Source organism: Schistocerca piceifrons, chromosome 7 (genome assembly GCF_021461385.2).
Source record: "Schistocerca piceifrons isolate TAMUIC-IGC-003096 chromosome 7, iqSchPice1.1, whole genome shotgun sequence".
Taxonomy (NCBI): Eukaryota; Metazoa; Arthropoda; class Insecta; order Orthoptera; family Acrididae; genus Schistocerca; species Schistocerca piceifrons.
This window is the reverse complement of record NC_060144.1, coordinates 95,234,862-95,306,950: the sequence shown is the minus strand read 5'-3', so window position 1 is coordinate 95,306,950 and position 72,089 is coordinate 95,234,862. Positions and strand designations below refer to the sequence as shown.

Genomic DNA, 72,089 nt, shown 5'->3' with positions numbered 1-72,089 from the left:
CTAACTCATTCAATTAACTGAATACATCGAAAAATTGGTTCTTTTTAACAGTTTCTTCTACTGCAAGAGTTAGGCCAAATTATTTGTTTAAATCATGAAATTAACAAATATAGTTATGCAAACAATACTTTTGACAAAACTCTTAATTATTTTGGAATTAATTAAGTGCTGGCTTTGCTAACATGTTTTCAAATAGAGCCAAATAAATACTTTAAGATTACTAGTATTTTGTCTTTCAAATGTTTATAATTAGTACAGAATTTATATTTGTTTATAAGTCAACAATAGAATTTAAGTTACGAAACAGTTACTGATATCACCCTATAACAAAAGATACTAACTAGCAATAGTCAAATTAATTAGAAAATCAATTACATACATCAAACTAAGCACAAAATTAGATCTGGTGTTAAATTCTTTCAAACTGAGGGCCAACCTTTCTCTATCATGAAAATGCAGATTATACTCACATATGTTAATGGTAATTAGTTAAAAAATGAAAAAAAAAAAAAAAACGAATTTAAGTAGGCAGATGGCAAAACAAGAGGGGAAGTAAAATTATCCCAGGTTGCTTCATCACAAGCTGTGGCTGTGCATGGTGGGGCCTGTTCCAGAGGGCCGACTGCCTCCCCCACCCCCGCTGCTGCCAATACCTGTTCCTGTGTAACAGATGGTCTGTTTCACACCGCAGTGGGGATAGCTGCCTGGAAGATTGCTATCTGAGATCCCTGTCTCCACCCCCACCACCAAACTGCCATCACCAATGCAGCTCCCACTGTACCTGCGGCCGCAGCTGTCGCTGTGTCCGTTGCTGGGTTCTGTGTGTTCCTTGTCTCCAACGTCCCAGCTTATGCCACCAGTGCCAACAGCTGATCTCGATGAGGAAGTCACTGTGGAGAATCTGTCCTCCCCTAAGCCTTCTCAGAAGATCAAGGACACTGTTTTAAAAACATAATTCTGTGTCTGTGTTAAATATTTGTTCACCACACTTGAACTTTTGTGAGTAGACTGTTAGGTAAGAGCACTCAAATAATATTACAGGTCATCAACAGAGTGTAATATGTGGCTATACACTTATCTGTGGATAATTTAAGTCAATGAGACTCGAACTGGCCATAAGCAGCAGTTTATTCAACATCATGATGCAATTAAAGTGTTTGAACTGTAATCCTGCTGTAGATTAAATCATTGACAATAGCCTACTTTTAACAACCACTGTTCAGCCAGATTTGATGAAGGAATGTCTACCAAAGGTATATGTGTGCAGGTAACAGCTAGGCTACAGTGTGTTATGATACACCATTGGCACTAATGGTAGATGCCAGCCAGAACACCAGAGGAACAGGAATTATCATCTGGAAATATCAGGAAATCATTTGGAAACATCACAGTTCACAGCCTGACCCTATTGTCACAGTTTTGCACTAATTATTATTGGAAGATTAACATTAATTATACAAACATTGTCCAATTACTTATTTAAAACAGTCACTGGATTATTGTGTAAACTCCTAGACATGAAATTTAGTTAAATTCTGGTACACTTTCTGATATAATTTATACTACATCATCTGGGGCACATTTCCCCATATCAGTGGACAGGGGTCTTACTTCTTTCAAATTCACCACAGATTGATCTAAAATTGCTTCCAACTTGCCTCTTTTATAAGTTCACAATAACTAAAACTGAATTTACATATTGTTGTTTGCTGGATTTTCATAAAAAATGAAGTGAGTGTACGGCATTGTTGGCTGGGTGGCCCCTATCCAGGGAAGTTCGGCCGCCAAGTGCAAGTCTTATTTCAGTCAATGCCACATTGTGTGACTTGTGCATCAGTGATGAGGATGAAATGATAATGAGGAAAAAACAGCACCCAGTCCCCGAGCGGAGAAAATCTCCTACCTGGCCGGGAATTGAACCCGGGCCTGCTTGCATGGGAGGCTAGCATGTTACCACATAGCTAAGTGAGTGGACAGGATTTTCATAAATTACAACTAAAGATTTACATTCCTGAGTAACTGAATAGTGGGGGATATTCATTTTAACAAGAACTTTTAGATACAACAAAAACTTCTATTGAATTATGCTGGTTAGTTTGCCTAAATAAGGTATTCTATTCCAATAATGATATTTTAACTAAGGAGCTCAATTACTCAAACTAAATGGGTGCAGTTGTTGCTAACATATTTTTGTCTCTGATTGTATGAATGCTTTATGACTGTGCTGTACTGTTTTATTTGCTGGAAAAACTGTCTGAGTTGCTTTGCGTGCTGTTCTGTTGAGACAGAATACCAAGATGTCATCCATACAACAGAATACAAAGTCCAAACCTCTTAGAACATGATGGATGAACTGTTTGCACGTTTTTGACGCATTCTTAATTCTGTACAATGTGAATTTGTACTTGAATAAGCCAGACAGTATTATAATGGCTGTTTTCTTAACATCTGGTATTTTTGAGTAAGCTTTCTCATAGTCAATGAAGCTAAATATCTGGGAATTTTCAGTTATATTGTTTAAGTCAAACATATGCAGAATCAGATATCTGTCTGGCACAGTCCCTGTATTCAATGCCCTGTAGTTACCGCACAAGTGCCACGTGTTGTTTTCTTTAAGACCCTATGGAGCAGCAATGTCCACTGACTGTCAAAAGGTACCATTATACCAGCCTGTATCTGATAGTTTAGGTCATTTTAAGCTGCCAAAAATTTTTATGGGTGTGAGTTAGTGACACTTTGCTGCCACTGGTGATCCAGACAACGTCCTAATATAAGGCATGGTGCTGTGTCTGTACATCCTCATTACCATTGATGATGGTGTTGTTAGTTCCAGGAAGTCTTGTAAAATGCTGTGAAAAGATAGGCTTCCATGCAGTAGGAACTGCCTGCTGTTGACATCAGCTGAGAGGCATAACATGTGGATGAAGTTGGTACCTAGAATTAGGTCCATGATGTCAGCTACAATGAAGCACTAATGAAATATCTTGTGGATGCTGAGATCCAGTTCCATGTACCTCCTTCCACACAAGTAGATAGATGAGTTGTTAGCTGCTGTCAGTATCTGTGCTGTTATTGTATTCTCCACCTTAAAATAGTGTAGAAGAAATACACTGAGATCTGATGCTGTGCCCACCAGGAATGTGGTTCCTGATATGTCTATCACAAAAAGTCAGTGTGAGCCACCCTCTGCTACTTGCATGAAACTGGCTTGCTTTGACGTGTTGCTGTCTGCAGTTTTGTGGCTGATGTAGTAGCCGTAACTCCAATGTGATAACTTGAGCATAGGTAGGCGGCTGTTGCAACAAATTTTTTGTGAACATTTTCACACATGGTGCAACTGGTTGCACTCTGTGGGTGTTTACATGAATGAATGTTTCCTTTGAAATTGGCATGGTAGTCCCAAGGGGTGTCAGGGGTCAGAAATGGGGAGCGATGCCTACTTTTGTGTTTTTGATTTGATTTTTTAACAGGGAAGCTAAAACAGCTTAAGTCTAACCCGCCAATACCCACAATGAAACTAAGTTTATTGTGTGGTATCACTCCCTGTATATCTAGTAAAGCCAACTAATGCCCTTAAATAGTGCGAGGAGTCTCTCTACCAGTTTTTTGTTAGACACAATTTCTTCAGATTCTGATGTCCCAAAGATTCTGTGTCTTTTACTCTCCAATGCCATGAATTCGAAGATTATGTGTGATGCAGTTTCTTCACCCTCTTCACAGATCCTACTTTTGGAGTCCTCTTCCATTATACCCATTGTGCATAGGTGTTTTTTGAAATTCCCATTGCCGACCATCAGTCCAGTCATGAGTTTGATCTCTTTCCTGTTCAATCCCAGGATTACAGAGCTTACCATGTTTTTGTTTATGGACCCTGGTCCAATATCCTACGTGCTATTTCCTAAGCCAGTTCCGTAGTTCTAATTTGATCATAGCCTTGGTGATTGTCAGGACAGATTCTGGTCCAGTAAATGGAGTTGTTGCCACCATCCTAGCCAATCTGTCAGCTTGTTCATTACCACAGATCCCTGAGTGGCCAGGGACCCACACTAGGTTTACCCTATTGCTTCCCTCTAGCTCCATCAGAGTCCTGTGGCATTTTGCAGCGATCTTAGATCTTGTTGCAGGAGCTACGGTCTTTGTAGCACCTTCACATATTCTCCTCCACACATGTCCTGACTGCAGTAATTTCAGCTTGGAATACCGAGGCCAGTTTTCCTAGAGAGATGATGCCCTTCAGTCTTGGCTGAAGCCCGTACACCCCTGCCCCAATGCCTTGGTCTATTTTCAACCCATCGGTGAACCAAACTATATCCCCCATATTGTGTCGAGCTGTTTTTTCCCACTGCTCCCTGCTTCCAGTTATTATATTGTAAGGCTTGTCGAAGCAGTTGCGAGTTATTATACAGTCGGCAGGCATTTCCCCAGCCATTCCTATATTTACCTCAATCACTATGTTAGTGTGTGATTCTGGATATCTGAATGAGACCCAGCTTTTGCCAGTTTAAGTCTGTGTGCACCAGCTGCTGCCTCCATCTTGACCCACAGGTGTAGTGGAGGCATGTCCAAAATGGCTTCCATTCCAGCAGTTGGTGTGCTGTTAATTCCACCTGTTATGGCTATGCAGGCCAATCTCTGCACCTTAGCAAGCTCCTTAGCTGCAACCCACTATTCCACCATCTTCCACCACACTACAGCCCCATAGGAATTCCTAGGTCTAACCACTGTGGTGTATATCCAACGCATATCCCTGGGGCTTAGACCCCTTACCATGGAATCAAAGGTTGTGTTACTGAAGGCCCCCTTGATATCCAAGAAGATGCAGAGAGCTATTTCTTGGAAGTGAAGTGATTTCTCCACCTCGCCAACGAGTTGGTGGAGAGCTGTCTCACATGATTTACTTGGTTGATATGCATGTTGGTTTGAATGCAGAGGGACCCTACTTAGCTGCCTCTCCCCAACATATACATTAACCAGTTTTTCAAATGTTTTGAGATTGAAGGAGGACATACTGATTGGTCTCATTTCCTTGGCCTTGGTATGATCAATTCTCCCTGGCTTTGGAATGAAGACGACCTTCATTGCCCTCCAAGCATTGGGAATGCTTCCTATTGCTAGGCTAACCCTGAATAGCTTGCATAGGACTCTTATGAGCTTCTCTCCTGCCTGTTGCAGAAGAGCTGGAAAAAATCCATCTGGGTCACGTGACTTGAATGGTTGGAAGTTCCCACTACCCATTGGATTTTATTAAAGTTCACACACTCCTTGGGCGATTCCCAGTCCTCTCTTTGAGTGCTTGAGAACTAGTGTCTCTCTGGGATCACATTCTGGTCTGTGTTGTCCGGCAGAGCATATTCAGGAAAGTGAGTTCTGAGGAGCAGTTCCAGCGTCTCATGTGCTGTCTGTGTATATTTCCCATCCTCCTTCCTCAACGTACCTCCTGGATTGGTTGGTGCTCTACTGAGAATCTTGTGAAGTCTGGCTTGTGCAGCCGTGCTCTCCACTTCCTCACAGAATGCCTTCCAGGATGCATTCTTTGCTTGTCTGATTGCAAGGTTGTAATTGACAAGAGCCTCACGATATTTAGCCCATTGTCCTTTACATCTCACAATATTAAACAGTCTCTGTACCTGTTTTCTTTGCATTACCAAATTGTTATTCCACCAAGGCACACTCCTATTTGTGCACTTCTTGGTGATTGTGCAATTGTCCTGATATGAGTCACTATGGCAGAGGTAACAGCCTCTCTACTTCCTCAAATTCTACTGGATTCCTTATCAAGGTTTTAATTTTCGATAAGCCTAAATCAAGGTCCCTCATATATGTCTCCCAGTCTGTTTTCCTGGGATTCCTATAGGTCATGGTCCATCTGATTTCCATTTCAACCTTGAATTTAATGTACATGTGGTCCAATGAGGTTGGCTCCATCACCACATGCCATTGTTTGACATAGCTGCCCATCATCGTGGAACCAAAGGTTGTGTCAAGTACTTCTCCCCTTCGGCTATTCCTGAACGTAGGTTCATTGCCCCTATTTAGGACCTCTAAGTTGTTAGCTAAAAGAAATTCAAGAAGGTACTCACCTCTGTTATTGGTGTCTTTGCTGCCCCACACTAGGTTGTGAGCGTTGGTGTCACATCCTACCAGCAGTTGTTCACCTTGCCGAACACAAGTCTCTACCAGTCTCCTCACCTCCAAGGGAGGAGGAGAGCTGTCTTCGTAAGGAAGGTATGCTGAGGCCAAAACAGTTCCCTCGTGATACCATCCTCACATTGCTGCATTTTAATGGTCACTATGTCCTTGGAGCAGGAATCCATCATTGGCATGAAAGAAATTCCATTTCTTACATAGATGCATGTTCTGGAGTTTCTTAGATTTCTAGCATACATCAGCTTGCCTCCAGTGCCACCAAGGCCCGATACACTACCTTTATGTAAATAGGGTTCTTGTATCAGGGCCACATATTCCCAGGCAGCGACTCAGGGCAGCAGAGGCCCCTTTACTGTGCTGCAGATTAACCTGAAGCACCTCCAGTCTCCATCTTGAAGAACCCTGCCAGTGACCTGCGAGACCCCTAAAAACAATTTCAGGTCCTGCTACCATATCACCTTCGGGGACTTCTCTCTGACCTCCACCATCAGGGTTCATACTTCCAGTGCAACCTTCTCGTTGATCACTCTCCAGTCTTCTGTCTGTAGAGACTTTTGGGTTCTGGGCCCCTATTTTCCCAAACAGAATCTTAGGAGAGACTTCCTTAAGGATCTTTGGTACCCATATTGATATCTTTGCGGTCTTAAGAAGCTCCGCTACCATCTTAACCAGCAGCTTCGCATCTTCCCATGGGGTATCATGGGCACCTTGTCCTTGAGGCATTCCACTGTGTGCACCCCCTCACAGACAGAAATGAGGGCACCACGATCTAGATAGACCCTCCTGAAGCTGGGTCCTGGGCCAGCACCTCCCCCCCCCCCCCCCCCCCAATCTTTTCAAAGAGGGCCATCTGTACCAATTCCTCCTGCTGCCAGGTGATGGCCACCAGTGGATAGCCTTCCTGGATAACTGTCATCCTAAAAGCTGAGACTACAGTATTATAGGTCTGTTTCCCTACTTCTTGCCTCAGTTTTTTCTGGACTTATCCAGGAAGGGGGGAGTCTTTGATTCCTCCATTATCCGCTTGCTACCTGTCTTTGATGTTGTGGGGGTCTGCGTATCCCCTCCAACCCTAGACAGTTTCTTCCTGGGGGTCTTAGGTTCAAGTCCCTTTAATTCTCTCCACTTGTCTTTAGAAAGTCATTCTTTCCCTTCCTTTTACCTCTGTTCCCTGAGTTGTTTCCTCCTCTGGGCCCCAGAAAAGCCTTTGATCTTAATCTGGTCTAGCTCCTTGGTTACAGTTTCCACTTCTGACTCAGGTCTAGACCCTGATTCAGTAGTGGGAATGCCTTCCATCAGTTCTGACCCCAATGTTTGGGTATCTGAGGTCTCAATTTGCCCATCAGTTTGTTTTCTTTAGTCTTGTCCATATTGGTACCACGAGGTTTGGGGATCTGTGGTCCACACCACGAATACCCTGTGCGGTGTAAGGCTACTTACTCAGGGAGGTCACCCGGTATCCCTGAGGCTCAATTTGACACACATCTTCCCATGTGCCACACACTCCTCAGCACAGATTGCATCAAACCTTGAGTTGTGCACGATGGTAAGGCAACCACTCATGATAAGTGGTAAATCTGGGTTTGAGTCATAGTCTGGCACAAATTTTCATTGTTGTCATTCCATTCTACAGCTGATAGTAGTCCTTATTCACAATTGTGAATTAATTTAATGTATTTCATAACTGCTGCTATTGTCACAGTGCCTGTTCCTTTGGACATGCATGCATGTCCAAAGGAACTTTGCATCATAATCAGTATAACACAGGAACTGCAATATCGTATATATTCTATGTTGGGTGGGCAAAATGTTGGACAGAATGAACCTCTTTTTAGGGCATGATTAAAAAAAATCATTCAGTCTCAGCATTTCTTCTCAGTAACTATTCCTTTCTACACTCCCTTTTACTTTTCTACAGGGCGGTTCTTTCCTTCATGTACAAACTAAGAGTGACTGATGAGAGGATATGGAACAAAAACAATCTAATGAACTTATATCTGGAAATGCAGGGTTTCTTTGCTACAGATCACTTATTCAGTCATACGTTGTTACAGGGACTGCAGTCTAATACTTGCTGCATCATGCAGCCAGAGTTAAGAGTATGTGTTGAAAATGGTTTCCATGTCCCTCAACATATGCATGTACTTGCTGTAGCGTGTTCTGTCTCATATGTTCACATCAGCCAGGCTGCATCCGAACAGTGTCAAAGGCGGCATGAATATGCTGCTCTAATGTCTCCGCATCTGGAATGGGCCCAGCATACATGATACTTTTGAGATAGCCCCATAAATCACATGCGTTAGGATCCAGTGAACAAGCAGGTCATGCTACTGGACCCTCTCATCCTGTCAGTCGACCAGGGTTTGGCACTTTTTCCAGCAGAGGACGCAAAGTCACCCACTAGAAACCTCTATACCTGTACGAGATGAGTGGGCAGGACCCCACAGCACAAACCTCCCCACCCAATCCCAAAACACAAAATGATGAACAAAAAGGAAAAAAAAACAAAATTACAACATTCTGCTAAATAATAATAATAATAATAATAATAATAATAATAATAATCTGCAAGAATCAGACACTTCCCTTAACCTATATAGGTCAACCACTGGTGATGATACCGAAACACCAACACCTACAACTAAAACTATGAAAATTGAAATTGGACATTTTCCTGGATTTATATAGCTCAACCACAGATGACAATACCAAAACACCAACACCTACACCTACGAAAAATAGAACCGAAGCCACAACCTCAAAAATCGACAAATCAAACACCCCTACATAAATTAAAACACATTCAGTGCACCATAAATACACAAAATATCACAACTCGAGAAGAATAGATTACTTACCACCAACAAATTCCGGCACTGCAAACTAGGTCAGCCAGCCACGCCCCCCCCCCCCCCCTCCCCTCCCACACACACACACAAATTAAATGTCTTACCACACTACAAACAAGAAACCAATAACATGTAACCAAAATGCACCAAACACATAAACAAAAAAATTGATAATTGGAAAACTTTCAAACCTTAAGTTTCGAATTACAAACTTTTCACACATCCAACACCAAGGTTCAAATGAACCCAATACAACACATTATACTCAGCACATACACACACACACACACACACACACCACCAGAGGGTACCATGAAGCACAAGATGACATCTACAAACACAACCAACTCATAAACACCATGCCGTAATGATGTCACACACCACAACACCCTTATGTCATAGGTCAAAGCAGACACGTGGGATCGGACGCTTCCATTGGGCAGTGTATCTGATATTGAAAAACAATGGTCATTGAGTCAGCAAGCAGAATGTATATTGGTACTTGATAGCGATTCATCATTTTTGCCAATTTTCATCAAAGGGTCACTGTGCCTTCACTTGTTTTAGGTGGCATCAGTGTGAATTTCTGGGGCGTGTGTTGTTAGTCTTCTGAGGTGTACAAAAGTGCTGCCATTCATGGTATGAATCAGATTCTGCAAGCATTCTCACCTAAAGATGGTCGGCAGATGGACCATAGAAACACTGTAGCTAGATATCTACATGATCTGGCTGTAGACCTAACAAGAACATAATTGGTCTACTAATAGTAGGTTTTTACAGCTATTCAGTGTTACTAGCAACCTCATTTTGACAGCAGTGAGAGGCATGTTAAAATGGGACTTGAGATGACGATTATAACTGCCAACAAGGCACAGATTTCAGTGGTACCAGTCAGGAATATAGGTGGTAAACCACTGGGCTACCACCTAGACATCGGACACACACCAATGTCTTCAACATTGCAGGAATGGCACCTATGACATGACAGTCACACTGCATCCACTACTGCAAAGTGTGACCACCAGGGGGAGAGGCAACAGCTGGGCAACCATGCACAGCAACTGCACAGTCACCTTTGAGGACCTCCTGTGACACATCGTATACCTCCGTGATCACTGCTTGGATATCAGCCTTAGTCTTCTCTCACTCATCATACTATTTACCACACCAGTTAGAACTGTAGTGTACCTAATTTGCTACATGGCTATGCCATTCATTGTATCTCTTGTGAACCATTGTCTTGTGAGATCTTTAAATATACTTGTTCTGTGTGTGTCATGTAATGTTTTTTATGTTAGTTATGACATAACTGGTGATGATAGTGGGCATGTTTCATGTTCTTTATGTGACCATGGACTGTGTGCACTAGGCTTCCTTACTGGATGTGTCGATGGAAATCATGCTACATCAATCCCTACAACAGCAGTTACAGGGACAGAAATATAAGCAAGTCTTGTTGTCCATGTTGCTCTCCCACCTGTCAGCTACAAATTCACCACCATTGCTGCCTTATGATGAGATGACAGAAGAGTGAGCAGCATATGAGAAGCACCTATGGCAGCACTTTCCCACATTCCAGATAATGGATCCAGTCATGATAAAATCTTTTTTCCTGTCTTGGGTGTCACCCAGTACATACCGGCTTTTGTGCAACTGGCCCCTCTGAATGAATCACAAACCCGACTTTTGACAAAATGTGTGCTGTATATGTTCATTATTTCACTGATAATGCCATCATGTCATTGCATCCTGGGTGAAATTTTATCAGTGTTGTAAACAGCCCAATCAGTCTTATCGCCTGTGGGTGGCTGAACTGTAGAGCCTCAGAAGGAAATGCCATTTTGTGACTCCAGTAACTAAGGAATTGCTGCAGAGGTAATGATTAGGGATGCAATCATCTGGGTGGCTCCATATAAGGAGGTGCATCAGAAAGCTCTACAATTTGAGGATCTTGTTTTGGAGGAGAATGTTTCAAAAATGGCTCAATCCTTCAGAGTTCCCCAGGCTGTGGGCCATTGATTAGAATTCTATAGCAAGGTGGTGCTGGCACATAAAACCTGGGAGAGGAGTCCAACTTTGGCAACACAGCAAATGCAGCAACAGTAGAGCTCAAACGTGGTTACACTCCAACTCCATCTCATAAACAAGGAAAGAAGTCTTGTCCCTCCGACTGGCACTCATTTCAGTCATGCCATAACTATTTTCAAACACATACCAGAGGAATCAGCCCTGACATGTGGGCACAGTGCAAGGAATGCTGCAAGCAAGGACATCTTGCATCTATCTACTATGCTCTGGATAAAAAACAGCTGTCTCATCAGGAAGTAATGGACATTAATGTGATTTCGTCGGAGTCTCACGCCACAGCAGTATCACCTAAGAAACTGTTCATCATGCTCACTTAACATAATAAACAAGTTCAACTAAAGTTTGACAGCTGTGCTTTTGAATCCCTGTTAAACTTTCAAACATATCTCCAGCTGGGAACCCCGACCCTTTAATCCACAGCTCACTGCTTGGTGGCATACAACAAACAACACTTTCCGCTCAAATGACAACACATAATTGTGGTGACATACAAAAATGTCATGTGACATCTCACCTGTATTGTGGTTCACAGATTGAATACAGAGAATCTATTCAGTATTCCTGCTTTTTCCACTTTCAGATTTGCCATCCATGACTTGGTCCAACTGGTCTCAGAACAAGTGCAGTTTGGAAACTGGAAAGACCCAGTAAGGAGTACCAGACTTTTTCTCTTGGGGTCTAGAGAAAGTGAAGAACCTTACAGTGTACACTACATTACAAAAATCAGTGCATCCTTGCTTCTTCCATGCACAACCTGTGCCCCTTGCAGTGGAGGATGGCATCATGAATGAGTTAAATAGACTAACAGCCTTGGATGTGATTGAATTTGTGTTTGCAAGTGAATAGTCAATGCCTTAAGTTATTGTGAAAAAAAGGTTAAGGAAACTGCACCTGTGTGTATACTTTAAGGTTACACTCAGTTCCCAGTCAGAGATCGATATGTATCCCATTCCAAAACCAGACAAGATTTTTTTCTGCACTCAAGAGAGGCCACTATTTTTTGAAGGTCAAAGCTTACTTACATCTACCCCTGGATTAGGAATTGCAGAAAGTCTTGGTAATAAACATGCGGCATGAATTATATCATTTCAAATGTTTAGTTTTCAGGATGGCCAGAATCCCAGCAATCTTTCACAGGTTCATCGAGCAACTACTGCAGGATATACCAGTCTGCATAAATGATCTAGATGACATTGTTGGGACAGGGATCACAATGGAAGGAACACTTAGCAAACTGGTGGTGGCTGTTCCACACTTTCCACTCCACAGGCCTCAATTTCAATCTTGAGAAATCTCTCTTTTTTTGGTGGAATACCTAGGACATATCATCTCTCACATAGGTATTAGGTCCACATAGAAGTTGGTCAAAGCTGCCACTGCAGCTCCTCGTCTAGTGGAGCTCCAGTCCTTCGGAAAAATAACATATTACTGAAAATTTACCCTGGGTGTGGTGTCAATTGTGCACCCACTCAGCTACCTGCAGAAGGAGAACAAGTCTTTTGTATGGTCGGAGGCACATGGACAAGCATTCAAGATCTTGAAGCAGGGCCTCCTTTTGGCACTGCATCTCACATTTCAACTGAGCAAACAGCTAGTGGTGGTGGTAGATGCCTCTGAACAGGGCCAGGAGGCCATTGTGCACTTAGTGGTGTGAACAGCTCTGAACACGTGACTGCATTTGCATCAAAGATGCTCAGTGCTGCACAGAAGAGATATTTGCAAATTGAAAAAGAGGCACTTGTGATTATCTTTGCAGTGGAGATGCTGTGCTTCTGGACGGATGAATAGCTGGTGGACATTTTTCCTGTCATGAAGGGAGGGAGGGGGGGGGGGGGAGGAGGGAAGGGCATGTGGCTGTGGCCATGCCTGACAACACTATCTTCCAACAGGTTCAGCTCAATGTGGCATTACTTCCGCCTCCACCACCAGCTGATCCTGATGGGCAGAGTTATCTACTAAACACGGATAAGTGCTTTCCCCAGGTCACCCACCGGAACCTCTGCACCGGACGGTCTTACAGCTCTTGCACTAAGGTCACTGGGGCACTTTGCAGACTAAACTGCTCACCTGGCACCATGTGTACTGCCTGAGCATAGACCCACCCATTGAACATCTTGTCCACAACTGTCATCAGTGCGAGCAACAGCAACTGGATCCCCACCAAATGTTCTCATCATACCTTTCCACTCTCTTCTGTCGGACCCTCTGCTATCTCCTGTCCTGCTTTTAAGCTGTTCCTGCCCTCTGGTTATCAGCACTGTTCACCAACCATGGCCACACCCTCATTTCCCTCCGTTTATAGGCCACCTGACATCGTGTGGGTGTTGGAGAAAGATCTGGCTGCAGTACCGTTACCTCTGGCACAACAACACCCTTTTATGTCAGGAACCAACATGGACATGGAGTGGCCAGCATTGGAACCATCAAGACTCCGAATTCACCACCAGGCAGGACCTTTTGGCCTCATAGCAGGACCTTTTGGCCTCATATGCCAGCTGGGAGCTGGTAAAACTAGAGGAGCCATCCAACTCTTCCATGAACATTGCTGTGGTTCAGAGTGCTGTCCAGGTGCCCACCTGAGTGGGGGTAACTCACCAAGATGCAGCTCACTGGTTCACCTTGGAGGATGGGGTTGGTAACCCACTGAGGTACCACCTGGATGTCGGGCACCAGCCAATGTCTTTGATGTCTGCTGTAATCACATGACTGACACATACTGCATGACAGTCACTCTGCATCCATTATTGTGAAATGTGACCACCAGGCAAAGAGACCATACGCAATGGCAACCCAGATGCATCACAGTACTACCTGCAATGTGAAATATATATATGCGATTGCTGCCCAGTGACTGCCCTCAGTCTGCTCTCTCTTATTGTGCTATTCACTATGCTAGATAGAACTGTACTGTACTTCTCTTGCCACATAGCTATGCCATCAGTTATATCCATTGTGATCTATTGTCCTGTGACATCATTAAATATACGTGTTCCGCAAATGTCGTCTCATGTTTTTATGTTGTGAGTTACAACAGTATTCACAAGATGGTTATACTATACACAGCCTACACCAGATTAGGAGAGTGAAAGGTTAGTTGGTGAAGCGACAGTATAGTAGGTGGATCTGTTCTTGCTCAAGGCCAAATTCCGGTGATAAAATGTAGAAGGGCTAGACCTTTCTTAGTATGAAGTCAGATAATAGTATCACTTCTTTAGCAAGGGTTCTTTTAGCTCTCAACTGGACACACCTATGTATTAAGTGCACCAACCACAAATAACACTGTCTTGTAACATTCCATTGTTGTTTTACAGTTGTGAGCCTGTACTTGTTCCTTCATCATTGCTTCAACCAACACAGTGAAAAGTTGCATTGTTATATGTCCAAGTGAGCAGGAGTTATGTAAAATAAAGCTATGTGAGAAAAAATTTAAGGTCCGTGCAAGAAAATGACCCAGACTCTGAGCTAGCAGCACAATCCCACAATGAGGCAGTTGTCTGTGAGATAATTAGTAGTCAAGTAAGTATTTGGCAGGGATATGATGCAACTATGCTGGTTAATGCTCCAAGGCGGTCATTACAGTGGGGTAACACTTGTATGCGGCAACAGAGTGATACAATGAAAGTTTGTTTTATTAAACGGTGATTTATCTCATGTAATATAACTTTATTTTAACATGATTTAATTGAGCTAAGATTAAACTGTGATTTGGCTCATACATGTTTTTATATATGTTAGACAGCTATTTTTTACATGTGCGCTCACTCATGTTACGGAAATTGCCATGCCCACTTGAGGGTTGATGCTGAAAGTTACTTCAATAAGTGGGAAAAGCATGTCAGAAGTCATAGTACACTTAAAACTAAACTCTGCCTGAACAGACCATGAAGGCCCCATGGTACCGATTGGCTGCCGTGTCATCCTCAGCCCAAAGGCGTCATTGGATGCGGATATGGAGGGGCATGTGGTCAGCACACCACTCTCCCAGCCATATGACAGTTTACAAGACAGGAGCCACTACTTCTCAATCAAGTAGCTCTTCATTTTGCCTCACAAGAGCTGAGCGCACCTGCTTGCCAACAGTGCTCAGCAGACCAGATGGTCACCCATCCAAGTGGTAGTCCAGCCTGACAGCACTTAACTTCAGTGATCTGATGGGAACCAGTGTTACCACTGCGGCAAGGCTGTTGGCAATAGTACACTTATTAAAATATTAGGAGAATTAAAATAGCTGAATTGCTAAGGAGTTTGACACTGTCATTAGTTGTATCTCACAGGAACATCTACGTAGTGAAGAAATACTAATGCTTCCTTTGAAGAGGGAAGCAGCGGCATGATCATAGACAATATCTTCATAGATTGTTCGCCATTTGAAAGACATAGTGTGGGAAGAAATAATAATGGACTGTCAGATCATGATGGACAGATAGTAATATTGAAGGTAATTAGGTAGCGTTATATCGGAAAGTAGTGAACAAAAGATTTAGAGATACAACAACACTTGCAATTCAGAAGTTTAAAATCAACCTGAAAAGGGAAACAGTCTCTACTGACCTTACTGCCAATGAGACATTAAACTCTAATCTCCTTTCTTTTTAAGGGGAGACTTGACATGAAGGCCTACAATACAGAACAATATACAGGGCAGTCCACTGATCGTGACTGGGCCAAATATCTCACAAAATAAGTGTCAAACGAAAAAACTACGAAGAGCAAAACTTGTCTAGCTTGAAGGGGGAAACCAGATGGCACTATGGTTCGCCCACTAGATGGCGCTGCCATAGGTCAAACGGATATCAACTGCATTTTTAAAAAAAATAGAAATTCCCATTTTTATTACATATTCGTGTAGTACGTAAAGAAATATGAATGTTTTAGTTGGACCACTTTTTTCGTTTTGTGATAGATGGCGCTGTAATAGTTACGAACATATAGCTTACAATTTTTTGGCAAACAGTTGGTAACAGGTAGGGTTTTTAAATTAAAATACAGAACGTAGATACATTTGAACATTTTATTTCGGTTGTTCCAATGTGATACATGTACCTTTGTGAACTTACCAATTCTGAGAATGCATGCTGTTACAGCATGGTTATCTGTAAATACAACATTAATGCAATAAATGCTCAAAATTATGTCCGTCAACCTCAATGCATTTGGCAATACATGTAACGACATTCCTCTCAACAGCGAGTAGTTCACATGCATTGACAATGTGCTGACGCATGTTGTCAGGCGTTGTCGGTGGATCACGATAGCAAATATCCTTCAACTTTCCCCACAGAAAGAAATCCGGGGACGTCAGATCCGGTGAACGTGCCGCCCATGGTATGGTGCTTTCACGACCAATCCACCTGTCATGAAATATGCTATTCAATACCGCTTCAACCGCACGCGAGCTATGTGCCCGGCATCCATCATGTTGGAAGTACATCGCCATTCTATCATGCAGTGAAACATCTTGTAGTAAAATCAGCAGAGCATTACGTAGGAAATCAGCACACATTGCACCATTTAGATTGCCATCGATAAAATGGGGGCCAATTACCCTTCCTCCCATAATGCCGCACCATACATTAACCCATCAAGGTCACTGATGTTCCACTTGTCGCAGCCACTGTGGATTTTACGTTGCCCAGTAGTGCATATTGTGTCGGTTTACGTTACCGCTGTTGGTGAATGACACTTTGTCGATATATAGAACGTGTGCACAAAATCTGTCATCGTCCCTTAATTTCTCTTGTGCCCAGTGGCAGAATTGTACACGACGTTCAAAGTCGTTGCCATGCAATTCCTGGTGCATAGAAATATGGTACGGGTGCAGTCAATGTTGATGTAGCATTCTCAACACCGACATTTTTGAGATTCCCGATTCTCACGCAATTTGTCTGCTACTGATGTGCGGATTAGCCGCGACAGCAACTAAAACACCTACTTGGGCATCATCATTTGTTGCAGGTCGTGGTTGATGTTTCACATGTTGCTGAACGCTTCCTGTTTCCTTAAATAACGTAACTATCCGGTGAACGATCCAAACACTTGGATGATGTTGTCCAGGATATCGAGCAGCATACATAGCACACGCCCAATGGGCATTTTGATCACAATAGCCATACATCAACACGATATCGACCTTTTCCGCAATTGGTAAATGCTCCACTTTAACACGGGTAATGTATCACGAAGTAAATACCGTCCTCACTGGCAGTTGTTAGGTGATACCACATAATTATACGTTTGTGACTATTACAGCGCCATCTATCACAAAGCGAAAAAAGTGGTCCAACTAAAACATTCATATTCTTTTTACGTACTACAGGAATATGTAATAAAAAATGGGGGTTCCTATTTAAAAAAACACGGTTGATAGCCGTTGGACCTATGGCGGCGCCATCCAGCGGGGCCAACCATACCGCCATCTGGTTTCCCCCTTCAAGCTAGACAAGTTCCGTTCTTCGTAGTTTTTTCATTTGATGCTTATTTCGTGAGATATTTGGACCGGTCACTATCAATGGACCACCCTATATATATAAAATAACAATAAATATATGATAAATCTTTATCAAATTCTTTTATACCACTTTCCCATTAAGAAAATTGCAGGCAGACTTGCAGTTCTAATAAGCAACTGATGTGGATAACTTGGGGTGTGTAGGTGTCTGGTTGTATGTGTGTACATCAACTTAAAAAAAAAAAAATAGTAGTGAATAGTGTTCTCTGTTATGTGTATCTATACTCTTCACATCAGTCTGCTACAAGTGAGCGAGTGCCTTTGTCTTACTTTACGTATTGTTCCATCCAGGAATTTTCATTACTGTTATAATAGCATTAGAAAATCATGAAGGTGGGAATGGGAGCTGTATCATTATCTGAAGGACAGTCAGAGAGCCTGGTAATGGATTTTCAATTACTGCAAAGTGCTGAGAAATGTCATCAAACAGGTTAATACAATGCACTGGACCAAGAGAATTAATAGCTTTCAGAACAGAATTAAAACTATGCAGTAAATTAAGAAAGAGGTATCAAAGCAGAATGTGGGTGCTCAACATATTACATTTCTTGTATGAGAATGAAACTGTTAGTGATCTACCAGAGCTGTACAAAAATTTAATAATCTCTTCTTGTTAATAATCAACAAGTTAAATCAAAATTTTGTTGTTACAGATAAATAAGAACTACTTTTGAAAGCTGTTGTTCCTGGACAGCTGTATCACATGGAGCTACAGGAAACAACCGCAGAAGAAACTAAATCAATTACTACATCACTAAAGAGTACAGACTCCCACTGGTATAATAAAATTTCAGGTGGAATTATGATCAGTGTACAATACAGTAGTTCTGTATTCAGTTACCTGTGTTATCTATTTGTATATTCTCTTGCAAATTTTCAGGCTTTAGCAATTATTTTGTTTGTAAATTTTAAATAGTTTCTGAAAATTCTGTATTGATCCATTTCTTGGCCAAGTAGCTGTGGCTCACATGGTTCTACAGAACCTGATGGATAAATAAATAAACAAACAGCTGCAGTCCAGCTACGCTGTTTCGTAGCTGCCCTCATTGCAGGTTTAGTCTGCTGTTCCAGCCAAAGTGGTGAGAGGAGGACATCACCACACTGTTCCAAGTCAGCACTCCAGTGTCTGCATGATGTTTGGATCACACCAGGACTGATCCATCGTCTCTTGTTGTGACTGTCACTTTGTGATGGTTTGCAACACTCCTGGGACAATTGCAGGCACACTAAAATCAGATGTGACAACTATACCATGCACTACCAAGTCTTTTCATTCCATCCTTAACACAATCACAGTCTCCAAAGCCATAAGACAACCAGCATCTGCCCTTTCATCACAGCCACTTCTGATTCGCTCTCCCTATGTTCCAATCACAGACAACATCACTGGAAGTGGATGTACCAACATGCCCACTGTCTTCCAATTCAAGGGGTGCCCTGAAGCAAAGGACAGTCAAACAACCATTACTGGCACACTACTTACACCAAATAGAAACATCAGCACTGCACGATCACATGCCAGGCATCCTGTCCCTCATTTGGTTATGCCATTTTGGGCCCTTTGGGATGGTACAAGAGGAGAGGTATTTCGCAGCCCACAACCAAACTGGAAAACACATAACTGGTGTGTAACAGCTACAGCATCTCTTGGAGACTCTGTTAGCCACCCGGTGTATGGTCCCTTGCAGTATGCCTCATTACTAGCCGCCAATACAATAAAAGCTGCTTCAGCACTTTGCTATCACAGCATTCCACAGAGATCTCTGTGAACTTTGCTATTCCTTGTATCGTATTTGGTTTGCTATTTGGACTTCAATATTTTCGTCTGTGGCAGGTTTTCTTATCATCTCTTGTCTGTCTTACACTACTGGCCATTAAAATTGCTGCACCATGAAGATGACGAGCTACAGACGCAAAATTTAACCGACAGTAAGAAGATGCTGTGATATGCAAATGATTAGCTTTTCAGAGCATTCACACAAGGTTGGCGCCGGTGGCAACACCTACAACATGCTAACATGTCGAAAGTTTCCAACCGATTTCTCATACACAAACAGCAGTTGACTGGCGTTGCCTGGTGAAATGTTGTTGTGATACCTCGTGTAAGGAGGAGAAATGCGTACCATCACGTTTCCGACTTTGATAAAGGTCCGATTGTACCCTATCGCGATTGTGGTTTATCGTATCGCGATATTGCTGCTCAGATTGGTCAAGAGCCAATGACTGTGAGCAGAATATGGAATTGGTGGGTTCAGGAGGATAATATGGAACGCCATGCTGGATCCCGACAGCCTCGTATCACTAGCAGTCGAGATGACAGGCATCTTATCCGCATTGCTGTAATGGGTCGTGCAGCCACGTCTCGATCCCTGAGTCAACAGATCAGGGCATTTGCAAGACAACAACCATCTGCACCAACAGTTCGACAATGTTTGCAGCAGCAGGGACTATCAGCTCGGAGACCATGGCTGCGGTTACCCTTGATGCTGCCTCACAGACAGGAGCGTCTGCGATGATGTTCTCAATGACACACCTGGGTGCACAAATGGCAAAACGTCATTTTTTGCATGAATCCAGGTTCTGTTCACAGCATCATGATGGTCGCATCCGTGTTTGGCGACATTGCGGTGAACGCACATTGGGAGTGTGTATTCGTCATCGCCAAACTGGTGTATCACCTGGCGTGATGGTATGGGGTGCCATTGGTTACATGTCTCGGTCACCTCTTGTTCGCATTGACGGCACTTTGAACAGTGGACGTTACATTTCAGATGTGTTACAACCTGTGGCTCTACCCTTCATTCGATCCCTGGGAAACCTTACATTTCAGCAGGATAATGCATGACCGCATGTTGCAGGTCCTGTACGGGCCTTTCTTGATACATAAAATGTTCAACTGCTGCCCTGGCCAGCACATTCTCCTGATCTCTCACCAATTGAAAACGTCTGATCAATGGTGGCTGAGCAACTGGCTCGTCACAATATGCCAGTCACTACTCTTGATGAAGTGTGGTTTCGTGTTGAAGCTGCATGGGCAGCTGTACCTGTACATGCCATCCAAGCTCTGTTTGACTCAATGGCCAGGCGTATCAAGGCTGTTATTACGGCCAGAGGTGGTTGTTCTGGGTACTGATTTCTCAGGATCTATGCACCCAAATTGCGTGAAAATGTAATCACATGTCAGTTCTAGTATAATATATTTGTCCAATAAATACCTGTTTATCATCTGCATTTCTTCTTGGTGTAGCAATTTTAATGGCCAGTAGTGTAGTTTATTATGCACATACCAATTTTCTGGTTTATAATGCCACACTTGTTAGATGTTTTGTGCTGAAGTTATAATCAGAATAAATGTAGAGTGCTTTCTACAAAATTTGGCACCTATTCTGTTTCACTGCCTGTTCCTTTGTTCCTTTTTCTGAGAAAATCATCTTAAGTTGTAATATCACTATGTAGGCCCTATGTAATTCACATTACTTCATACACATTTGTTAAGTGTATGCATAAAATCTGACACTATTTTTCCCTACTTTACTTAGCAGTTGGGTTCATTGAAATGACGAATGTGAACATTCTCTATCTGCTGCAGCAACACAAATCTAATATGATGATGTACTATGCAACTTTTATCACAATATCTACAATACACAGCCATTTTTCTGATTAGATGTTTACAGAATTTCTTGTTTGCATTTATAGTTATATTTACTATTCAACAAACAAGTCACAGGGCTTATCACAAGCCAAAAGGAGACTTTGATACACAACAGAAAGGGGAAATCGAAAATAATATATTACACAGTATTTAAGTAACATTTATTTCTTCGTTTGAATAACTTATATGTAAAAATATATGTATTCTTTATTTATATTCATGAGACTATTTCTCCTTAAACATATTATAAATAGCTTACTCAAATCCAGTACATGCAAACGCTGCCAATGCATGGCAGAAATGATCTTAAAAATGGATTTACAAGTTACACAGCTGACAGTTCCCACACATTTTTACTCTTCTGGAATGACACACCAATGTAATTATAAAGAGAAAGGAGTGGCAGGAAAGCAATCAATCATCAGTTGCTACAATGAAATACAATTACATAAAAAAGTACACATTTAACGGCAACATTTTATGACAATTCTCTTTATTAGTTGTTAATATTTAACGTTAGTGGATTTGATGATGGCCAGTGAAAGACTGGGTTTAGTGCAAAAATAACAATATCGAGTTATGTTTCATACACCACAATCCATGGGAATGTAAAATAAAATACAACACGTCTGCAGATATATGGTCACTGTAAGCACTTTCCACTCATTCTTGTCAGGTTAATAGTTACTGTTAATCTACACTGTTTAGCAACTATCTGTTTGTATTAATTACAGTCATTTTCTATCATCATATCCTCTGGAAATCATCACAGAATTGATTCTTTGTTTTTAATGTGTATCAGTTTTTCTCTCATCATCTACGCCAGTAACAAATTGTATTTATGTCACAATGTTATAGAACAATTGTGAAAGTATCTGTTACCTTTCTACTAACCGATATTCATAAATATACCTTCCATTTTATACTAACAAAATTGTTTCAGAGTTGATACTAATTTATATTTGGACTCCTGTTTACAATATATATTTATGAACTGTATAAATCATATATCAATCGGACAGAAATGAACTTCAGAAACAATACTAGATTGCAAAATACAAGTGTATTTCCAAAAGAAACTGCAGAATACTGTAATGTTAACGTACCAGAAGCTCTTTGTTTTTGTGTAGTCCTAAGGATCAGTCTTAGACGTTAAATGTTACACTCATACTATGATGAAAAAAAATGAACTTGTCAGAAAGCACCTGTCTAGTCCATTTATTCCTACCACAGTTGAGACAATATAAATTATCAGCACAATAAAACACCATAGGCATTTCCAGACCCCATCTCTAATTACCTTCATATCATCACCACATAAGGTCTACTAAAATCGGGCATTTGCAAGGAATATAAAGAACAAAAACATGGATCAATCAAACAGCCAAAGAAATAAATGTACACAATTATAAATACAAATGACACAGTTGATTAAAACAATGGATCTTTGATGTATCACGATTCACTTTCCAGCCTGGTAATACTAATTTATGTTTCTGATTGTTTGAAACAATTTCATTCAAATGTAAGGATTCTCTCTTCAATACCCACATGATCAAATCCTTCATTTGCGCTCACCTAACTGAGAAAATAAGCTGTCTCTAATGACCTTCCTATTCCCAAGACACAGTCCTCCTTTCAATATGATTCCTATTTTAAACAAACTTGATTTAACAAGCATGCCTTCAAACCAAATTATTTCCTCAATGTCTTTAACCCCATTTCTACTGCTTATACATGGCTTCACACATTTGCTCCCCATAATTGCTATTTTCTGATCACTGCACATGTCAACACCATCCTTTTGCATTAAATGGTCCCAACAAATTCATTAATAGGCTATGGAATCTGAAATCCACATATTTACTCAAGAAAGAGAAACAATTCTGACTGTAAAGGAGCATCTAGAAATGACAACGTATTTTTATGGAAAACTATAATCATTCTTACTATTTAGCACTCAAATTTTCTCAATCTATGGCAAATTCACAGACTATTGCTGAACTTGTGTGTCATTCAGTAAAATACAATCAAGACAAATCTGTTTTATTGGAAATAAATTATAAATCATATGGTTAAATGATTTGAACATGCTCCTACAGTAATTGTATTATGCTGCAGGGCATATGTACTTACATTACACATTATTTGTATAAATAAATCAAAACAGAAAAATTGGCATTCCAATGTACAGTGATATTTGACTGATATATAACACAGTACGATCTATTTGATGGGTGCATTGTAGAACTTGATGCTCTACAAACAAACTATCTATATGTACACTTTTTAGTGCCAATGAATATATTGATCCATTTACTTGTATACTGTCAATGAAAGTATGGAGGTGTTGGGTTTAATGTCTCACTGATAATGAGCGCATTAGAGATGGACCACAAGCTTCGATTTTGGTATGATGGGGAATGAAATTGGCCACTTCCTTTTTGCAGAAAACATCCTAACATTTGATTTATTCGTTTTAGGGAAATATTGAAAATCATGAGTTTGGTTGCCCAAATGGGGGGTTTCAAGTACCGTCGTCCTTGATGCAAGTCCAGCACTTAACAACTGTGAACCTCATTAGTATATACTGTATGTGTAAATAAATTATAATTATGCAAACTAGAAAACTTTAAGGAAGTTATAATTTGTAACAAGCTCTACATTGTGAAAACAACAAGCAGAACAATGTTTTTCTTCTATCCTTTCCAAGAGTTGATAAAAATTTCATTTATCTAATTACAGCAACTCCACTGCTGTAATTTGATCTGCTAATGACGTAACAACAATCCAAAATTTGTAAAAAATATGACCGTGCAATAAAAATAAAAACTACAATTCAAGATAGCAACAAGCAAACTTGAAACGCAGGTTTAATAATTCAGACATTAATATCAGTATACAAACTTAGTAACATAATAACTATGTATACAGTATAACACCAAGTTTCACAGCCTTTGCATTCCACAGTGTATAAATATGCACACAAGTTTCAACTCACAAAATAAAAGCATATAAGAGAGCACTGAAAGTGTAACACCATGAAATATTTAACACAATGCATGACAAACACTTCAATTTTTGATGAGAATCAGCAATTTATAAAATTATACTCTGAAAATTAAAAATATGAAACTAAAAAGTTACGTTAAAGAGAGACAACGTGACCAAAATTCTGGGCTACAGACAGGCTAAACGACATAATAGGTTCATATAACTGAACCAGAGAATTCACTTTAGAGAAAAGATCTTCATCTCTTCTTACTTATCTTCAGAACATACAACTTCATGAATGCCTGACAATAAGTGTTACACATTTCATGTGGCTGTTTGCGCTACTATGGCTCATAACTCTCCAAATACATGAACGATTAATACATTGCATACAAATTTAAATATTTTTACAACTGTATGAACTTATTCATGACACGCGTACAAAATACGCTAACTCATCAAGTTCAACTCTATAACCTTTGATCCATGCAGGGCCAGTAATAACAGTTGTTGCATCACTTCTCACTTTCTGTTCCCACGTTCCAACAGGTAAATATATGTCTCTGCTTGTTGCTCCTTCTTCTAGTATTGGTGCCACAAGCAAATTCTCACCCAATAGATATTCTGAAATGGGTAACACACTTTTCAAATATCTGTAAACATATACAAGGCATATTGCAATACCTTCAAATGCAAATGTATGTTCCATTTATTCCTCATGTACTGTTCAAAATATTAACATTATAAAATGTTATGAGAAAGGCAGAAAAAGAGAGAAAATCAAAATAAATTATGGAAAATGTCACAGGTAGTGGTTGAAAAACTACATAAAGATATAAAAAATATTTACCTAGCAATAGATCAATAAACATGTCTATAAGAAGGTTTCAGATAAATCAGAACCAATGAATTTTCATCACATAAATTTTAAAAGAGTGTTATTAATGATGATGATGACAATGATGACTAATTAAGAGGGGGAGGAGGAGGAGGACGAGGAAATAGTGACAGGGGAGAGGAGAAAGGAAGGCTGATGGGAAGCAGTGAGTAAGAAGCAGAGCATAAAATGTTGGAGGAAATGACACTTTTTCAACATTATACAGCGAAGTCCAACATGGACATGGGAGATACTACAGGACAAGATGAAAATCAAACATTAAATCCATTTTTGTTCTTTGTCCCATATTTCCACTGAACCAAAGCCATACATAACTATCTTGTCCTTCCCCCTCCAATTTCACTGATTAAAGAAATCTCCACAAGAAAAATTTATCTGTCTCTCTACATCCAATTGGCTCTTTCAATCTGCTACTGTCCCTCAGTAGGTAGACTTCTTTCCCACTTTGTTTGGTTTCATTTCATTTAAGAGTACTCACTGCTATTAGTTTCATTGTAAAGTTACACTCAAAAGAACAACGGAAAATATCAAAAAATGAAAGAAGAGGCAGCTATAGGATAATCAGTTATTTCATGAAAGTATTGACTATTCAACAGTGATGGGCATCAATGTCACAACTTAACATGCATTTTTTCAAAATTCCTCAAGTACTCATGTGCTCTACATGAATTACACACAATTTAACAGGTTACTCAATAACTTATGGTTACCAATTAACTTAGAATAAAACATTTTTCTGACCTGAGTCTATTCCAAGTGCAGTTGTGTCAGCAGGATTAAGCCACCAGATTGGCAAATTAATAGGTGTTCCATTCGTAACCTTCTGTTCTGCTAAATCAATGATCATATTTCCATACTCTGCATGAAGGCTAGTAAACTTCTTTGCAATTTCTACTGTCTGTTAAGGAGATAAATACATAACATACAGCACAGCAAATCAAACAATGCAATACATTTAAGAAACATTCAGTTATTCTCCTCTGATTTTTAACAGACGGAACAGTAAAGAAGTTATAACTGAAAGATATTGTATCCAGAATTATAGACAGAAGTTCTGTGATCAATGTGAATAACTGCCCCAATATGTTTTTATGTTGATCAATTTGTTGGCACTTGTTATGACCACTAAATTGTACTGAAATCTACCAGAATATCTGAAACAAAACAAACCTGTAGCCCTTTATTACAATTAGGTTTAAACAAACAAAACACTATTTGAATTATATCTATGGCTGTGTGTCGTAAGTTAAGTTAGTTTTATTCATTTTACTCTTGAAGCTCTTCATTGCTCCAGTGACCTAGCACACATTACAACTATGGTTTGTTATTTAATTTGGGGGTGGGGACCAAACAGCAAGGTCATTGGTCCTGTCAGGTTAGGGAAGGAAGTTGGCCATGCCGTTTGAGAGGACACATCCTGGCATTTGCCTGAAGTGATTTAGGGGAATCACGGAAAACCTAAATCAGGATGGGCGGATCTGGGTTTGAGCCATCATCCTCCTGAATGCGAGTCCAGTGTGCTAACCACTGTGCATGGTAATTACAACTATGAGGGAAGTAAGTTCCTTCACATAATCTACAAATACTTTATTAGGTCCATATCTATTTCCTTTGCTGAGTGATAATAGGCAATTTTTTTTCTATTCCAAAAGCACTTACCTCAATATCTGTCATTTCCACATTTTTGTAATAACTAAAAGAAAGGATGATATTAAAAAATTATGCAGGGAAAGAACTTCACAAGACTAAATTTGTCGTTGAAGTCTTTTTCTGTATTATTTCCAATTTTGGTGTCAGTACGACAACTGAGTAACTGTATAGATAATTTTGATCAATTTACTTGCTACAGAAGTTCAAACTTTTTTTTATGACTGGCATGCAAAATTTTATATTCTAAACTAAATGAATGCTGTTTGCATTTCTCACCAGTTTGTTTTGGTCTCGGGCAGCTTCAGTTTCCTAACAAGGATTTGATTTCATTTAAATCTGTGATGAAGTTTTCTTTGCATGGGTGATCTTTCATAGCCCTGACAACCTTGCTTGGGACATATCTTGGTTAGACTTATAGCAAAATACTCTTGAATTTTATTCATAAATACCCCACCAACCATCTCTCCAGATATGAATGTTTAATGTTGACCGCTTGGATCAATTGTCAGTGTGTTGATCCTTTTCTACATGTTACAGCTGTGTCATCAGTAAAGGCAATCTTAGTTCACTATGCTCTATTAACCTTAACACCATGTGAGTTCTTATCAGTATGAGACATTATTTTCAATGTTAAGAACCCATCTTTTAATGATTTTAAGTGCAGTCATTAATCAAATACAACATACTGATTCATCCACCGTAGCAAAGACATTATTTTCTTTTTTAACTCGCTGATTGGATACCCACTTTAGTATCATACATATATCAGCAAAGGGAACATAAAACACAGTTCTACCATTAGCCTCAGAAGCAGTGTTGAATGATAATGGACTAGGGCTGGTCAATGTATTTGGTTTTTTGGAGTTTCTGAGTAGTTTGGACCTTGTGGTGCTATTTGGCACTACAGAAGGCAGCAATAAGGAAATCAGAAACTGACTGAAGGAGGAAGGGGGCGGGGAAAGGGATCACATCTGGCCACCTGTGTTGCTGATTATCACAAGACACATATAAATGTTGAATAAATCACAGTTATCAGTTTGAGCACTTCAGCCAATTATTTAAAGCATCAGAGGATTTGATGAGGGACACAAATGAGGCATTCAGAATGGAGAAATTCCAATCTTTGTCACATTTGGGCAATGAAAGACTTGATTGGTGACAAATGAAAATTTGTATGAAGTTGAACCCGGGTCTCCTGCTTACTAGACAAGTGGGTTAACCATGTATCCCACCTTGGCATAGGTGTTAGACACAACTTCATGGACTTCCCAAGCATGCTTCCCCCTTCAATCCAAGTTCCCTTTTGCCATGCACAACCTCACCATTCCTTTTCCTTCCTTCCTCTTCAAACCTTCTGCCAGAAGAATGAGCCCGTGGCTTTGAAAGCTAGCGGATTTCAATACCTTCATAGATGTTTTCTCCTGGTGCCACTTGGTGAACACATTTCTTTATCTATCCAATAACATTACATTTTCAAAAATTGATTATTTTTGTTGTTATATTAGCTAGTGGGGATAAGACACTCCTGGCACACTGCTAGGGAATCAAGAAAGAGATGAAGTGTAAAAGTAATTGGAAACAACCACTATTAGTACCCAATTCATAGTTTTACGTAACTTTAGATTACAATTTATTTATAAAACATTTTACTTTACAAGTAGTACACTGTATTTACTGTACACTATTAAAAACATTTTTAAAAAACTAAGTTTGTTGTTACCCTACACAAAGACTTCATTGCTTTTCCTATCTAATATAAAAATGGGGTAAACAAGGAATTGGGCTTTGGAAGACAATCATCAGCTAGTTATACCACAAAAATGAATTTTACTTACTTCGTCATCGTAATCCCAAGGAGTGTATGAAAACTGAAGAGAAGGCATGAAGGTAGAGGCCTGCAACCAGCGTATGAAAAGTTCTTTGCTTGGTTTAGTACTATATCCATTTCCTCCAATCATATCAGGCAGAACAAATGAATACCCAACAATATTGAGTGATAATAAGGTTGGTATTAAAGACTTCAAGCCATTTTCATAACCCCAGGTAGATTCTTTATCTGACATTCGCAAGAACACTGGCAGACCTTGATTCATGTACATTACTCTGAATTCAGTCATCAATTCATTTCTACTAAGTGACGCTGCATTTTCCACATACTGTGAAGTGAAAATATTTGGCTGCAGTCTTATAGGAGACTGAAGGTGTCCAACTTCTGGAGATCCAGGCATGTAAGAAGTTTCACCAGCATCAAATTTGAAACCATCAATTCCATAGTTGTCTCTTAAAGCTGTTAGTTTCCCATTCCACCAAGATGTTGCATTACGATTTGTGAAATCTACAAGACCAGCAATTCCATTCCACCATACAGTTCTGTCCCAACTTTGATCCAGATTTTTCACAAGATAGTTCCTTGACTTTGCTTCAGAATATGCTGAACATACAGTACTGACAAATGGATGAGCCCATAAGGTAACTCTAAAACCTTTATTGTTGAGGTCTTGAATAAACTGTCCAGGATCTGGGAATCCTTCATTAAATTTAAAATCACCATAGCAACTTTCCCACCGATCATCAACTTCTAAATGGCTTCTGTTAAACCCATACTCTGCTATCTGAGCAGCAAAGTCTGTTACAACTGTGGCATTTATTTCTCTCTTGTATCTGGCCCAAGTAGACCACACTGGGTTTTGTATCATTTCTTTGTCTGGAATGCCTGATGGAAGCCCCAAGAAACGTTTAACTGTTGCCCTGTGCAGCTTCTGTGCATCATTGCTCTGGCAGTAATAAAGTTTCATATTAACAGTGGTTTCAGTATCTCGGAGGTAGGGTGACGCAAGTTTGCTTCGAAAACAAAGTTGGCGACTGTCTTGGGAGATAAACAATGGAACATCACGAGGAACATAAAAAACTTTTCCTCCAGATGTTATCCAGAATGATTCTGCAACTCCATTAATTGTGCCCTGTCCAGTGGCACGTGGCACATTCTGCATTTCATTTTTCTCACTGGGCCAGTACTGAGATTGTTTCAAAACTGGACCACCATACAGATGCTCTCCTGTTATGGACACACAAGATGTTATATCTGCATTCCAAGCAGCAGACACATTTAATTTATGGCATTCAACACCCTCACTTATCTGGAACTGCCTTAAAGTTAATTTTGCATTTGGAAGCTCGCTGCCTTCTTTTTCCCATTTCAGACACAGATCAAAAGAGCTGTTGTCACATGAAACTGGGTTTCCAACATCTTCAGAGAAAGTCACTTGATTCTGCAGGAGCAGTGTTACATTTGCTGAAAATGAAATATATGTAGATGAGTGAAAACATATAATTAAGGACTATAAGAGAAAGAGAGAGAGAGAGGGGGGGGGGGGGGAGGGAGGAGGAGGGATGGAGGGAGGAAGTTTAAACTCTCAGTACATTTGACAGCACAAAAAACTGGAGGTTGCCCACCATGTTACATAGCAGCCAATCATGTTACAGACTACACATTACTGTTCATAAAAATAGAGGAGACTTGTAATTGGTGAGTGTAAATGAGGAAGTTATGCTTTATTGACATTCAGCACGAAGCCTCTAAAAATGCATAATCAAATCTGCTCCATCTCATTCCTAGGATTTCAGATGTGGAAAAGGCATTTGAAGTTGTGAGGTGGAATGACCAGTGAAACAACAGTAAGGAATGCTGGAATATCACAGTACTTAGTGTACGAAGTATGATAAAAAAAGTAAAGGGACTTTTTTAATTTCAAGGGATATATACATCCAATTTTCAATTTTTTTTTATCTTGTTACAAATGTTCCTGATGTATGTATGTATTTTAAGCTGTTTTGAGTATTTAGTATAATGTTGACAGTTAAAAACTTTATAAGTGTTTTCTAGTGCAAGACTAATTTTTACTTTTGAAAAAGATGGATCAAAGAATCTGCATTAAATTTTGCTTGAAAATGGAATAAAGTGTAATATCACATTCAACATGCTGACTACGGCTTTTGGTGTATCTGCTGTGAATGAAACAAGACTTTACGAGTGGTATAAACATTTCAAAGAGGATTGAGAAGACATTAATGACGACGACCGCCCTGGACGTCAATTACCGACGACAATGTGGAAGACGTAAAGAAATTTGTTCAGGAAAATTACCAAATCACCATCAGAGAGGTTGCTGATGATGTCAGCTTATCCTTTACCTAATGGCAAGCAATGCTTTTTTAAATTTTATTTTTATTTATTTATTTTTATTAAAAGCATGAAACTTGTAACAGCAAAATTTGTTTCAAAATTAATTAATTTTGACTACAAACAATGTCACATTGTCACATCACTCAGGAATTGCTGAATGAAGTCAACAGTGATCTAGAACTTCTAAAGAATGTTGTAACAGGTACTGGATATAACGGTATGACATTCAAATCAAGGCCGAATTGTCCCAATAGAAAATGCCTGAACAGCTAAGACCGAAAAAAATTTGATAAGTTTGATCACTTGTGAAGGCTCATCTCACTGTTTTCTTTGATTACAATCGGATGGTGTATCACGAGTTCCTGCTTTATGGTCATATGGCAAATATGCAATACTATCTGGAAGTTATGCGCCATCTGCGTGAAGCAATCTGAAGAAAAGAACCAGAATTTTGGCAAAACCACTCACTGAAATTGTATCACAATAATGCTCCCACTCACACTTCACTGCTCATTCATGATTTTTTGGCAACAAAGAAAACCGTTATGTTGCCTCTGCCACCGTATTCATTGAACATGGCCCCCTATGACTTCTTTCCGTGGCTGAAGAGAACAATGAAAGAACATTGTTTTCCAGCATCGATGAGCTAAAAACAGAATTGTTGAAGGAGCTAAACACCATAACAAAACGTGAGTTCCAGAAGCACTTCTAAGATTGGGAAAAACGTTGGCACAAGTGTGTTATATTTCAGGGATATTATTTTGAAGTTTATGTTGATGAATAAATAAAGATTCTTTAAGAAAAACAAAACTTTTCTCTTACTTTCTGACCATACCTCATAGTGATTTTGTAGTTTGGTGACTGACATGCAACTGCACAATGGTGGGATTCAGATCACAGCACATGGTTTCTTTACCAGTTCATATCCTCTCCAAAGGCCTTTGATGTCAATGAGCATCTGACATCCTGAGATTGAGCGAGCCTCATGCAAGTAATAAATCTCTTATTTGCTGTCATCTTGTCCAAAGCACTGAGGACAATATTCTAAAGATCATTGTCACTTCTTAGCACTGAGTCAGGCCAATTTTCTGGCATAGCCCATATCATCTCCACACACGTTTTCAATGGAACTGCAGAAGGATATCAGTCAAAATGAGAAATCTCATCCTGTTCTGCAAACCATTCCTGCACTGCAGCTGACATGCATATTGCTGATTTATCCTGCCAGAAACAGATTTAGTATATAGTTGTCACCCTAATAGGATTTTAACATTATCCATAATATGAGCATACTGGATAGCATCAAGTAGGCTATATATCCTTTGAAGAATCCCAAATATTCGGGAACACATCCAGCCCCAAACTGTTAGACATACAAGTATAACCATTGAGAGATGACTACTGGATATATTTTGGGTCAGAACTGAGATCAGGCAGCCTATGTATCCATACTGGACTATCATTCACTGTGAAAAGTACCGATTCGTAGAAAAATATTACATTCTTCCGTTCAGAATAAATATTTTGCTGAATAAATATTAGCTGATAGTGTCAGTAATTATTACAGAGATCCTCCCTGGCAGTCACACATTTTCTTTACAATCCAGCCTTATGCAGTCAGCATCAAGTCCCATCACTTGAACCGGGAAATGCAGTAGTATGTTTCAAGTGCACCGTGTTTAACAAAAGGTGCAGTGACAGACATAATGCACCATGTCAGACTGCCAATAAATGCTGAAGACTGCTACTGGCACATACGTCTAACATGATGAACTACTCCAAAATAATGGTTCACTTCAGATAAGGTGATCCTATAATGGAGTAAATTGTATCAAAAAGAAAATTCACCTTTAAAAACAAGTTATAAAATGATGGGGCAGAATTTCTGGCCAGAATTTACCTTCAGGATACAAAATTCCAGTACTGCCAATAGACACATATTAACACACATATTAACATACACGGCACTATCCTAGCTTTCACAAATAATAGTTCTTGACTAAAGGAGAGGAGAGGGATAAGATCAAGAGGGTTAAAAGAAGAAGGGCAGATCACTTAGACTCACCTATTCTAAGGATGAGGGGAGACAGGATGTCAGAGAGAAAGGACACAGATAGTATCTTGCCAAACACTCTGCCAGCTGGAATCAAGGGATGATGTGGTCAGAGTGAGAAGTAAAAAATGGATTACACCAAAGAGAAAGAAATAATAGAAGAAACACCTAGAGAAAGAGAAAGAGAGAGGGAGGGAGGGGAGGGGAAGGGGGATGGGGAGGGAGAGAGGGAGAGGGAGGGAGGGAGGGAGGGAGGGAGGGAGGGAGGGAGGGAGGGAGGGAGGGAGGGAGGGAGGGAGGGAGGGAGGGAGAGAGAGAGAGTATGAAAAAGTGATAATGGGGAAAAAAAGAGAGCAATGTGTTAACAGAGGTTAAGTCCAGGATGATGTCAGAGTGCAAGGATATGTTGGAGGCCAAGTTCCATTTTCAGAGTTCTGGGAAGCTAGTATTAGGACACCCTGTCCCAGATACAGACAGTTCTGTGGCCCATTCATGTGCTCAGCCAGGGTAACTGGTGGCCATCCCTATATAGAAAGCCTTTTAGTGGACACAATATATTTCATGAACAGTATGTGTCATTTTGTAAGTTGCTCTGCCTTTAATATTGTAGGATTTACCAATGGTAAGCTACAACAGGTGGTAATGGGTGGGTGCATGGGACAGGTCTTACAGTGGGGACACTTGCGGGAGTACAAACTTTGGGATACGTATAATGGTTTCAGACTGTCATACAGATTGATTATTGAATGTTTGTGAAGTTAGAAGGGTGACAGGAGGTGATAATGGATGGTGTGGGGAGGATATCAGTGAGAGGGGGTCTCATTTCGGGGTTTGGCTTGATAAAGTTATAGCAAATACCATGTGGCCCTTGAATGCCTCACAATATTACTCCACCAAACTTATGACTTTAACACATCAAGTCCTAAAATGTGATATCCCTTCATGGGATACCAACATTGGAAGACTGGTGGTCAGGAGTTCAACACCTTTAAAAGCAAAGGATGTAGCATATAGTTGGAAAGAGTACACTGACAGATATCTTCTCAATATAGTTCATGTACCCTGTGACAGGGGGGAAAAGATCTGTTGCAGCTTATAATGGAATCAAATCTCTGCCTCTTTGCACAGAAAGCCTACATTAACCATTCAGCTAAAGCAACGGCCTACAAATACTGCCCTATTAAGGGTAGTGTATTTATAGCTAATGACAGTGTCTTTTATTTGAAAAAGAGCTTTTGTGTGTTCTTGGAATAGATATAGAATACAGACAGGATCATTTTTATGTAATATTTTAAGTAATAACTCATCTTTTGTGTGATTTCGCTGCTATCTGGGACAAGGCATGTTGCATTTCATTGGCACCAGTCTGAAATGGACTTCCACTCTGGTGCAGTTTTCCACAGAAACTTTTTGTGCTGTCAAGTGTACAGTAACATAAGAAATAGGACAGTCACAAAATAATAGATGTGTTTCTACATTCACCAAATAAATACAAGGATCAGTATCTAACCTTAAAGTTCAGAATAACCACACCAGTAAATGTTATTCTGGTGCTCTCTATATTAAAAACAAATGTGATAAATTCATATATTCTGCCAAAAGAAAGAATTAGATTCAGCACTTCTCATTGACTTTGGTATACTATCATCTGACGGGCTATGACTAGTGTCAATGAATTGCCAACATCGGCACGCAATGCAAGAACTGCCAACACAAGTGCAGCATCAAATATGCTCTCAAAATTTAGTGGCTCCTGAAAACATCATTATATTGACTGCCACTATGTCTGACCTAAAACTGCATATAATGCTCCATTTTATACTGTTGTTCTGAATTATTTATCTTTCACATAACCCACGTCTCCACATAGAGCCAATTTACTAATATGCACAAATAATGGTACAGACACCACTTTATTCATTATAGGCAGTAACTTTGATCAGACACAAAGCCTGAAGATAGGAAAAAAAGATGAAAGTTGGAGAAAGAAAATGAGTGAAACAAAACAATTTTTTACCACCAGAGACATCCCACATATAGATTTTTGCAGAATTTCTTGTAGACAAAAGATGGAAGACATTCTGTTGTAGTAAATTAGCTGAATGCTTGGTTTCTGCAACAATCCGATAAAATGCGCATCCAAAGACTGTCAGCACAATAAAGAGAATGCCTGCAAAGAAAAAAAACATACAATTAAAAAACAGAGATAATATATGACAGAGACAATCTATAAACCTGATCATTTTACGTATATGGCAGTACAGTTTCACATTTCTATTAAGTAACATGGAAAACCCCCCATGAACCATGGACCTTGCCGTTGGTGGGGAGGCTTGCGTGCCTCTGCGATACAGATAGCTGTACCGTAGGTGCAACCACAACGGAGGGGTATCTGTTGAGAGGCCAGACAAACGTGTAGTTCCTGAAGAGGGGCAGCAGCCTTTTCAGTAGTTGCAGGGCAACAGTCTGGATGATTGACTGATCTGGCCTTGTAACACTAACCAAAACGGCCTTGCTGTGCTGGTACTGCGAACGGCTGAAAGCAAGGGGAAACTACAGCCGTAATTTTTCCCGAGGGCATGCAGCTTTACTGTATGGTTAAATGATGATGGCGTCCTCTTGGGTAAAATATTCCGGAGGTAAAATAGTCCCCCATTTGGATCTCCGGGCGGGGACTACTCAAGAGGATGTCGTTATCAGGAGAAAGAAAACTGGCGTTCTACGGATCGGAGCGTGGAATGTCAGATCCCTTAATTGGGCAGGTAGGTTAGAAAATTTAAAAAGGGAAATGGATAGGTTAAAGTTAGATATAGTGGGAATTAGTGAAGTTCGGTGGCAGGAGGAACAAGATTTTTGGTCAGGTGAGTACAAGGTTATAAATACAAAATCAAAACGGGGGAATGCAGGAGTAGGTTTAATAATGAATAAAAAAAATAGGAGTGTGGGTAAGCTACTACAAACAGTATAGTGAACGCATTATTGCGGCCAAGACAGACACGAAGCCCACGCCTACTACAGTAATACAAGTTTATATGCCAACTAGCTCTGCAGATGACGAAGAAATTGAAGAAATGTATGATGAAATAAAAGAAATTATTCAGATAGTGAAGGGAGACAAAAATTTAATAGTCATGGGTGACTGGAATTCGGTAGTAGGAAAAGGAAGAGAAGGAAACGTAGTAGGTGAATATGGATTGGGGGGAAGAAACGAAAGAGGAAGCCGTCTGGTAGAATTTTGCACAGAGCACAACTTAATCACAGCTAACACTTGGTTCAAGAATCATAAAAGAAGGTTGTATACATGGAAGAAGCCTGGAGATACTGACAGGTTTCAGATAGATTATATAATGGTAAGACAGAGATTTAGGAACCAAGTTTTAATAGTAAGACGTTTCCAGGGGCAGATGTGGACTCTGACCACAATCTATTGGTTATGAACTGTAGATTAAAACTGAAGAAACTGCAAAAAGGTGGGAATTTAAGGAGATGGGACCTGGATAAACTGAAAGAACCAGAGGTTGTACAGAGTTTCAAGGAGAGCATAAGGGAACAATTGACAGGAATGGGCAAAAGGAATACAGTAGAAGAAGAATGGGTAGCTTTGAGGGATGAAGTAGTGAAGGCAGCAGAGGATAAAGTAGGTAAAAAGACGAGGGCTAGTAGAAATCCTTGGGTAACAGAAGAAATATTGAACTTAATTGATGAAAGGAGAAAATATAAAAATTCAGTAAATGAAGCAGGCAAAAAGGAATACAAACGTCTCAAAAATGAGATCGACAGGAAGTGCAAAATGGCTAAGCAGGGATGGCTAGAGGACAAATGTAAGGATGTAGAGGCTTATCTCACCAGGGGTAAGATAGATACTGCCTACAGCAAAATTAAAGAGACCTTTGGAGAAAAGAGAACCACTTGTATGAATATCAAGAGCTCAGATGGAAACCCAGTTGTAAGCAAAGAAGGAAAGCAGAATAGTGGAAGGAGTATATAGAGGGTCTATACAAGGGCGATACACTTGAGGACAATATTATGGAAATGGAAGAGGATGTAGATGAAGATGAAATGGGAGATATGATACTGCGTGAAGAGTTTGACAGAGCACTGAGAGACTTGAGTCGAAACAAGGCCCCGGGAGTAGACAACATTCCATTAGAACTACTGACAGCCTTGGGAGAGCCAGTCCTGGCAAAACTCTACCATCTGGTGAGCAAGATATATGAGACAGGCAAAATACCCTCAGACTTCAAGAAGAATATAATAATTCCAATCCCAAAGAAAGCAGGTGTTGACAGATGTGAAAATTACCAAACTATCAGTTTAATAAGTCACAGCTGCAAAATACTAACACGAATTCTTTACAGACGAATGGAAAAACTAGTAGAAGCCGACTCAGGGAAGATCAGTTTGGATTCCGTAGAAATATAGGAACATGTGAGGCAATATTGACCCTACGACTTATCTTAGAAGATAGATTAAGGAAAGGCAAACCTACGTTTCTAGCATTTGTAGACTTAGAGAAAGCTTTTGACAATGTTGACTGGAATACTTTCTTTCAAATTCTGAAGGTCGCAGGGAGCGAAAGGCTATTTACAACTTGTACAGAAACCAGATGGCAGTTATAAGAGTCGAGGGACATGAAAGGGAAGCAGTGATTGGGAAGGGAGTGAGACAGGGTTGTAGCCTCTCCCCGATGTTATTCAATCTGTATATTGAGCAAGCAGTGAAGGAAACAAAAGAAAAATTCAGAGTAGGTATTAAAATCCATGGAGAAGAAATGAAAACTTTGAGGTTTGCCGATGACATTGTAATTCTGTCAGAGACAGCAAAGGACTTGGAAGAGCAGTTGAACGGAATGGATAGTGTCTTGAAAGGAGGATATAAGATGAACATCAACAAAAGTAAAACGAGGATAATGGAATGTAGTCGAATCAAGTCGGGAATTAGATTAGGAAATGAGACACTTAAATAGTAAAGGAGTTTTGCTATTTGGGGAGCAAAATAACTGATGATGGTCGAAGTAGAGAGGATATAAAATGTAGACTGGCAATGGGAAGGAAAGCGTTTCTGATGAAGAGAAATTTGTTAACATCGAGTATAGATTTAAATGTCAGGAAGTCATTTCTGAAAGTATTTGTATGGAGTGTAGCCATGTATGGAAGTGAAACATGGACGATAAATAGTTTGGACAAGAAGAGAATAGAAGCTTTTGAAATGTGGTGCTACAGAAGAATGCTGAAGATTAGATGGGTAGATCACATAACTAATGATGAGGTATTTAATAGGATTGGGGAGAAGAGAAATTTGTGGCACAACTTGACCAGTAGAAGGGATTGGTTGGTAGGACATATTCTGAGGCATCAAGGGATCACCAATTTAGTATTGGAGGGCAGTGTGGAGGGTAAAAATCGTAGAGGGAGACCAAGAGATGAATACACTAAGCAGATTGAGAAGGATTTAGGTTGCAGTAGTTACTGGGAGATGAAGCAGCTTGCACAGGATAGAGTAGCATGGAGAGCTGCATCAAACCAGTCTCAGGACTGAGGACCACAACAACAACAACAACAACAACAACAACATGGAAAACTAATAATTATAACATTTACCAATTTGCACAGAAAAATATGGCTCACTGAACAATGGATGATGAATTAATTTCATATTTAGCTTCAAAGAAATAGCTCAACAATGTAGTAAATACAAAATAAATGTTTACATGTAGACCTATGTGTGTACTTTACAAGCCAAAGTGCAGTGCATGAAGGGTGGCAATTTGTTTGAATATCAGCCATTTACATTCATATTCATTTTCACATCAAGTGAAGGGTAAATAGTTTTATGCTTTAGTATGCACGCTAATCTTCCATATCTCATGCCTACTGTAACTATACGAAATACATAATGTGAGCACAGGAAATAATAGATACTCTTTGGAAAAGAGGAGTTACTGGCATAGGCCATCCATCTGCTTTGATTGCTGAAATCATTAACAAAGCAACTTTCTGTGAAACATGCATAGCTCATTTGTTAAGCATTAATTGTCACTTTATCATTACCTAAACTGTACAAGACTGTAGGAATGCTGGTTTTGATCATATTTATTGGCTTTACCAATCCAGAACAGAACTATTACCATCCAAGCTAATCTAGACAGTGGGCTCTGTTACAGATTAGATCAGTCTGTTGCCACACCCTTCCTTCCGAATACTGCATGGATGCTAGTGACAGTAGCTGAAAGTTTAAATATGGTATGGAAAGTTCTTGCACAATGTAAATAAATTAGGAGTAATAGTAACGACTCACCAAATAATATAGGCGTTAGTCATCGTCAACAGGCACACAAAGGAGCCTAAAAAAGTCACTATCCTGCAGATAAATCCCAGATCTATCACATATACTAAGCCATATCACAGCCAAATATTCGTTGAGCCGATCACACATTTGTGAAGGAACATCATATGTTTCTTTGTTGACTATTAGTTGACAATTTGATGAAGTGGTGAGTATCTTTTGGAAATGTAGGAAAACATACCCTAATTGCCACCTGTGCCAATTATTTTCAAGATATCATGTGTGGAAAAGACAAAGCAGTGTTTCAGACAAGTGGTCGTTCTCCAACTCATTAACTTACCCTACCAATATGTCTCTTCTATTATTCTAAAATACTGTATCTCGCATTGAAACTTTCTGAGAGATGAAACCGAGCATCAAGTGGCAAATTAAATACGAACATTTGCAAATGTCTGAGTTTGACTTACTTGGTTAGGAAGTTTGTCATAACCACTGGTCACAATCTGAAAATGTTAGCATTCAAAAGTGGAACACTAGAAATAAAAAAGTGACCTTGGTCATACATGAATAAATGTAACTACAGCTCACGAAATAAGAAATTACACTCTCATAAAAATATCTGATAATCTCAGCACCAAATGAAAAGTATTACAGATAGCACAAACAACTTTAAAAACAAGCTGAAACAATTTCTCTGTGATAGCTCTTTCTTGCCTCCATGACTATATTTACAACTGGAAAGTTACTACGTGGTGGGAGAGAAATGTATTCAGTATGTAATGGCATTGTAAAAAAAAAAGAGAAGCTGCACTGCAGTGATGTTTTATCAACAAGAATATCTAATAAGACGGCTACATATATGGATGTAGCAGAATAGAGATGTTAGCATGATCAAAGCACATAATACTAAACGGTTTGAGACCTACAGGTTCAGTCTTGTGGAGAGGACAAAAATAAAAACAAGACATGAGACTGCTTTGATAAAGGGATGAATGGTTTGATAAGGGGATGGAAAAGAAGCTCCTTAACTTCTGGAATTTGAGAGATTTCTTAACCCATACTCTTACTGTTGTACATCCACTTCTCTGTTTCTGCGCAAAATTTTCCTTATTCTTTTAGAGCTCTATGATCTAAGTGCTCATCTGTGAGCATCCCTACTATTCATATCTAATCATACTATTCCCTTTAAAGTAGTGAACCATCTGTCACTGTCTGTAGGTTGAACCCTAAATATGCTGAATTTGAAATCTTTGATTGCAGTACATCCATTTTTTTCTTGGAGTTAAGACTGTTTTTCAAATTTATTAGCATCATTTTTTTTACCTTCATTCATTCTAGAATTCCTACTGCCACTCAATCTATCCTCTTTTAATTTCCTTCTCTTGTCACAGTTTTAGAATCCCTTATCAACAATGTGCTGTACATAGAAAGTAAGCTTTTGACACTACACACATTGCATATTCTCAACAGCAGTCAGATAACACCAGCAATTGGAAACTAACAAATATATACCTCTTTGTATGTGTAAGAATCTACACTACCATACATGACTGTGGATACATTACATTACATCTAAACTTCAAGAATCTTGCAGGAAAGTGATTCAGTACCTATAAACATCACCAATATCTCAATAATAATTTCATTACTTCATCAACATGGGATTAGTAAATAATGTGATACTGCACTGATGGACCAATAACATCATTAACATGGTAGAAATTAAAACCTCAAGAAATGACCAATGGGTGATATCACTAATAAGACAAAATGTTAGCAAAACATAAACAGACACACTAATGGCATGTCCACTAGAATAGGGTTTTGATTGGGGTTGTTCTTGTTTTCAAGCCTTCAGACACATTAAAAACTTGAAAAAAGTTGGAAATTATGGATTCTCGTCTGGGATGTAAGGTAACAATGGACAGTACATGCGGAAACAAAAAGAATCATTGAAGGACAACAGTATCACGCTCTTCCATACATTCGCCATCTTCACTAGACCTATATACCCTGCCTCACAAAAAAGTGAGGCACTCGAAACACATGGTCAGAGGTCGATGTAAACCTGTACACGCACACACCACCGGCAGGTGTGAAAATTATTATAGTTGCAATTCTCTGTGACAGGTAGAATTGCCACCAGGAAGCTTGTGCTGTTCATGTTCAGCTTTGTTGCCAGGTAGGATATATAAGAGGTGAGAGGTGCAAACAGTGCTAGATGTTGAGTGATCACAGTGAAGTATGTGGAGATGCTGCATACTAATGTGAGACAGTGTTATCAGCACCTGAAAAAGAGTTCAAAAGGAGCATCACTGTGGAACTTCCATTTGGCTGTCCGGTTGAAATATGCAGTATCCAGATCTGTGGGGCATTCAAATGGGATAGTGGCCTGACAAACTGCATGGGAACTTGAGAGGAGGCATACGTGTCGTCAAGGTTTCAATTGACCACATCTGACCACCAGTGGGAGTACTGACATACTGTGTAGGAAGCAGAAGCACTCCTTCACATCTGTGCTTGACATCTGAGAACAGGTAATACACTCACTGCAACAGTTCATGTCTTCCCACACCACTGGTGGGTGACTAGCAGCAGCAAGACTACAGAACTATTGCAAAATGCATAGACGGTCGTTAATACCACAACACAAATGGCTATGTCTGGAATAGTGCCATGACCGGAAAGCATGCACTGCTGATGGTGGGTGTTGCATTGTCTTTATGAATCACATTTCTGCATTACTTTGGATGATCACTGTCGGCAAATATAGAGGAGACATGGGGAGAGGTCTGATTATTACAGTGTTGTGGAGAGACAAAGTGGTGTTACTCAAATAGTGGCACAATGAGTACGTAACATAAATCCAGCATCCTCATGTCCTACCTCTCATGAATCAGTACCGTAGTGACATTTTTCAACAGGACAATGCTCACCCATACGTCATGTGTCTCTGTGAACTGTCTGCGTGATGTTGAAGTACTACAATGGCCAGCAAGAAACCCACATCTCTCCCTGGCAGAACATATGTGGGACCAGTTTGGACATAAACTCCTTCCCAGTGGCATTATTTAGCACCAGTTACAATAGTTGTTCTCCAGTTTGCCACAGGAAAGGATAGAATGGCTTTATGCCGCCCTTTCCAACTGAACCAGGGCATGCATTCAGGCCAGAGGAAGCTGCAATGTTATACTAATAAGTGGGCTGACACAGCCAAAGTTTTTGTAAATCTGCCTCGATTTTTTAATCACTGAAATAACATCACATACCCTCTCAGTCCATGAAGTTTCATTTCCTCTTCCCTTTTTGGGTGTTTCATTTTTTTGTAAGGTAGTGTATGTCTAGTAAATAATATGAACCAAGCCACCCAAAAGAACTAAATGGCAAATTCTTAACAAAACACATGAAAGACGGAGACAAAACATTGCAGACACATTTTGCATAACATATGATGAAACATTTCAAGAATGTACCATTGGCTTGCACTGTGTTAACTAGAATGTTATTGTATCAAACCACATTATGTCCCCTTCAACTCCAATGCAGCACTGGCAAGCAGAAACATAAAGGATGATACAGTAAATATTCAGTGATTTGACTTCCGAAAGTAGAGTGTATGGACCTGTACCAGCAGCTGTTAAACACTGCACACTGGGAAGTATGGAAGAAAAGTGCAAGAATAATATTTGAAATAGTATGTGCACTTCTCCATAAGTTTCTCACATGCAGCTGTTACTATGAGGCCCCCTAGAACAATGCGCATTGTTTAAAAACTATGATACTGTATTATAGCCATACATCACTCCTTTATTGAAATGTCCAACAACAGACCATCATCAGACACTAAGAATGACACTAATTAGAGGCCATACATAATCATTTGTATTAAAATCGTCATTAGCTATTTAATGTATTGAAATTGTCTCTACCAGTTCACTTTCCACACTATAGCCCTGTCCCATTTCAATACCGTTTCCTGTCCCATCAGTGTCATAGCATAACCCTCCTTACCAAAATCACTCCATGTTGCCTCATGTTTAACTTTGTTGCTTTCCCATATTTCATAATTTTGATACAGCTAATGGGTAACAGTGATTTTGATACAAATGACTGTGTCCAGATGCATGACCTGTAATTTATGTCACTCCTAATGCCCAAAAATGGTCTAAACTGGAAGTGTTTTAATAAAGAAGTGACATACTGTGTCTGAGAAGTATTTAAAAGTTTTAAGACATTGTGTAATATTGAAACAGTATCAAATAATGTAGTTCATGAAATAAGTTCGTGGAAAACAATTTGATGCTAAATCACAGTAAGACTCAGTTTTTACAGTTTCTAACTCACAATTCAACAAGAACCGATATTTTGATCAGACAGAATGGGCATATTATAAGCGAGAGGGAACAGTTCAAGTTCCTAGGCGTTCGGATAGATAGTAAGCTGTTGTGGAAAGCCCATGTCCAGGATCTTGTTCAGAAACTAAATGCTGCTTTATTTACCATTAGAACAGTATCTGAAATAAGTGACACTTCAACACGAAAAGTAGTGTACTTCGCATATTTTCATACGCTTATGTCGTATGGTATTATTTTTTTGGGGCAATTCTTCTGATTCAAAAAGGGTATTTTTGGCTCAAAAATGGGCTGTTCGAGCTATATGTGGTGCAAGTTCGAGAACCTCTTGTCGACCCCTATTCAATAGACTGAGAATTCTGACATTGCCCTCACAGTATATATTTTCTGTAATGTCATTTGTTGTTAGCAATATTAGCCTATTCCCAAGAGTTAGCAGCTTTCACTCAGTTAATACTAGGCAGAAATCCAATCTGCATGTGGAATGCACTTCCTTGACTCTTGTGCAGAAAGGAGTGCAGTATTCTGCTGCATCCATTTTCAATAAGCTACCACAAGAACTCAAAAATCTTAGCAGTATCCCAAACTCTTTTAAGTCAAAACTGGAGTTTCCTCATGGCTCACTCCTCCTATTCTATCGAGGAGCTCCTGGAAGAGCTAAAAAATTAAGCAAATTCCAGTGTGACATTGTTGATTTTCTTTATTTAAACTTACGACTTGTCACCTGAATATGTTTTTTTATATTTCATTTTATCTGTTTCTAATATTGTGTTATAATTTAATGTATTGACTTGTTCCATGACCATGGAGACTTCTCCTTAATTTGGTCCCATGGAACAATAAATAAATAAAAAGAATGAACACTGTGCTACTAGAAGTAGCCCTTCCTCCACTATCTCAAACAAAATCTTTGCTTCGGCAAAGAATAAGCACGTGATGTTTAGATGCAAAAACCAACTCTTTCTCAGAAGATAATTGTGATGCATGTGCATGTTGACTGGTGTTATTACTGACAGTCTACCAACGAAAGTTGAGAAATAGCCCATCTTAATGAATAAAATGTACAAAAGCAAATTATACGGAAGTTATTGAGACTGGTGATATTGAGAAATGTAGAGTGAAGAAATCATCTATAGACTTGTGAAAATAACAAGGGTGGGATTTACCTGAAACACTTTATGGAAACAAAGGACATTGCTCAGGTGAACATGGTTCTAATGTTGCTTCTTTCTAATACTGATACTGTACGTGAACAGTATGTCATACACTATACTATACCTCTCATTAAAAATTTTGGGTAATTACCACAGTACATAAGAATGAACTTACATGAAACTGACAATGTACTAGCATCTCACCGTAAGTAGCACATTTCACTGAACAGTTCCTGCCTAAGCTAATAAATGTTACTTTTTATAGCATCACTGCAGATTATTATAAACCTAAATCCAAAATTTTAAGAGCAACTTGTTATTTACATTTCTTTACTGGCAAAGTGTGTTGGTAGTCGGTGAACACCTGAAAAATGTACTTTGTATTTTTTACAAAACTAGGCTGTTTCCACTTCATTTACAATATCCTGTAGAATGTGTGCAAAGGTACATTTGTCATCCGCTGAATTTTAGTTTGTCACAAATAATATATTGGCTATTATTACTTCCCCTTTATCTGTCAATAAAAACGCTAGGAACTTTCTCTATTAATCTCAACTGTAAATACTTTCACTAAAAACTGTACCACTGGGCTTACTTTATGGATTGTTGGCCCCCTTCCACACATAGCAATTTCCATTGAACCAGTTACATGGATTAGTTATTGGCAGAATACACAAAACGGCTTCCAGATTCCATATGAACAATTTGGACTGGCATGGATCACGGTGTAGTCAAGTACCTGATATGGGCAGAACTGATTATCAACAAAAGTAAGGATGTAAAGAAGCCGAACAACGGAAATTCTCTGGTAACACGTAAAACATATTAGCAGCAACTATGTACAGCGTTAAACTGAGATACATAAAATGAGTTCGGCAGACTTTCCTAAGAGCTGGGAATTCTACTATATCAAATGTGTGGTGTGAGCAGTCTTCCTATACCGTCGGCATCCCCCGACGATAAGTGTGGAAAAAAAAACGGTATGGTTAATAAAATAATCAATGAAAAGATACAATTTCAGAGACTTTACTAGTCTCTTACAGATAAGATTTTACGCACACAGACAAGTGGTGAGTTAAATTTTGTACAAAGGCCGGGAATCAAAGGCAGGTCTCCTGCTTACTAGGCAGGTGCGTTAGCCATTAAGCTTCACATTTTACGTTTAAGACGACAGAGCTAAATAACGCTAACAATCAGTGTAAAAAGTAAATTCCTCGTGACCCACCAATCCATTTCAACAATTTCTGCTTTCTAACGGCCCCAGCATTTTTATGCCTAAATAGGCTTCCATTGTCGTGGAAAACAGCTGCAGAAGGCACTGTTGGCAGTGCTTCATATTTGCTGTCCATTGAGTACTTTCGCTTAATGAAATTTCTAATATTCAAGTTATGACAGATAACGAAAAAAACGTAACACAACAAACATAGGTCCTTTACGTGAAGATATCTCACTTGTCAACGCTGCTCGACTATCGATACAAATATAATATTTTCAGTGGATTTTGTTTTCAATTTGATTGAATGAAGAGTTCCCAGACAAATATATTAGACTGTTAGATTTTGACTTCAATAAGTAAACGATTCTTTTGTTAAGTAATACGCATTACGTTAACAAAGTCTCTCATACGGTCAACAGGTGGGTACTGGATTTCGTTTTTTTTGTTATTTTCCAAATGCCATTGTGGCTATATGGGACAATCACCCCATTTTGGGGCCCTCAAAGTTGATTTCGTAAGCCGAATTTGCAATATATAAACCACAGTCCAACATGTTAGACTGTGATATAAACTCTGTAAAAATTGTGTATATGCACTTGAGCAGTTAGTCTTTTGTTTATCTGTTTATCTTTTCCATTGTGACTGTCAATAAAAATATTATTTCAATTTTACTGCGGCAATTTTAATACGTTTGGTATAGCATACCCATTATAGAACGACACCGGTATGGAAATATCGCAGGTGACATTGAAAATACCACTTTTCTGACGAAAGATATAAAGATATGGTTGTTGCAAATGGAGTCAATTTATTACCTGAATATTAGCAACGCGGTCATAGAATTTGAGATCACTTGCTAGCGAAACTGCTGCGCTAATTTCAGGTTTTATATCGCAACCAGTATCAGCTTCCCCAAATCCTACACGTCTTATTACAGAATTTGAAATATCAGAGTTAAATAAAATCAAAAAATTGCTAACCGAAGTAGAACCAGGAGATAAGAAATCATCTACTTTGCTCTGAGATATGCATGCTCTTGTCGAAACGCGAGTAACCGATGACTTTTTAAGAACTATATTTCTTCAATCGACTACCAATCAATGCACGTTCTTTACTAGCAGCTAGTCAAGACGTAAATCTCGAAGCAATGGTTTCTGTGACCGACAAAATCTTGGGTGTTACAACGCCCAGTCAGTTCGTATATACTACGGAAAATGTTTCGTCTGTGTCTCAAGATGATAGACTTTCCCATCTGGAAAGACAGCCTTCGGAATTAACGATCCAGATTCAGAAATTACGAACTGGGTCACGATCGAGAAGCAGTTCGTTATCACCGCGGCGTGCACAGAAACATTCCGTGCGCTGATATCATTACACATTGAAACAGTATACGAAGAAGAAACAACCGCCATGTCTATTTATTTCTCAACAGTCCGCTAAAGCTCAGAATGGAAACTAGTACGCTACTCACTTGGTGCATCACAGAGTGAGGAAACTGGATCGTATCGTCGGCAGTTCATAATGTATCGCAACAAACATCTTCCGTTTTTGGTCGACCCCGGAACACACGTTTCGGTATTGTCAGCAACAGTATTAGATAACAAAAACGTTCTGAAACCACAACTCTATTACGAAAACAGTGTAGTAAAAGATTACTGATCCTCTAAACAGGCCTTCGCCAAAGATTTTCATAGCCATTTCTTCTTGCAGGTGTTTGCCAGCCAGCGACTGGTGCCGATTTCTTGACTCATTATGGTCTGTTGCTTGATTTTAAGAAGATGAAGAACATGTAATACATCTGCAAGAGCTTCTTGAACAGCTGGATAAATATTATCTTAACATTAACGTGGGAACATGTATTTTGGGGAGAGAGACATACCATTCTTGGGTTATCATGTGCCACATCAAAGAATTTCATCATTAGAAGAAAAAGTGAAATAATCAAGGACTTCTCTCGTCCTGAAACAGTAGCAGAACTAGTAGTTTTTTAGGACTGATGAATTGCTACAGGTGTATACTAGAATATACTGCAGAAAGCCAACAACCTTTGCTTAACTTGTGCAAAACGCTATGAGGAATGATAATCGCCATGTTACATGGACCAGAGAAGCAGACAGATCGTTCAATTCAGTGAAGCTGACGGCCACTTCTCACATACACATCTTGATCTAGTTCTATTTCGACCACTACCTTGCCTCAATGCTTCACCTGTCTCTTAAGAATAATCGACAGGATGAAATGTTCACTCTGCAGTGGAGTGTACAGTGATATGAAACTTCCTGGCAGATTAAAATTTTATGCCAGACAGAGACTCCAACTCGGTACCTTTGTCTTCTGCAGCAACTGCTCTACCAGCTGAGCTACCCAAGCACGACACAGGACCGCTCCTCAAAGCTTTATTTCCAGCATTAACTCGTCTACTACCTTCCAAACCTCACGGAAGCTCTTCCAGGAAACTTGTAGAACTAGCACTTCTGGAGGAAAGGAGAGCATGTGCCCATGTCCCGAGTTCGAGTTTCGGTCTGCACACAGTTTTAATATGCCAGGAAGTTTCAATAATTGGCGGTTTTACATGCTGTGTAAAGGTAGTTCCACTGAAAAACGTCTTTGGAGAAAATGTTGCACAGCTTGGGGTCCCAAACATCGCAACTGACAGAGAATGGCAGTTTGAGTATCAATTGGTCACTCATCTCACAAAGATCCTAGTTATAAACCACATCAAAACCACTGCTTACTATCCAGTATCAAATGGCAAAGTTGAAAAGTGGCATCACGACATCAAGACAACATTAACCTTTAACTAGAAAGGTGGGGTCTCAGCAGACCCCACGCTACATTTTTGGTTTATAATTTCCATTGTTGGCGCACTACGGACTCTTCATTGTAGGTATTTTCAGTGTGCCGCTGACTCTTGCAATAGGTGGACGTCCGTGGCGCTCTCGCAACAGTAAGTGCCTGTTTTTCATTGTTGGGGTACCTGTAGACCCCACACATGCTTTTACGTAGTATTTATTTACAATATGCTAATACAGTAATTTCCTCTTATTTCAGTACAGTTACAACAATGACTCGCTTTCTTCGTGATGAGGATATTGCACAACTGTTGGAAGAAGGCACTGACTCAGACAAAGATGTTGATCACATCAGTGATCATGATTCGATACACCGTGAACACCTTTATAGTTCAGAGATGGAGCTAATTGAAAGCTCTTCTTCTAGTGAAGAAGACGAAGAAAGTTCAGGGAACTATTTTTACGGTAAGAACAGATTCAAATGGAGTAAATCTGCCCCACATTCACCTCGTGTATGACAGCACAATATTGTATGAGAACGTGCGGGACTGAAAGGACCTGCTGTTTGTAGAGAGTTGGGAACTATTATTTACCGATGATGTGATTGAGACTATCGTGCACTGTTCCAACAAAAAACTTGAGGACAAGTATTCACCTCCATTATTAAGACCGCATTATGCGAACAACATTGATTGCTGTGAGTTACGAGCTTACCTTGGATTACTTCTGTTTACGTTGATATTCGAGTCAAATCATGAAAATGTTAGATTGCTATGGGCGACTAATTTTACTGGAAGAGACATTTGATGAAATGTTGTCAAAATTTTGAGGAAGGTGCTCATTCAGAATGTTTATCAAAAGTAAACCCGGAAAATATGACCTGAAAATAAAGTGTATTTGCGATGCGAAAACTCATTACTTATGTAATGCGTTTATATACTCTGGAAAACCGCTTACCCAAAGAAATATCTCTTTCGCAGTGCCAACACAAGATGTGTTAAAACTTGCAGAGCCATTTTATGGAACTCATAGGAATATCACTGGAGACAGTTGGTTTACATCTGTTGAGTTAGTAGATGAATTATTGAAATGAGGACTAACATACGTTGGTGCTGTACTAAAAAACAAACGAGAAATTCCTCGTCAGTTTTTGCCTGATAAAAGAAGACCCACTGAATCATCATTATTTGGACTTGTTCGGGAAAAGACCTTGGTATCATTCGTTCCAAAGAAGTATAAAAGTGTAGTTTTACTGTCTCCCATGCATCACAAAGTGTCTGTAAATCAACAATTGAAAAAACCTGCAATTATAGACTTCTACAATGCGACTAAGGGAGGAGTTGATGCCTTGGATTTGAAATGCTCAAATTACTCTTGCTCACATAGAACAAGAAGATGGCCGAATGCAATCTTTGCTGCAATGATGAATATTTCTCTTGCTAACAAATATGTTCTTTGGGTCGGTTCTAATCCAAGTAAAAAAGTCAGCAGAGGAGAATACATAAAGTCCACTGCAATGAGTCTTGTAAAGCCATAAATTTGCAGGAGATTAGAAAATAACCCAAAGCTGGCCAAATATGTACAGGAAATTAAATGCAAATCGGTTGGCGGAGAACAAATGTTTTCAAAGCCTAATGCAGATGAGCCTGGTTCTAGTGCTTCTAAAAAGCAAAGGTGTTATATTTGCCCAAGGTCGAAAGATAAAAAGAGCTCTCTAACATGTAACACTTGCAAACAATGTGTTTGTAAGCCTCATTCAAAGGCAATCAATTTCTGTTTGTTCTGTGAAGCCAAAGGAAACGAATGATTTTGTAGGCATGTAACGTGGTGTCATTTTTTTGTCTTGTTAGTTTTTTCTGTTTTATAATTTTCATTTGATTTTATGCTCCAATTCTGTGCAAAATAAAAAAAAGTTTACTTAGAAGTTAGTATTTGTTGATTTTTATGTAATTTTAACTGAGCTATACAAACAGAAACACAAAATTACATGTTTTTGTAAATGGCTTAAAGTTTCTGATAAGACTGATTAATATAAGCACAATAAACGGCTTAAATAATAAATACGTTGTCTTTTATTATGTAAATATAAAAATTTCCAAGTTATTTGCAGTAATTACTTGTAAGCACACCTAAACACTATTGGGGAACTTCTAGACCCCACATGTGACTGTACGTTACCAGAAACAGCGCGTATACTCGAAGGTTAATAGCCTGACTTTCCAATGTCTTTCCACAAATTTAAATGGACATCTGCACTGAAGTGATTCTTGAGTAGAACACCACTGCAGAAGTGACTTATGGCATAACAAAGAGAGTTCGAGTCTACTTTTTTGATCTGAAACCAGTGGAGTGTGACATTAGAACTTTCATTTTCAACTTTAAACAGCAGATAGCGTCGCTTAAACCAATTAAAGTTCGACATCGTGCTACAAGGTCTGTCTGCATCCAACCTGATTGCATGACCTCTTCACATATAGAAAACCTTTACAGATTACGTATGATGGATCATACCTGCTACATTCACACTCTAAAAAACGTTTTGCTATTGAAACACCTGGTGGTCAGAAGACCATCTCCATTGGCAGACTCAAGCTAACTTTCCTGCTGAAGAGTATGGATTCCAGATCACTCATGTAAACTCCACATAAACAACCAGTTCCAGTCAACAAAACTCCTCTGTCATCAACCAACCCAATGAGCTACACATTCTGAATGTACATTGCATTTCACAGAGAAATACCTTATCGGTACCACTGAGGAGGGACTAATATGTGATTGTTCAGGACTCAGTGAAATACAGACTCTGTAGAACTATAGGTATGTGTTTAAGAAATCTTTTGTTTATTTGTTTATAATTCTCACTGAAACCGTTATTAGAATGATACCTATATTACACATGCATGCATGCATTAATTTTACTAGAACCCACACTCTCATATAATCATTTTTCCAGCAGTTTCGTATAATTGATTATAATAAGTTGTTACAGATTCTTCAACTGCAGGAAAAGGGGAGTAGTCGATAGTAAGTGGGGCATGTCAATGGAATGGAACAGCAGGCTACAGCACCACCAGCTGGTGGTGTTTCGCACTAAATGGAATGTCAATACATTGTCACTTTGCTTAATGCAGTACTAAATGGTGCAAGTGAGGTTATTGGATACCATCTCTGATACAAAAATCGGAATATAGGATCGGATTTCAGGAAATGGCAATGATGAAGTTTATTACTGGCCAGAACAAGCTTCATAATGGATGTTTTTGAAAAAAATTTGTGTGGTAAAATGCTAAGAGGTGAAATAATAGGAAATGTGTGGTCCTAACGTCTTAAACATCTACATTCATTTGCTAGCGACAATACATATACACAAACATATAAAACCACAATGAGATCTTCACTCTGCAGCAGTGTGTGCGCTATGAAACTTCCTGGCAGATTAAAACTGTGTGCCGGACCGAGACTCGAGCTCGGGATCTTTGCCTTTCACTGGCAAGTGCTCACCCATCTGAGCTACCCAAGCACGACTCACGACCCATCCACATAGCTTCAATTCTGCCAGTACCTCATCTCCTACCTTCCAAACTTCAGAGAGGCTCTTCTGCGAACCTTGCAGAACTAGCACTACTGGAAGAAAGGATATTGCCAAGGCATGGCTTACCCACAGCCTTGGGGATGTTTTCAGAATGAGATTTTCACTCTGCAGCAGTATGTGTGCTGATATGAAATCTCCTGCTTGTCCGAGACTCGAACTCGAAACCTTTGCCTTTCGCAGGCAAGTACTCTACTATCTGAGCTACCCAAGCACAACTCATGACCCACCCTCACAGCTTCAATTCTGCCAGTACCTCACCTCCTACCTTCCAGACTTCACAGAAGCTCTTCTGTGAACCTTGAAGAACTTGCACTCCTGGAAGAAAGGATATTGTGGAGACATGGCTTAGGAGTGCTAGTTCTGCAAAGTTCACAGAAGAGCTTCTGTGAAGTTTGTATGGTAGGAAACGACGTACTGGCAGAACTAAAGCTGTGACGTCGTGAGTCGTTCTTGGGTAGCTCAGATGGCAGAGCACTTGCCCGCAAAAGGCAAAGGTCCCAAGTTCAGCACACACTTTTAATCTGCCAGTTAAGCAGAGAACCGACTCGTGGCGATAACATATTAGACCTTCTGGTGACAAACAGACCAGAACTGTTTGAAACAGTTAACGCAGAACAGGGAATCAGAGATCATAAAGCGGTTACAGCATCGGTGATTTTAGGTGTAAATAGAAATTTAAAAAAAGGTGGGAAGATTTTTCTGTTTAGCAAAAGTGACAAAAAGCAGATTTCAGTGTACTTGACGGCTCAACTCAAAAGTTTTACCTCAAGTACATATAGTGTTGATGATCAGCGGACAAAGTTCAAAACCATATGCATTAAACGAGTATGTGCCAAGCAAGATCGTAAGAGATGGAAAAGAGCCACCATGGTACAACAACCGAGTTAGAAAACTGCTACGAAAGCAAAGGGAACTTCACAGCAAACATAAACACAGCCAAGCCTTGCAGACAAACAAAAATGACACGAAGCAAAAACTAGTGCGAGGAGGGCTATGCGAGATGCGTTCAACGAATTCAAAAGTAAAGTTCTATGTACTGTCTTGGCAGAAAATCCTAAGAAATTTTGGTCTTATGTCAAAGTGGTAGGTGGATGAAAACAAAATGTCCAGACACTCTGTGACCAAAATGGTACTGAAACAGAGGATGACAGACTAAAAGCCGAAATACTAAATGTCTTTTTCCAAAGGTGTTTCACTGAGGAAGACTGCACTGTAGCTCTTTCTCTAGATTCTCGCACAGATGACAAAATGGTAGGTATCGAAATAGATGATGGAGGGATAGAAAAACAAATAAAAGAGCTCAAAAGAGGAAAGGCCACTGGACCTGATGGGATACCAGTTCGATTTTACACAGAGTACCCGAAGGAACTTGCCCCCCTTCTTACAGTGGTGTACCGTAGGTCTCTAGAAGAGCGCTGCGTTCCAAAGAATTGGAAAAGGACACAGGTCATCCCCATTTTCAAGAAGGGACGTCAAACAGATGTGCAGAACTATAGACCTATATCTCTAACGTCGATCAGTTGTAGAATTTTTGAACACCTATTATGTTCGAGTATAGTGACTTTTCTGGAGGCTACAAATCTAATCTGTAGGATTCAGCATGGGTTTCGTAAAAGACGATCGTGTGAAACCCAGCTCGTGCTATACGTCCATGAGACTCAGAGGGCCATAGACACGGGTTCCCAGGTAGATGCTGTGTTTCTTGACTTCCTCGAAGACATTTGATACGGTTCCCCACAGTCGTTTAATGAACAAAGTACGAGCATATGGACTATCAGACCAATTGTGTGATTGGATTGAAGAGTTAACAGAACGTAGCATGTCATTCTCAATGGAGAGAAGTCTTCCAAATTAAGAGTGATTTCAGGTGTGCCGCAGGGGAGTGTCGTAGGTCTGTTGCTATTCACAATATACATAAATGACCTTGTGGATAACATTGGAAGTTCTCTGAGGCCTTTTGCGGATGATGCTGTAGTATGTCGAAAGGTTGTAACAATGAAAAATTGTACTGAAATGCAGGAGGATCTGCAACGATTTGACGCCTGGTGCAGGGAATGGCAATTGAATCTCAATGTAGACAAGTGTAATGTGCTGCGAATATGTAGAAAGAAAGATCCTTTATTATTTAGCTACAATATATCAGGCCAAAAACTGGAAACAGTTAATTCCATAAATTATCTGGGTGTAGGCATTAGGAGTGATTTAAGATGGAATGACCATATAAAATTAATCGTCAGTAAAGCAGATGCCAGACTGAGATTGAAGAATCCTAAGGAAATAAAGTCCGAAAATAAAGGAAGTAGGTTACAGTACGCTTGTTCGCCCACTGCTTGAATACTGCTCACCAGTGTGGGATCTGTACCAGATATAGTTGATAGAAGAGATAGAGAAGATCCAACAGAGAGCAGCGCGCTTCGTTACAGGATCATTCAGTAATTGCGAAAGCATTACAGAGATGATAGGGAAACTCCAATGAAAGACTGTGCAAGAGAGACGCTCAGTAGCTCGGTACGGGCTTTTGTTGAAGTTTCGAGAACATACCTCCACCAAAGAGTCAAACAGTATATTGCTCCCTCTTATGTATATCTCGCGAAGACACCATGAGGATAAAATAAGAGAGATTAGAGCCCACACAGAAGCATAGAGACTATCTTTCTTTCCACAAACAATACGAGACTGGAATAGAGGGGAGAACCGATTGAAGTACTCAAGGTACCCTCCGCCACACACCGTCAAGTGGCTTACGGAGTATGGATCTAGATGTAGATGTAGAAGTTTTATATCAGCGCACACTCCTATGCAAAGTGAAAATCTTATTCTGCAAACATCCCCCAGGCTTTGGCTAAGCGATGTCTCTGCAATATCCTTTCTTCCAGGAGTGCTAGTTCTGCAAGGTTTGCAGAAGAGATTCTCTGAAGTTTGTAAGGTAGGAAGAAATTTTTCACGTCATTGTCGCCTGCTAACATTAGAAGTTAACTTATTTTTGCCGTGCTCCCTCATAGCAGTGGATTTCGTGCTTTTGTTTGTTCTTAATCTTTATTCTGTTGTGCTTTGTTGCTGTGGTAAATTGCCAACTTCTTTGACGACTTAAATCTGTTTTCATTGAGTGTTCTTCCACAAGCGATGTCAGACATCTGAAGGCGGAAAATAATAGAATAGAGCTGATGAAGCAATTTTCATTAAATAACATTTCAAGTGAAATAGTAGTTTCTAATGAAGGAGAAAAATACAATTATTTATGATATTCTTAGTAATTTAAGACAAGAAAACAATGTATAAGGTAAAGAGGTTCTGTTTATCTCCATGTAAATATTGTTTTATGTTTTTTAAGTATATATGTTCACTAGCAAATAAATGTCGATGTTTTGAAATGTTGTTTCCTTCTCAGCAGTTTATCACGTTATATTGATCAAGAATATACATTATAAAGTTTGCTTTGGCCATTAATAAATCTTATCTTGTTAGTTACTCAATTCCAATACTACTTGTATACTCAAACTTTATGTATCACTCATCATCTCACTTTCCCCATTCAGTAGAGGGCTGAGTGAACTGACATGACATGTGATGGACAGTGTGAATATACCCTGATGTGACGGTGCCATGACATGATGTGATGTGATGGCCATCTGAACACTTTGTAAAACTGGAAGTGTGCCATCAAGACCAAATGGCCAAGAATGCTGCCAGATGGCAGCATTCTGTTGCAGGATAATGCCCGACCACCTGTTGCCAAGTTTGTTTCGACTGTGCAGCAGAAGTTTCGCTAGGAAGACTTTAGACATCCTCAATACAGCACCAATCTCTCCTTGTGCAATTTCTGTATTTTTGATGCCTTGATGAGGACATTCATGCCCATCAATTTGCTTCAGATGATGAGTTGTACACCTGGGTACAGTATTAGTTGCATAGGCAAACACAAAAAATTTTTCATGAAGGCACTAGCCATTTAGGCATCTGGTCTCTCAGTGGGATAGACATATTAACAGTTAGGCAATTACCTTTCAGATAAAAAATAGTTTACTTACTTTTCTCCATCAATCTTGAGCAAACTCTAATGGTCTCCATGAGAAAAATCCAGTGTGCAATCCCTTGGGACCCTGCAGCCAATGCTGTGAGGTGTCCCAGTAAATAGACAACGTGGGAGTAAAGCAGGAGTTCCCACCCATGCTACAAGCTGTCACTGAGGGGTTCACGATCCACAAGGGCGGAAATTTTGTCACTTCATGTGACGACTAGGAGCCTTGGTTACGCTGTGTTGACATTTCATTGGGTGAGACTGCAAACTGAGCCCACCAGTGACAAGGATGACATGAAAGGAAATTCAATACCCTCGAGGGTACGGTGGGAGAAAAAGGAACAAAACTGCTAAACATGTGCAACCACTGGATGGATGGTAAGAAAGAGAAGATGAAACAGTGTGAGAGTGAGGGTAATGAATGATCGATTAATGCAACAAGGAGCAGGAGATGCCTGAGAACAAGTAATTTTACATGTCACTTCACATAAAGCGTTCCAACTTCGTCTTCAGGGGCACGTCGGACTACTCTACACACAGTTTTCTTCATTCTGATGTCTTTCTTTAGTCTGTGATGTATTGATTTTCCATTCAATGTTGGATGGAGTTTCAGACAGTCTGATACCTCAGTATTTAAGCATATGACAGTGTACTCCTTGTCTAACTGCAAAATGCTAATATTACACTGCTGCCTCATCTATGAGATAATCATTGCAGACAACAGACGCCATATGCAATGGCAATGACGCCACGTTGGTTGCCAGGCAGACCTTTAGCTGAAAAGGTGTTAGGTTGGGAGCACAAAAGGGATGTAGAGTGGAGCTGCCTGGTTTTCCACTTCACAGTTGGGAGACATGGGGGATGAATGCTGCAAGTTGTCAACCCACAGCTGAACATACAAACAGAAGTGATCAACTCGCCATGCTGACATGGCATTGGTTGCACACATCTACATATATTTTCTACAACCAACTGCGAAATGTGTGGCAGAGGGCACATTCCATTGTGCCAGTTATTAGGGTTTCTTCCCATTCCATTCCCATATTTAGCAAGGGAAGAATGATGTTTTAAATGTCTCTATGTGTGCTGTAATCAATCTAATCATGTCCTCATAATCCCCATGGGAGCAATAGGTAGCAAGTTGTAACGCATTCCTGGAATCATCATTTAAAGATGGTTCCTGAAACTTTGTACATTGGCTTTCTTGGGACAGCTTATGCCAGTTTTCAAGAGTCTACCAGTTCAGTTTCTTGAGCAACCCTGTGACAATTTACCATGGGACAAAAAAAATTGTGATCATTCGTGGTACCATTTTCTGTGTGCTTAATATCACCTGTTAGTCCTATCTGGTACAGGACCCACACACTTCAGCAGTTTTCCAGAATGGGTCACAAGAGTAATTTTTAAGCAATCTCCTTTGTAGATTGCTTTCATTTTCCCAGTACTCTACCAATAAGCCGAAATATACCATCTGCTTTACCCACAAATGAGCCTATGTGCTCATTCCATTTCATATCCCAAGAAGTGTTACACCTAGGTATTTTTAGGCGTTAGCTGATTCCAACTATGACTCTTTTATGTTATAATTATAGAATACTATGTATTTTCGTTCTGTGAAGTGCACAGTTTTATATTTCTTAGAATTTAAAGCAAGTAGCCAATCTCAGTGCTACTTTGAAATCTTATCAGGATCTGGCTGAATGTTTATGGTGTTTCTTCCAGATAGTACTTCACTATAGATAACTGTATCATATGCAAAAAGTCTGAGGGTACTATTAATATTGACTGCAAGGTCGTTAATATACAACATGAGCAATTCCCTTGAGTACTCCCAAAATTACTTCTACATCTGATGATGATTCTCCATGCAAGATAACATGCTGCATCCTACAGATTTCGTTTATAGTGAGATAAAGCGGACTCTTCATCTTAAGTCATATATATGCCCAGTCAAATTGGCCCTGGCATTATAATTGTATTGTTGCTCTGCAAATGCCATTAACAATAAATGTAAATATTCCTATTTATTTATCGCTTTAAATCCATCAGTCAAACCTGATTTACTTAAAATTATAAAGTTTGTGTCATATTGAAAAAAGGATAGAGAATTTTAACCAGAAGATAAATTAACAAAGATATATTTAATGATAACACAAGATGCGACACATTAAAGGTTTTAAATAATACCATACACTGTTCTGGCTTTCACAACATGGAGAACTGGGATGGCAGAATAATCATCGAGGCTACAGCTGATAAGAAGGCAGGTATGAAGATGACTGAAAGAAATAAAGCAAAAAGGAAATACCCAAGCCAAAATGTAAATTTAACACTGCAAAAGTGTTCCAAACATGAATAGAATGGAAAGAAACCTAATATGTGATGTAATATGAAGTACCTTCTGCCATGTATGTCACAGTGGTTACTGATGAAGATGTAGATGTACTTGCCTTGGTTTGCTAGCAAACTGGTATAATATTTTCTGAAAAAAGCTGATTTGCATGTCTATAACTGCTATAATTGCACTGTACAATACGAAAAATCTTCTTTAGATGAAAATATATATTTCTTTTATATATCTGACGGAAAATAACGAATCTGTAATTATTTTTTGTCTATCACACACCATTGTCCCAAAAACCCACACTTTTGTATTTTACACCCTTCTTGGCAAATTTGTAAGGTTTTAAAATTTTATTTAATTTGTTAATAACATGCTTATTCTACTCAACCTTTCCACTGCAGATATAGATGTACACACATTTGGCAATAGAAATCTATATGAAACATTCACTGAAGCTTGGTTGTTCAACTAAGCTATTGAAGGCTGTATCCAAGCTTGGGAAATGGCAGTTGCCATCAACATTTCATCTGAAAAACTGTGAAAGTTACAGGCCTCCATGCAAAAGGAATTATATATACACGGTGAATCACCTAGAACTTGCACCGCAAATACTGCAGTAATGGAAATTGTATTGATGTGCAGTTTTCACAGAACGGGGTTGGTAGGCAGGGGGCTGAATTGTTATCCAATAAAGAGAGTGTAATAATAATGAGAAACTATATTCCTGTCCAAAAATACACATTTTTAAATAGAACAGTGCCTATTGACATTAAAAAAACCAGATGTAGGGTATATCACTGGTAGAATGCCAGTGGTGTTTCTTTCAGGGTTCTAGAGCAAGCCGTTTATGAGATATCGTATTTTGGAAAAGTCCCAAACCAACACTTTTACATACACTAGTTATGCGGATTCTGACAAATAATGAGACAACTGAGCATCACAGGTTGTATTCAAAATGACCCATGGCAGTGGCAATACACCCTTCCGGTCTGGTATGGAATGACTGCTGCATATGTGGTGGCATATCAGCAGAGAGGTCCGAGCAGGCTGCAGTAATACGTCGTTGCTGATCATAGGGTGTAGTTGGTATGTCCTTGTAGACAGCGTTTTTCAACTTTTCCCTCAGCAAAAAGTCTACAGGTGTCAAACCTGGAGAATGTGCTGGCCATGGTTCATGTCCTATGTGTCCAATACAACGATTTGGAAACAATTCGTGAAGACATGTTGCATTACTTTGTGCACTATGGCACGGACAGCAATCGTGTTGGTACCACAGGTTCCTCCTATTCTGCAGAGGAACGTCTTCTAATATTCGTGGAAGGTGATCTGTTAGGATCCTGTGATAATTACGTGCCATTCTGTGTTCCATCTACGGAAAACGGGCTTGTGAGCTGATGGTTCACATCCCACACCACATGTTTACACCCCATGGTCGTCGACGTTCCACCTGACGACTGTTTACCTGGCCATGATTTGTAAATGTGGCTTCATGACTAAACAAGATATATGATACATCTGGAGCAGACTATCGTGTCTTAATGCCTATGTGCAGAAGTTAATACGATTCTCACAAATTCCCATGATCGCTTCCATGCAGCTCTTGATGAGAGAGATGTGAGAGGGATGGGTGTCGATGAAGAACGCGTAGGACATTTGCCTGACTCATGTCACTTCCTCGTGCAATTGCATGGGATCTAACGAGCGAATCAGCTGCAACAACAGCAAGAACATTAATTTCTCCCTCTTCTGCGGCCACTTGTTTCCTTCTGTCACGTTGTCCAGGTGTTATGCTATCTCTTTTACATAACTGGTTGAGGAAGATGATAAATAACTGTCGAGATGGTTGATGTGTATTTGGACATATTTCCACATACAAGTTCAAGGACTAACGGTATTCTTCCTACACTCTCTATACACTACGAGTATGTCAGCTTTTGCTGCCTTGATAAAAACCATTGTCCACTCCCGACCTACTACTAGGACTGTCACACACTAACTGACTAGCAAATCGCAATGCACTCAAGAAACACACAAGTGCGCATAAGCAAGGATAACAACATTGTACATAGCAATTACGCAGTCTGAATGGCACAAACAAGTGTTGGTGTGGAAACTCTTCAGAACACTATATCTCGGAAACGCCTCACACCAGAACCCTGCAACAGACACCATTGGCGTTGTAATTTACCCTAATTTTGATTTGTTGATGTCAGTAGGCATTATTCCATTTAAAAAGTGTGAATTTGCAAAAAAATACACTTTCTAAGTCTATCAAAGTCTGTTTGCTGGCTAACAATAGAAGCCCCTGACTACCAATCCATTCTGTGAAAATCACGCGTCAACTCCATTTTCCATTTTTGCAATATTTGCTGTGCAAGTTTAGGTTATTCATACTGTGTATATATGTTAGAACAAAAAAGTACTGCACAAATTGCAACACTTCCTCACACGTAGACGGATAAATTATGTTATATGAACACGAGAATGGAAACGCTTTGTTTCCATGTTATAACTCATTTTCCACAACTCATTATCACGGGGAACACACACGAACAGAACGCACCAGTATACCAAATGCAACTCCTTCTCACGGGAGATGTTCAGTACGGCCTCCGTCGGCATTGATATATGCCTCAGTTACCCTCATAGTGAATCTTGGATGCACTGATGTATCCCTGGAGTACTGTGTATGGTTTCCCACCTTTCCATAATATGGGTACGGAGGGTGTGGACATCTCGTACTGGGGTTACACACACAAGAGATTTCAAATGCCCTCAAAAGTAAAAGTCCATTGGGTTTAGATATGTAGTGTGGAGAGCAGGCAATTGGTTCATCTCTACCTATCTATCTGTCACCGAATCTATTATTTAGAAGATGACGGACATTAACAGCAAAATGAGGAAGTGCGTCATAGTGCATGGAGCACATGCTTCGTGGCACAGCTAAAAGCACATCTGCTAACAGATCAGGTGAAAATTCTCTACGAAATTATGATATCTTTGTTCGTTGAGCTTGGGTGGAAGAAACTGAGGCCCTACCAAACAGTCACCAACAATGTCAGCCCAAACATGGACAGAGTATCTTTGTTGACGATTTCCTTGAACAGTTGCGCGAGGATTGACGTCTGTCCGTACATGGCGATTGTGAACATTGACAGTCCGATCTCGTTGAAACGATGCCTCATCTGTGAAGAGTACAGTCGCACTAAAATTAGGGTCGACACTTTGTTGAATAAACTATTTGCAGGAGAGTGACTGTGCAGGAAAATCAGCTGCTGATAGTGTCTGCATACGCTGTAAAGGGTATGGGTACAGCTGTGTAATGCTCGCCAGCCAGCCATGTGGCCAACATTCAGTGTTGCAACTACACGTCTTGTACTGACACTAGGGTCGTCGTCAACTGCATGAAGAATTGTCGCCTCCAGTCGCATCCTTCTAGGCCTCCCCAGGTCGTATCAGGCTTAAATGCCCCACTTTCCCTAAGACGACAATCAATGGCTTCAAACGTATTTCTGTCGAGGTATCTTCGTCCTGGAAGTATCTCACTGTACTAACGTCGAACGCGAGTGCCATTGGCGTCAGCTAATCCATACATCGATTGGGCATCCGCCATCTCTGCATTTCTGTACACTGCCATTGCACGAGTCAAGCCTGTGATTAATTCTACGTGTGAGGAATGTATCCTGCAATTTGTGCCGTACATTTTCATTACACCCTATATGCATAACAGTACAAGGAGGCACAGTGCAATTTTTGCTCTGCTGTATGCTTCGATTCTGCAGTTTTGACTCTGTGCTAGTTGGATACTCTTGAAGTCATATGTTTCGTTACTAAAACACAAAATTTATTAACAAAGTTATATTAATCCTCGTTCCATATCCACCCTTCACTATGAAAAAGAGTCGAAAATACCACAGGAATATGATATGTGGAACAATGAGAGGAGACGAAAATATTAGCAACCAACGACACGATCAACAGACAAATTATGGCAACTATATCACAAGGCAATGTATTGAAAGTACCCAATAAAGTAACGAACTTTTGGTTTCGAAACTATTTCGTTACCCTAACTAAATTTCTATTATTTCCGCCAGCAGTAACACTCTAGCGCCTAGCTGCACTTGGTCCAAGATTTGATGTTCCTGTAACAGCTTCGTCTGACGAGCCTGCAAAAACCGATACGCCGCTTGCTGGAATCTGCATCAGGGAGCCACAGCGCACCCGGAGATCGGAGCCTGCCTACCCATAGTGGTTCCCACTCAACGCCAGAGATACCTGTTGCGTTGTGCAGGTAACATCGTGTACCAACCTTGATGCAACAATGACGAGGTTTCACCTTCACTGTTGCTTTTACGAATGGTGTGCAGCCAGTACATTCTCGTAGTTGTCACCTACAACGCACAGTTACACCCAAAGTGAAAGAGCGGCTAGTAACTGGCTGTCACTGCAGCTTCGAACAGTGACACAAAGGAAAGCATAATGCATCTGTTGGCAGTTGTGCATTTGCTTCTGGATGTCGATTAATAAAGAGAGGATAAATCAACAGTAACGCTAATTTTTACCCTTACGAGGGAACACAGCAGGTTCCCAGAAACTTCGCTCAGTGGAAGAGGAGTCAAATTAAGCGGATACGTGTCTTGGATTATCGGTAGACATCTGACCGTTTCTGAAAAACGAGTTTTTGAGGTAGTTTTGAGATACTGATTGTGCCTTTCACTGAGCGATATTTTCAGACGGAGAAGTGTCTCAGTGGTTTGCGTCGGGAGTCCGTAATTTTGAGCACCGTGTTCGAAACATGATTATTGTTTTTATTTTATTTGTATTTTTCATTTACGTATCCATGACCGTAGAAGGTTACTACAAGAATGTTTCTTATCAAATTAGGGATACAAGTGCGTTATTCTAGTTGTAAAAGTACAACTGAATTTCACTATAAGTATCATACATTTATTACATGCCTATAATATATGTGTGTATGGTATGCTGAGGGGTTAAAATCTTTTCATATTCTCAATTTTCATTTCCAAATCAATTCTTGTATTTGTTTCACGTCTTCATTCTTTAGGAAGATTTGGTGCATTCCCTTGGATAATACCTATCACAGAAACACTCGAAACACAGATGTTACGAATATCACGACCATTACGCGAAGGCAGGTTTGCCACAGTGACATTTCTTCATATGAATCTCACTTGGGAAAGAAACTTCGTTAACACTGCTGAAGATCTCGTGTGTTGGCAATAATTTCGCGACAAACCATGCATAACGGATGTCTTTTCATAAAACTGGCGCTTGCAAGTGATTATGAATCATTATGTGGTCGGGGAATTTCACCAAAAATAATTTCAAATAATTTTCTCGTGCTTTTTTTTTAAAATTTTTTAATTCATTCGTTTGGCATACCAGTTGTAGACTTTCTTCTGGGTATTATACCGCGTCATCGATAAAAACTAACAACAGTAATAAACTAAAACCGACGTTTCGGCCGAATTGCAACGGCCTTCCTCAGGGCACGACTGATTTTGGATGGGGATAGGTGCTTCTATTTATTACAAACTATCGATTTCTGACGTCACGGTTATAAAACTTTTAATTGACAACCGTGACGTCGGACATCGATAGTCTGTAATAAATAGAAGCACCTATCCCCATGCAAAACCAGTCGTGCCCTGAGGAAGGCCTGGGAAATTCGGCCGAAACGTCGGTTTTAGTTTATTATTGTTGTTAGTTTTTAGCAATGACGCGGCATAATACCCAGAAGAATTTTAATCACTATGACACCGGCCACGGAAGCCTACGTTCTTATATAAGTTGTAGACTGTTAAGGACAACGTTATATCAATAACCACTGGAAAATATTCGTGCAGTAATCGGCTACAAACGTTGGTATACAAATGAAAAACAAAAAAAGTAATAATCATGTTTCGAACATGAGGTGCAAAATTAAAAAAAGAAAAAAAAAGGCCGCGACGCTAACCACTGTGCCATCATTTCATCTCACGAAATCATGCCGCAAAAGGCACGTTAAGTGCCTCCAAAATACCTCGAAAACTTTAGCCATCTTTTCTTTTTTTCAGAAACTTATCTACCGATGAGCCGAGAAACGGTTTCGCTTGTTTTGACCCCTCTCCCACTGAGCGAAGTTTCTGGGAGATCAGGTTATGGCGCTTGCCGTGTTCTCCTGTTTAGTGCAAATGCGTACACCCTGGCGGCCTATTATGGAGTAATGCAAGCGAGGAACCATGCGCGGCAGGCCGCCAGTCTACTCACCCGCGCGCGCCATGTCGACGCCTGTAGCAGCTAGCTGTCTTCGTCGCCGAGCGCGGCAGCCTTTTTATATCGGACTGCCTGTGACGTTGGCGGCGCGTCCGCATATCAGCGCCTCTGTATTTCTGTTCTCCTAGGCTGCGTTCACAGCGGCACCGACATCGGGCGATAGGGTGGTCATAGTGCGTCCGAGCTCCTTGGCAGTTTTTGCAGGGTCGTAGAGATTGGGTTAGAATCTATTCTATGCATGAAGTAGGTTAGATTTTAACCTCTTAGCGTGGTGTAGATTCCACGCCTCTGTGCTTGGATGCGAGTGCTGCATAGTGGCTTCTGCTATTAAAGAGTCGCCGACTGCATGCGAATGAGCTTTCCTCTCGTAAAGAACATGGTGAACACTATAGACATTGTTATAGGAATTACCAGACAGGTTTTACGAATATATGAGATGACGGGATACACTCAGCCGCCCGCCGTGGCCGAGTGGTTCTAGGCACATCAGTCCGGAACATTAGTCCGGAACGGCGCTGCTGCTACGGTCGCAGGTTCGAATCCTGCCTCGGGCATGGATGTGTGTGTTGTCCTTAGGTTAGTTAGGATTGGATTGGATTGTTTGGGGGAAGAGACCAAACGGCGAGGTCATCGGTCTCATCAGATTAGGGAAGGAGGGGGAAGGAAGTCGGCCGTGCCCTTTCAAAGGAACCATCCCGGCATTTGCCTGGAATGATTTATGGAAATCACGGAAAACCTAAATCAGGATGGCCGGACGCAGGATTGAACCGTCGTCCTCCCGAATGCGAGTCCAGTGTGCTAACCACTGCGCCACCTCGCTCGGTAGGTTAGTTAGGTTTAAGTAGTTCTAAGTCTAAGGGACTGATGACCTCAGGTGTTAAGTCTCATAGTGCTTAGAGCCATTTGAACCATTTGTTACACACTAGAGATAATTGGTTCAAATGGCTCTGAGCACTATGGGACTTAACATCTGTGGTCATCAGTCCCCTAGAACTTAGAACGACTTAAACCTAACTAACCTAAGGAGATCACACCCATCCATGCCCCAGGCAGGATTCGAACCTGCGACCGTAGCAGTCGCGCGGTTCCGGACTGGGCGCCCAGAACCGCGAGACCACCGCGGCCGGCAGAGATAATTCGTGGTGACCTAGAAAAGTAAGTTATAATCACTTATTTAAAGTTGTGCAGAAGTACGTCAGTTAACCTTCAATGACTGTTATTTAGCGTATGAGTGAAAGGCAGGCATAAAATGTAGCGTAAAATCAAAAATGGTTCAAATGGCTCTGAGCACTATGGGACTTAATATCTACGCTCATCAGTCCCCTAGAACTTAGAACTACTTAAACCTAAATAACCTAACGGCAGCACACAACACCCAGTCATCACGAGGCAGAGAAATTCCCTGACCCCCCCGGGAATCGAACCCGGGAACCCGGGCGTGGGAAGTGAGAACGCTACCGCACGACCACGGGCTGCAGACTAGCGTAAGATCCTCTGAAAACCTAAAGCACTTGGAAGTGGAAATCCATACAGTACACCACATTTGCAAACCACTTCATATTAACAGAATCGCTACACTACTGGCATAAAATACCAGTAAGCAATAATAATAGTAGTTTGTAGACAATTAATGACAACCTACCACAAAAAAGGTCTAGTATAAGCAGATACGCCATCCTTTTCACCCGAACAAATTAATATCTGATGTTATAATCTATGCCTAAAATTTCCAATAAAGATTTTGGCTATTTGAGGTTTCACAATAACCTGCGATTTCAGTCCATAGATTCCGAACTATATCCCAGTTACGGTATTTTCATCCTTAGGGTGCCACAAACACACTATTTCTTGGACTAAAATTATTAGTTTCTCATGCTTCGTATATATTGTGTGCTAGAACGTCGCCCGATTTGACGGAAGCAAACAAACTGATTTGAATTTCACAGATTGTCATCCAAAGTCTGCACGTTCGGCTGATAAGATCGGCTATAGTGTGACCGCATACGTAGTGACATATTGATTTGAAAAGATCGGCCGTTTCCGGCAGAAGTCGGTCGTCGGCCGAATCCACCATTATCGGAGCCACTGTGACACAGCCTTACTGGCAGCGCATACAGACTGTATCGATTAACCTGGTAAGGGTACCGTATGGCACAACTAGCAAATAGCGACGTGGTTCCACTGTTACCCATCGGAATACTCACTTTTGGCCACAGCTTTTTTGAAGGTCTGATGACGGGTGTACTGCCGAAACTGTTTGTCTGTCAAAATAAATGATGCAATCACGACTGGGAATTCTACAGTTTAATTAGGTGAGCTCAATAGACAAAATATTAGCAACATTCTTAAAAGAGCACACTGGTCGCTATGGACTGTTTACAACTGGCAACGCGTGGTCATGTGACCCTGCAAGCTGTCGTAAAACACGGCAGTGAAGTCGTGTACATGTACCACTGGGTCTTATGGAATCAGTGCAGTAAGATGGATCTGTGTAGAGAGATGACAGAATGCCAGGAAAGAGCAGTCATGTACGGACGTGCCCGTGTCCACACTGTGAATGTAGCTGACCAATTTGTTGGTGTGTCAACGGGGACTCTCCAACGTTTCTACAAGAAATGATGCTCGTGTAACAAAGCACACGAGCACTGGTCGTAGGAAGATACGACAGGGATCGGAGACGAGTGTCACACCTCCTCAACGACAATCGGTTTGACACCGGTCAGGAATTGTTGCTGACAGTGAATTCAGGTCCATCTCAACCAGTTTCCGTGCGAAAATGGCTAGGGGAACTGTATGCAGCGGACATCTGCAGTAGCTTACTTGCAAAAGAACACTGTTCACCGTGTCAAGCTGCACGTCACCAGTTGGTCAACGGAGATACAAACTGGACAGTAGGAGACTCGAGAGTATTTGCACTGTGATCGGACGAGAAGCGGTTTTGCCCGTTTTCAAACGATGCGGGAAGTCATTGTACCAGTAGCCCGATGAACGTTTAATCAGCAGTTAAGGTGACGTGCATTCCAGTGCCGGTTCTTTACTGTTTTTAGTGTTTGGGACCACTAGTTCAGCCCGCATCTCGTGGTCGTGCGGTAGCGTTCTCGCTTCCCACACCCGGGTTCCTGGGTTCGTTTCCCGGCGGGGTCAGGGATTTTCTCTGCCTCGTGATGGCTGGGTGTTGTGTGCTGTCCTTAGGTTAGTTAGGTTTAAGTAGTTCTAAGTTCTAGGGGACTGATGACCATAGATGTTAAGTCCCATAGTGCTCAGAGCCATTTGAGCCACCACTAATTCAGATTACCATGAACCAGGATATTTATTTTAAATAACCTCCTCAGTGACTTTCTTCTAAATCTCCATAATGAGTATGGCGTGACTAAGTTCACAAAGCAACTGTCATACATTCCTGGTTTCGAGAACACTCAGGTATCCAGCCACAACTCGATTCAAAATTTTTGGTAACGTTTTTGGGGAACAGTGATCTTTTAAGCTATATAAAATCAGTGAAAAAACAGTCTATGTAGGGATGGTTATTTTATTAAAATGACCCTTTTCGGCCTGGTCTTAGGCCATCTTCAGACAGCGCCATCAACTGAAGATGACGGTCCTTAGAACAGTCAGCTGATCTCAGTCACTGAAACAGCTCAGTACAGCGGGTAAAACGCAGCAGTCAGCATCCTCCCAGTCTGGTTGCTCTACGACAGGCTTCAGCTATATATGCCGTACCTGAAGACTATGTACTCTCTTGCTTCCGAATTGAGGTCATTTTCGAGACTAAAGGCGGAGTCATACAGCATTAGCGTCATGTCTCTCGGGGATTACTAATTTTTGTGTCTCGTGCTTATGAGCGTCATCAGTTTGCTCCAGAGCTTAAAGTGACCTCATTCTGCGCGATTCTACTGTTGTGACATCGGTACATACTATAAAAATGGATTTATACATGTGTATACACCATGTGATCGAAAGTAACCGGATCCTCCCCCCCCCCCCCCCCCCCCCCAAAAAAATACGTTTTTCGTATTAGGTGCACTGTGCTGCCACGTACTGCCACGCACTCCATATCAGCGAACTCAGTAGTCATTAGACATCGTGAGAGAGCAGAATGGGATGCTCCGCGAAACTCACGGACTTTCAAGTTGGTCAGATGGTTGGGTGTCACGTGTCAGACGTCTGTACGCGAGATTTCCACAGTCCTAAACACCCCTAGGTCCACTGTTTCCGATGTGATAGTGAAGAGGAAACGTAAAGGGACACGTACAGCACAAAAGCGTTCAGGCCGACCGCCTCTATTGACTGACAGAGACCGCCGACAGTTGAAGAAGGTCGTAATGTGTAATAGGCAGACATCTATCCAGACAATCACACAGAAATTCCATACTGCATTAGGATCTACTGAAAGTACTATGACAGTAAGGCGGGAGGTGAGAAAACTTGGATTTCATGGTCAAGTGGCTGCTCATTAGCCACACACCACGCCGGCAAACGCCAAACAACGCCTCGCTTGGTGTAACGAGCGTAAACATTGGACGATCAAACTGTAGAAAAACGTTGTGTGGAGTGACGAGTCACGGTACACAATGCGATCCGATGGCAGGGTGTGGGTATGGCGAATGCCCGGTGAACGTCATCTGCTAGCATGAGTAGGGCCAACAGTAAAATTTGGAGGTGGTGGTGTTATGGCGTGGTCGTGTTTTTCATGGAGGGGGCTTGCACCCCTTGTTTTTTTGGGTGGCACTATCACAGCACAAGCCTACATTGTTGTTTTATGCACCTTCTTGCTTCCCACTGTTAAAGAGCAATTCGGGGATGTCGATCGCTTCTTTCAGCACGATCGAGCATCTGTTTATAATGTACGGCCTGTGGCGGAGTGGTTACACGACAATGACATCCCTGTAATGGACTGGCCTGCACAGAGTCCTGACCTGAATCCTATAGAAAACCTTTGGGATGTTTTGGCAACGCCGGCTTCGTGCTATGCCTCAGCGACCGACATCGATACCTCTCCTCAGTGCAGCACTCGGTGAAGAATGGGCCGCCATTCCCCAAGAAACCTTCCAGCACCTGATTGAACGTATGCCTGCGAGAATGGAAGCTGTCATCAAGTCTAAGCGTGGGCCAACACCATATTGAATTCAAGCATTACCCATGAGGGCGCCACGAACTTTTATGTTGTTTTCAGCCAGGTGTCCGGATACTTTTGATCAAATAGTGTATGTTCTTCGTCTCCTACTAAAACCCTGAACCGATATCAACCAAATTTTGTACACATATCACTTACTGTTAGGCAACAATCGCTGTCGGGGAAGGAACAACTCACCTATCACAGTTCAGGAAATATGGCATCAAAAAGAATGAGATGCGTAAAAAACTGCTTAATCATGCATGACGTTTAAATCTATTACTTCTGTGCTAACGACACTATTCGCAATAAATTTCGTAGACAGTGTCCACATATGCCGCTAAATGCACTTACGAAATTATATCATGGTATCACACATAGTTCTGGACATATAACGTAATAAACACTGAGATGCGTAAAGAACTGCCGCATCATGCATGACGTTGAAATTTATTACTTATTAGTAACTAACTCTTTTCGCAACATATTTCTCCGATAGTATCCGGTGAATATGGACACACACACACACACACACACACACACACACACACACACACACACACACATATATATATATATATATATATATATATATATATATATATATATATATATATATAATGGTACGACACATAGGTCAAGAGATATGACGCCACAAACAGTGAGATACTCGAAAAAAAGATGCATCATGCACGGCGTTTTAATTTATTACGTCTTTACTCTGACACTATTCGCAACAAATACTGCGAGCAGTACCCAAGTACATTTCTGAAATTATCTGCAAAATTCTATTTTTATATGAGACATGTTTCAGAAGATATAGTGTCATAAATTCTAAGGTGTGTGAAAACAAAACTGCAGGGCGAAATTCGCTACAGATACAGATGAAATATGAGTGAAATACGCTAAATATATGTGAAATATATGCCAGTTGTGCATACTTTGTCAAGGCAGCGGACAAAAAGCTCGTCCTAAACCACTGGATCGGTTTCAGCCGTATTTGGTGGAGTTGTTACTTACTGTCTGAAAAGAAATGCTGTGGGGTAAGAACCACTGGCTTGCTATTGGGGTGGGGGTGATAAACTGGAGAAAGAAGTTTTCGATGTGGTCTAGATGTAGCATAATCAAAATCATAATCAAAACGTCTTCGGTCCCGTGTTCGATCCCCGCCACTGCCTAAATTTTGATAAATAATCAACATTGGCGGCCGAAGACTTCCGGCATAAGATGTCAGCCTCATTCTGCCAACGGCCTTGTCAAAGAGGGCGGAGGAGCGGATAGAGGTTCAGGGCACTCTCTTGTCCTAGGAGTGGGAAATTGCCGCTAAAGGCGGAAGAATCAGCAATGATCAACGACATGAAGATACAGAAGGCAATGGAAACCACTGCATTAAAGACACGTAACGTGTATCCACAGGACATGTGGCCTGTAATTGAAGAAGTATCATGATGATCTCTCCATTGGCAAAAGATTCGGGAATAGTCCCCCATTCGGATCTCCGGGAGGGGACTGCCAAGGGGGAGGTTACCATGAGAAAAAAAGATTGAATAATCAACGAAAGGATAACGTTCTACGAGTCGGGGCGTGGAATGTCAGAAGCTTGAACGTGGTAGGGAAACTAGAAAATCTGAAAAGGGAAATGCAAAGGCCCAATCTAGATATAGTAGGGGTCAGTGAAGTGAAGTGGAAGGAAGACAAGGATTTCTGGTCAGATGAATATCGGGTAATATCAACAGCAGCAGAAAATGGTGTAACAGGTGTAGGATTCGTTATGAATAGGAAGGTAGGGCAGAGGGTGTGTTACTGTGAACAGTTCAGTGACCAGGTGGTTCTAATCAGAATCGACAGCAGACCAACACCGACAACGATAGTTCAGGTATACATGCCGACGTCGCAAGCTGAAGATGAACAGATAGAGA

The 72,089-nt window shown here is 40.4% G+C and overlaps 1 protein-coding gene across 1 annotated transcript; it reads right to left on the bottom strand.

Annotated features, from left to right (window-relative positions):
* Window positions 1-21,391: 21,391 nt before the first annotated feature.
* On the bottom strand, window positions 21,392-46,238 carry LOC124804810 (myogenesis-regulating glycosidase-like). Its single transcript, XM_047265149.1, has 5 exons — window positions 46,042-46,238; window positions 35,043-35,195; window positions 28,625-30,081; window positions 25,881-26,037; window positions 21,392-24,865 (listed from the first exon to the last, which is right to left on the bottom strand). Exons 1-5 carry the CDS (start codon window positions 46,163-46,165, stop codon window positions 24,669-24,671), a joined length of 2,088 nt encoding a protein of 695 aa, XP_047121105.1. The 5' UTR covers window positions 46,166-46,238; the 3' UTR covers window positions 21,392-24,668.
* Window positions 46,239-72,089: the final 25,851 nt, after the last annotated feature.

Coding starts and splice junctions, on each gene's coding strand:
- LOC124804810 (XM_047265149.1), bottom strand. CDS start 46,165: ATGGACAGCAAATATGAAGCACTGCCAACAGTGCCTTCTGCAGCTGTT. Junction 30,082..35,042: donor TATGTGGGATGTCTCTGGTG/GTAAAAAATTGT, acceptor TTTCATTTTCAG/CAAATGTAACACTGCTCCTG. Junction 26,038..28,624: donor CTTGGGATTACGATGACGAA/GTAAGTAAAATT, acceptor TCTCCTTAACAG/ACAGTAGAAATTGCAAAGAA.